This window comes from Solanum dulcamara, chromosome 3 (genome assembly GCF_947179165.1).
Source record: "Solanum dulcamara chromosome 3, daSolDulc1.2, whole genome shotgun sequence".
Classification (NCBI taxonomy): domain Eukaryota; kingdom Viridiplantae; phylum Streptophyta; class Magnoliopsida; order Solanales; family Solanaceae; genus Solanum; species Solanum dulcamara.
Genome location: NC_077239.1, coordinates 7902510 through 7974598, shown reverse-complemented (window position 1 = coordinate 7974598; position 72089 = coordinate 7902510). Strand labels below are relative to the sequence as shown.

At 33.7% G+C, this 72089-nt stretch overlaps 4 protein-coding genes and 1 pseudogene across 7 annotated transcripts; 2 read left to right on the top strand and 3 right to left on the bottom strand.

Annotated features, from left to right (window-relative positions):
• The first annotated feature begins 869 nt into the window (after window positions 1–869).
• On the top strand, window positions 870–1424 carry LOC129883422 (uncharacterized). The gene has a single exon (XM_055958101.1). The coding sequence runs from the start codon at window positions 870–872 to the stop codon at window positions 1422–1424; it is 555 nt and encodes a 184-aa protein (XP_055814076.1).
• A 16085-nt stretch (window positions 1425–17509) lies between these two features.
• Window positions 17510–20948, bottom strand: LOC129882360 (protein OCTOPUS-like). Its single transcript, XM_055956617.1, has 2 exons — window positions 18665–20948; window positions 17510–17998 (listed from the first exon to the last, which is right to left on the bottom strand). Exon 1 carries the CDS (start codon window positions 20641–20643, stop codon window positions 18673–18675), a length of 1971 nt encoding a protein of 656 aa, XP_055812592.1. The 5' UTR covers window positions 20644–20948; the 3' UTR covers window positions 17510–17998; window positions 18665–18672.
• Window positions 20949–41667: 20719 nt separating this feature from the next.
• Window positions 41668–44113, top strand: LOC129881522 (uncharacterized). The gene is made up of 3 exons (XM_055955709.1): window positions 41668–42177; window positions 42294–42904; window positions 43663–44113. Exons 1-3 carry the CDS (start codon window positions 41925–41927, stop codon window positions 44095–44097), a joined length of 1299 nt encoding a protein of 432 aa, XP_055811684.1. The 5' UTR covers window positions 41668–41924; the 3' UTR covers window positions 44098–44113.
• Window positions 44114–44829: 716 nt separating this feature from the next.
• LOC129883421 (uncharacterized) lies at window positions 44830–49229 on the bottom strand (annotated as a pseudogene).
• A 6096-nt stretch (window positions 49230–55325) lies between these two features.
• Window positions 55326–68906, bottom strand: LOC129882359 (uncharacterized). Of its 4 annotated transcripts, none has more exons than XM_055956613.1 (17): window positions 68673–68906; window positions 68350–68568; window positions 62071–62179; window positions 61570–61944; window positions 61439–61494; window positions 61022–61265; window positions 60891–60946; window positions 60476–60725; window positions 60112–60275; window positions 59803–59942; window positions 59628–59729; window positions 59241–59373; window positions 58713–58793; window positions 58475–58636; window positions 57313–57654; window positions 56565–56936; window positions 55326–55986 (listed from the first exon to the last, which is right to left on the bottom strand). In XM_055956613.1, exons 1-16 carry the CDS (start codon window positions 68712–68714, stop codon window positions 56634–56636), a joined length of 2778 nt encoding a protein of 925 aa, XP_055812588.1. In that variant the 5' UTR covers window positions 68715–68906; the 3' UTR covers window positions 55326–55986; window positions 56565–56633. The 4 variants fall into 4 exon arrangements, with proteins under 4 accessions (XP_055812588.1, XP_055812587.1, XP_055812591.1 ...); XM_055956612.1 differs by having other exon boundaries at window positions 55326–55983; XM_055956616.1 differs by lacking the exon at window positions 68673–68906 and having other exon boundaries at window positions 55326–55983; window positions 62071–62175; window positions 68350–68432.
• Window positions 68907–72089: the final 3183 nt, after the last annotated feature.

Here is a 72089-nt window from a genome sequence, read left to right as displayed (position 1 = left end):
TGTTTAAATTATTATATTTACTATATGTAATCTTTGAGTCTCTTTACATATATATGTATATATATACTTTAAACATATGAAATCTAAGTTTCTTGCATAATATTCAGAAATAAATCTTGTACACGATTTTGATTTAATGTCTAGTGATTCATATAATTTTATTTGATTGAGATTTAGCCACAAAAATTTTAATTAAATAATATTATATATTAGTTTTTGGATCACTTAAAGAAACTATAGACATTAAATAAGGAAAATTGTCTAAATGATCTATAATTTTATTTGATTAAAGTTTAGCCACAACATCTTTAATTGAATAAAATTTTAAAGTTAAGGATCACATAAAGAAATTTTTTAGACATTAAATTGTGATTAATTAGCATGATATGATAACTTGATTTATTTATTATTGGATTGCATAATTAATTAAGATAATATATTAAATACTTTTCATAAGTATCCATAGGAATTATGAATCAAAGTTTAATAGTTTTATCATAAAGGTAAAATATCATGCTAGTGAATTGATATTTTTATCATCAAATGTGAATCTAATTGAATTAAAAATTTAGCCCACATGCAATTTTAATGTCAGTAGATTCAATTTTATATTATTTGCCTTAAATTTATGTTAAGTATGTATGTATATTTTTGTAGTTATGCAACCTATAAATTTCTCTGATATTTGTGTTATTCCCGAACTGAATGGTGAGAACTATAAGATTTGGAAGGAGAGAATTCTCCTTCACTTAGGGTATATGGATATTGATTATGCTATCAGAAAAGACGATCCACCTATTAATGAAATCAGCACTCAAGATGAGATTGCTCTTAATGAATAATGGGAACGCTCTAACCGTTTGAATGTTATGTTCATTAAAACTAAAATCTCTGTCGGTATTCGTGGTTCTGTCGAACAGTATAACAATGTCAAGGTATTACTGAAGGCTATTGATGAACAATTTGAGACTTCAGCTAATGCACTTGCCAGCACCTTAATTATGAAATTCTCATCAATGAGACTCACCAGTGTGAGGGGTGTGCCTGAGCACATTATGAAAATGCGAGACTTAGCGGCTCAACTAAAGATTCTTGATGTTGAAATGTCTGAGACTTTTCTTGTGCACTATATTTTGAACATTTTGCCTGCACAGTATGGTCCATTTAAGATCTCTTATAATGCACATAAAGACAAACGGTCTATTAATGAACTTATGGCCATGTGTGTTCAAGAGAAAGGCCGACTGCTGATGGAAACAGGAAAAAGTGCATTCATGACTACTCAAGGAAAGAAGACCAATCAAGCCAATAAGAAGTGGAAAGGAAAGGCACCACTTAAAACTGACATTAAGAAAGAATCTAAGTGTCGCTTTTGTAGAGAAAAGGGGCACATAAGGCAGGATTGTGACAAATTTCAACAATAGCTTGTTAAGAAAGGTATTTCAATCTCTCTTATTTGTTATGAATCAAATATGATTGATGTTAATCATAACACGTGGTGGATTGATTCTGCTTCTACAATCCATATTACGAATTCCTTGCAGGATTTAAGAAACCTGCGGAAGCAGTGTGACCTGAGTGAAGCATCTATTCTGGAAACAAGATGCAGTCGCATGTGAAAGCTATTGGGACATGCAATTTAGTTCTTAGTAGTGGTTTTATTTTAGATTTAGAAAAGACCTTTTATGTTCCTAATTTTTCTAGGAATTTAATTTCAGTATCAAGACTTGTACCTTTGGGATATTCCTTCTTTTTAGAGGGTTATTCCAAACTATTTTATAAATCTAAATTTGTTGGATATGGTACTTTGTCTGATGGTCTTTTCTCTCTTAAATTAAAAAAATGATTCCACTCATAATGTTTTGCATGTCCAAGCTGGCACTAAATGATGTGTTATGAATGAAGATTCCTCTAACTTATGGCATCGGAGATTGGGACATATATCTATAAATAGAATTAAGAAATTAGTAAATGATAGGGTACTTAGTACTTTAAATTTTACTGATTTCGATACCTGTGTGGACTATATTAAAGGCAAGCAAACCAACAAGTCAAAGAAAGGTGACAAGAGGAGTTCAACCGTATTAGAAATCATACATTCAAATATATGTTGTCCATACATGGATGCATATGGTCAGAAATACTTCATCACCTTTATAGATGATTACTCATGACATATGTACCTCTACATGCTTCATAACAAAAGTGAAGCATTAGAAGCCTTTAAAGTTTTCAAGGCGGAAGTAGAGAAACATACGAAAAGAAAATTATGATTGTGAAAACTGATAGAGGTGGTGAGTATTATGGTAGATATACTGAAGATGGACAAGAACAAGGTCTGTTTGTGAAGTTTCTTCAACAAAATGGAATTATTTCCCAATACACTATACCTGGTTCTCTGGATCAGAATGGTATAGCTTAAAGAAGAAATCAAACATTATTGGACATGGTGCGTAGTATGTTAAGAAGCTCTAAGATACCTAAGTCCTTGTGGATTGAATCGCTTAAGACGGCAGTGTATATATTAAATCGAGTTCCAATCAAGGTTGTCCCAAAGACACCTTTTGAATTATTCAAAGGTTGGAAACTTAGTTTGGCATATATACGTATGCGGGGATGCCAGTCTGAAGTTAAAATTTACAACCCACAAGAAAAGAAATTAGATCCTAGGACCATTAGTGGATATTTTATTGGATATACCAAAAGGCCTAAAGGATACAGATTCTACTGTCCATCTAACAATTCTAGGATTGTGGAATTAAAAAATGCAAATTTTCTTGAGAATGACTTAATTAGTAGAAGTGATCAATTTCAGAATACATTTTTTGTAAAAGATAGACCTTCCACTTCAAGTCAAAGATTGATTGTCATACATAATACCACTCAAGTACAATTGGGTGTTGAGCAACCAATTAATGAAATTCCAAAAGCTGCTGAAAATGTTCCCATAGATCAAGTTGTTCAAGTAATTTCTGAAATTATTAAACAACCAGTTGAACAACATGATCCTCAAGAAAATATTGATGTAACATTAAGAAGATCTACTAGAGAAAGAAAATAAGCAATTCTTTGTGACTTTGTTGTATATTAATATGAATCTAACATTGGAGTCGAAAATGATCCCGAGTCTTTTTCACAAGCCATGAATTGTAAAGAGTCTGAATTGTGGTACAATGCCATGAAAGAAGAGATGAATTCTATGAAAGGTAATGAGGTTTGGTATCTTGTCGAGTTGCCTGATGGTGTTAAAGCCATTGAATGTAAATGGGTCTTTAAAACTAAAAAGACTCATCAGGCAACATAGAAAGATATAAAGCAAGACTCGTTGCTAAAGAATTCACTCAAAAGGAAAGAATGGATTACACAAAAACCTTTTCTCCTGTGTCTAAAAAAGATTTTTACACATAATATTGGCATTAGTAGCACACTTTGACTTAGAATTGCAACAGATGGATGTGAAAACCGCATTTCTCAATAGTGATTTAAAGGAAGAAGTCTATATGAAACAACATGAAGGATTCTCCTTTAGTAGTGGTGAGCACTTCGTATGTAAGTTAAAGAAATCCATTTATGGACTAAAACAAGCTTCCAGTCAATGGTATTTAAAACTTCATAATGTTATCTTTTCGTTCAACTTTGTTGAGAATATTATGGATCAAAGTATATACTAGAAGGTTAGTGGGAATAAAATATGTTTCTAAGTTCTATATGTGGATGATATCTTACTTGCATCCAATGATAAGGGAATGATACATGAGGTGAAATAATTTCTCTCTAAAAAATTTTAGATGAAAGACATGGGTGATGCATCTTATGTTATTGGCATTAAGATACATCGAGATAGACATCAAGGTTCCTTAGGTCTATCTCAAGAATCCTATATCGATAAAATTTTAGAGAGGTTTCGAATGAAATATTGTTCACCAAGTGTAGATCCTATCGTGAAAGGTGAAAAGTTCAATTTGAATCAGTGCCCAAAGAACAATCTTGAGAGGGAGCAAATGAAGGACATTCCATATACTTCTGTTGTTGGAAGCTTGATATATGCTTAGGTGACATAGCATTTATTGTTGGAATATTAGGAAGATATCAGAGTAATTTAGGTCTTGACCACTGGAAAGCTGCAAAGAAAGTGTTAAGATATCTTCAAGGGACAAAAGTCTGCATGCTTATGTACAAACAATCAGACGACTTAGAAGTCATTGTCTACTCTGATTCATACTTTGCTGGCTTAGTTGATTCACGAAAATCAACTTCAGAATATAATTTTATGTTAGTCGGTGGAGCTATATCATGGAGAAGTGTCAAACAGACTCTGGTTACTACTTCCACTATGGAAGGTTAAGTTTGTTTCTTGTTTTGAGGCTACCTCACATGATGTATGGTTGAAGAGTTTAATTTCTGACCTTGGAATTGTCGACTCTATATCTAAGCTATTGAGATTATATTGTGACAATTCACATGTTGTCTTTATGGCTAAGTGTCATGCCCTGAGAGGGTACCCTAGGCGTGACCGACACTCGAAAGCCATTTCTGGCCTCCAAGCGAACCACCTGGTCCAGTCACACATTCATTCAAACACATTCTCTCAGAGGAAGACTCAAAAAATGAAGTACTATTCATAATTTAGGGCTAAAGGCCAAATAACTATCAAATCAACAAATAGTTATAGAAGAACTACTCAAAAGAACAATCCAATATTTCTACGCTCCGGTCTATGAAGCCTCTATCAACAATCTAGGAGGTGCCAATGACAAGCCCATGGCTACCAACAATCAAAATAAAGGAAACAACACAAAACTATACAAGAAACTCAACATCCTCCGGAAACTAGGAGGACTCACTAACTAGCTAGGAGTGTGTGGATCTTCAACGGTGCGCCGATTGATGATCTCTAGTACCTGTCTCTGCATCATTAAACGATGCAGGCCAAATGGAGTCAGTACATGAAATGTACGAGTATGTAAAATGCCCGAATGAAACAACATCAAAAAGGACCGAATCAACTTGGGAATCTCAACTCAAAAACAAATACAACTCAACAAGCATCCTAAGTCTAAGTAAGAATATAGTTTAGACGGGACCAAATCGCATACAATTCAACTCAATCCGACTCAGAGTACTATCAAGACCTATGTGGGAGTTTCTCTTATCCGACAACCATCACTTACGAGCCAGTGACAGTACAACAAACCGACGTTGTTGTCGCGTCCGTTCATACTTTGCCAAGGTATGAACGAATCAACCAATCATGGATCCAATCCAACCAAGTCCTATAATGTCAGGACAAAAATTTTGGTGAAAGCATCTGACTTTAACGATTCAATCTCCTCCTACGTTTGGAGATGTAATTATTGGGTTCGAGTATGGACTATACTATTTCCCAATTCGATGCTCGATACTCCTCCTAAGACTCAATGCTCATAAAACTCCATCCAATCAATTCAATCAAATCATATCGACAAGTCTCATTTAGAACCTTGTCGACTCATCAACTTTATCACCATCAAACATTTCCCAATCATACTATCCGACCGATTCCAATTATATCATTCAAGAGTAAATTTAAATATACATTTATGGCATCATAGAAATATATCCAACCATTTCTCTATTCATTTAACACATCTTTGGAACTCATCACAACTCCAAGGTTTTTAAATCAACAATTCAAGAGAAATAACACATTTAAGAAAATTGACATATTTAACATAATCACATGGTTAAGGAAATCAACAAAGTACGTTAACAACTCATCTCCATCGACTCGTTCTAACAAGAAGATTTTTAAGAATTTCTTAGCTCAACAACATCAACATAATAGGAATTAATTAAATAGGTGACAAGACTCATTTGAACATAGGCCTATCAAGAAACTCCATTCTTATGAACATTTAACCTCAAAGAAAGTGTAGGGCACATGGGTGGACTCAACCCATATTTTGAGTAGCCTTACATACCTTAGTGAAGACTTGAAGAAAATCTTGATGTTGGGTCTTCAATGGAAAGCTTGAATCTTGAAGCTCTTGGAGGCACTTCTTGTTAGAGAAGGATTTGGAGAAGAAGAAGAGGAGAGGGAAATTTTCTAGGTCTTTTAGAGAGAGAGAGAGGGACTGAAAATATGGTCCAAAAACATTCAAGGTCGTTTATATATAATTTGGGAAAATTTCCAAACTGCCCTTTCTCCAAAAATCTAGAAAATAGGCCAAAAACACCATTGGCGCGATAGTGGCGCGTCGCGCCACTGCGGCGCCAAGTCGAATAGGCTAAAAACCTTCACATCTGTTAGTGGCATATAGCGCTAAGGACCAAACTACTGAGGCTTGTTCCTGGCGCGATAGTGGTGTTTTCGCGCCCTTATAGTGCCAAGCCCAAGTTTTCTGGGTTTTGGAAAATAGGCTTGAAAACCCTGCATATCTCGTAGTGGCGCGCCGCGCCAGGGCCAAACTACTGAGGCTTGTTCCTGGCTTGATAGTGGCGCATCGCGCCACTGCGGCGCCAAGCCCAGATTTCCAGCAGTTGCAACCCAGGCTTGAAATTCCTGCCGTGCTAGTTCGTCTTAGGATCGTCATATCTTTTGACTCCAAACTCTAAAAATTACATTCTTGGTGGCGTTGAAAAGAAGACTCGACGACCTTTAATTTAATAGGTCATGGGCCACCCAGATTGTCATTTTTTAAAAGATAGGGTCGTTAGAAGTCGACCCCTTCTACGAACGCATCCTAAAACTTAGCCACGACAAATCTTTTGGACTTAGCTTGGTCCTAGAGGTCCTTTGTGACCCCGCATCACCTCTAACACTTTTAAATTTCTTAGGGACTCATCTTAACCCATGCATATACTTCACAATAATAGAGTTCAACCCTACACGAATACCAGAAAGGTCTGAATCTTAGAGAAAAATTTTGGAGGGGTGTTACAATATCTCCCCTTTGGGATCATTCGTCCTCGAATGACGAGTAAACTAAGAATGGAAATCGGGGTATAAATCACAATCAGAATTCAGTCAATCAACCAATCAATTTTTCAAATAAAAATTTCCATCCAAACTCAAAATGCACAAATGAATTCAAGTCAAGGGAATGAGCATTACCTTCAACATTTTCATTGGTAGGCACGAATAGATGGGGACATTTAGACTTCATATCTTCCTCCGCTTCCCATGTGGCTTCCTCAATGAATTGATTTCTCTATAAGACTTTAACTGAGGCAATCTCTTTGTTCCTGAATTTGCGAATTTGGCGATCAAGAATTTGGATCGGAACCACTTCATAGGACAAGCTATCCTTAACTCCAATACTATCAATGGGGACTACCAATGAGGAATCCCCTAAGCACTTCTTCAATATCAAAACGTGAAATACCGGATGAATAGAGGCTAGCTCTTAGGGTAACTCTAACTTATAGGCGACACTTCCAATCCACCTCGCAATCTGATAAGGATCAATATATCGAGGACTAAGCTTCCCCTTCCTTCCAAACCTCATGACGCCCTTCATGGGTGACACTTTCAAGTATACCCAATCACCCACCTCAAACTCTGAGTCTCTCCTCCTCACGTCGGTGTAAGATTTTTGGCGGCTCTAAGCTGTCTTTAGCCTATCTTGAATAACTCTCACCTTCTTCATGGCTTGGTGAACAAAATCGGGCCCAATCAACTCAACTTCACCAATTTCAAACCATCCAATTGGCGATCTACACCTCCTCCCGTACAAAGCTTCATAAGGAGTCATTTGAATGCTTGCATGGTAGCTATTATTATATGCAAACTCTATGAGAGGTAAGTGATCATCCTAATTTCCTTTAAAGTCAAGCACACAAGCTCTCAATATATCCTCCAACGTCTGGATGGTGCACTCCGCTTGGCCATCCATCTGGGGATGAAAGGTCGTACTAAGGTTCACCTTTAAACCCAGTTCCTTCTGAAAGGATCTCCAGAATTAGGAAGTGAATTAAGCTCCTCTATCTTAAATGATAGACAAGGGAACCTCATGCAATCTGACGATCTCCTGAATGTATAACTTTGCATAATCTTCTACGGTGTTAGTAGTCTTAACTGCCAAGAAGTGAGCTGATTTCATCATTCTATCCACCATCACCCAAATCGAACCATGTTGCTTTCGGGACTTCGGCAGACCTGTGATAAAGTCTATATTAATCATCTTATACTTCTATTCCGGAATTTCTATATTTTGAGCCAAGCCACATGGTCTTTGATGCTTAACTTTCACCTGTTGGCAATTCGGGCACTTAGAAACGAATTCCGCAATATCTCTCTTCATCCCACTCCACCAATAGATTTCCCTCAAGTCATGATATATTTTTATAGAGCCCGGATCAATAGAGTATTTGGAACTATGCGCTTTGGCCATAATTCTCTCTCGAACATCACCGACATCAGGTACACACAACCTATTTTAGTACCTTAACACACCATCTCCCCCTTTGGTAAAAACCATCACCTCTTGTTTGTGAACAACTTCCTTCAATTGGAGAAGGCTAGGATCCTGATCTTGTTTCTCTTTTACCTCTGCCACAAGTGAGGATGTAGACTCATCCTGAACATTAACTCCACCTTCATTGTTCTCTTCAAGAAGAATTCCCAATCGGGCTAATCTATGTACCTCCTTCGATAATTCTCTCCTTCCCTCATCCACATGGGTAGTGCTACCCATAGATAACCTGTTAAGAGCATCAGCAACAACATTAGCTTTACCTGGATGGTAGAGAATGCTCAAATCATAGTCTTTGAGTAGTTCGAGTCATCTCCTTTGTCTCAGGTTGAGTTCTTTCTGGCTGAAGACGTATTGTAAACTCTTGTGATCAGTGAACACATCAACATGCACTCCATACAAGTAGTGGAGCCAAATTTTAAGCGCAAATACCACCGCTGCAAGCTCAAGGTCATGAGTTGGGTAATTCCTCTCATGAACCTTAAGTTGTCTTGAAGCATAGGCTATCACATTTCCCCTCTGCATCAGCACACAACTCAAACCAACTCTAGATGCATCACAATAGATCACAAAACCCTCTGTTCCATCGGGCAAAGTTAGAACAGGAGCAGTAGTTAGCTTGGTCTTTAATTTCTGGAAACTCTTCTCACAAGCATCGGACCATTGGAACTTAACCTTCTTTTGGGTCAGCTTGGTCAATGGCGATGATATGGATGAGAATCCCTCTACAAACCTTCGATAATAGCCGGCCAAACCCAAGAAACTTCTTATCTCTATCGGGGATGTAGGTCTGGGCTAATTTTTCACTGCCTCAATCTTTTGAGCATCAACCTGAATACCATCTCCAAATATAATGTGGCCTAGAAAAGCCACTGATGCAAGCCAAAATTCACATTTAGAGAACTTTGCTTACAATACCTGGTCCTTCAGAGTTTGCAAGACGACTCTAAGATGATGGGCGTGCTCCTCCTCATTCTTGGAGTAGACCAAAATATCACCTATGAATACAATCACAAACATATCAAGATATGGTTTAAATACTCGGTTCATGAGATCCATAAAAGCTGCGGGGGCATTAGTCAACCCGAAGGACATCACCAAGAACTCAAAGTGGCCATAGCTGGTCTGAAAAGCTGTCTTTGGGATATCACACTCCCTCACCTTCAACTGATGGTAGCCCTATCTTAGGTCTATCTTTGAGAAACAAGTGGCACCCTGAAGTTGATCAAATAAGTCGTCTATTCTGGGGAGAGGGTATTTGTTCTTTATGGTGACCTTGTTCAGCTGCCTGTAGTCAATACACATTCTAAGGGACCCATCTTTCTTTCGCACGAATAGGAATGGAGCACCCCATGGTGAGACACTCGGCCTAATGAATCCCTTATCTAACAAGTCTTTCAACTGTTCTTTCAACTCTTTCAACTCAGCCGGAGCCATTCTATATGGAGGGATTGAGATAGGCTGGGTATCAGGAAGGACATCAATCCCAAAGTCGATCTCCCTATCAGGAGGGACTCCAGGCAGATCTTCAGGAAAGACATCAGGAAACTCGTTGACAATCGGAACCGACTCAAGGGATGGAGACTCAATACTGTCATCTTTCACTTGGACAAGGTGATAAATACACCCTTTTGAGATTAGCTTCTTGGACCTAAGGTAGAAATAAACTTACCCTTAGGCACGACAGGACTCCCCTTTCACTCTATGACCGCCTCATTCGGGAATTTGAACTTAACAATCTGAGTCCTACAATCAATAGAAGCATAACAAACATAAAGCCAGTCCATGCCAAGGATCACATCAAAATCAACCATGTCCAACTCAACTAAGTCATCCAAGGTATCCCTGTAATGAATTGACATAGTGCAATCTCTATAAACTCTCTCAGCTAAAACAGAATCACCAACAGGAATAGCTACACTGAAAGGCTCAAGGAGACACTCAGGGATTTTATCAAACTTAATTGCCACGTAAGGAGTCACAAAAGATAGTGTGGCACCCAGATCCATCAAAATATAGCAGTCAAGACAAAGGACTCGAATCATACCCGTCACGACATTTGGAGAGTTTTCCTAATCTTGATGACTACCCATGGCATATAGACGGTTTGTACCTCTGCTCGTACTTGAAGTAGTTCCCCTCTGATTACCTCTAGATGATGGTGCGGTGGTAGAATAGTGCGCTCTATTCCCCCATGCTGGACACTTCTTCTGAAAATAGTCTATTTGGCCACATTTATAACAATCAACCCTTCCCGCTCTGCACTCTCCCAAGTGGAGCTTACCACACTTGATGCATAGTGGCTTCCCTTGCGAACCTTGACCCATGCTAGCCTGGGATTGAGAACCCTGGGGTCTGAAATTCTGGTGACTCTGTCCTTGCCGATCATACCTATTCAACGGCATAGGTGCACTAGCAGTAGATAAGGCATAGTTGGAAGGCCTCTTCTGGAAGAAGGACCTGTTGCCCTTATTTTGCCTCTGTTCATTCTCATGCCCAGCTGATCTTTCCTTCTTGCTCAGATGCTCCTCTCTGTCTTTTCTCTTCTCATCCTCCACCTGTTGAGCGTATACCATTAATCTTGAAATATCCATATCGGAGATTAACAATGCCGTTTTGCACTCCTTCTTCATATGTCTTCCCAAACCGGAGACAAATTTTCTCATCTTCGACCTCACATCTGGGATCATCTCTGGAGCATACCTGGACAGTTGGATGAACTTCAGGCTGTACTCCTTAACATTCATGCCTTCTTGTTTCAGATTCACAAACTCCTCCACTTTCGTTTCCCTCAATTCTCGGGGAAAGAAGTGATCAAGAAAAGCTCCCTCAAATTCATCCCACATAGCAGGTTCAGCATCCTCACCTCTACCTTATTCCCATTGGTTATACCAGATGTTTGCCACATCCTTGAGCTGGTAGGACACCAACTCAACCTCCTCAATCTCCGTAGCATGCATAGCTTTCAGGATTTTCCATATCTCATTAATAAAATTTTGGGGATCTTCATCAACCTTAGACCCCGTGAATGCCGGCGGATTCATCCTCAAAAAGTCTCTAATTCTGGTAGCAGTAGATGGCTCTTAGGAACTAGAGCTAAGAGTTGGCAAACTCTGGTTACCATTTCGGGCAGCCACTAATTGAGTGAGCATGACAATCGCTCATCTAAAATCTGCTTCCAAAGTTGGTGCAGGTGAAGTAGTAGGCATTTGAGGTGCCTCCGCATACCTCTCTGGTCGGCCTCTAGCCCTCGATGGGCGTACCTCTGACTATGGCATCTCTACGTTATCAGTATTCCTCTGACTAGCAGTACGTTTAGGAGGCATTGTCTGCAATATATAAACGCACGAATTAGAAAGGAGTTTTATAAAGTTTAACTGTATCGCACGAATTCAGAGTATGAAAGAAGTGAAACAATTCTTAATGTCTTATAGCCTCCTGATTATAAGTGTGGTGCACAACACACCCATAAGCAAGACTCTACTAGATACGGCTTCATAGACTCCCTAAGACTCTTGAACTCTGGGCTCTGATACCATGTTTGTCACGCCCCGGAAGGGTACCCTAGGTGTTGCCGGCACTCGAAAGCCATTTCTGGCCTCCAAACGAACCACCTGGTCCAGTCACACATTCATTCAAACACATTCTCTCAGAGGAAGACTCAATTAATGAAGTATTATTCATAATTTAAGGCCAAAGGCCAAATAACTATCAAATCAACAAACAGTTATAGAAGAACTACTCAAAAGAACAATCCAACATTTCTACGCTGCGGTCTATGAAGCCTCTATCAACAATCTAGGAGGTGCCAATGACAAGTCCATGGCTACCAACAATCAAAATAAAGGAAACAACACAAAACTATACAGGAAACTCAACATCCTCCAGAAACTAGGAGGACTCACTAACTAGCTGGGAGTGTGTGGATCTTCAACGGTGCACCGGTTGATGATCTCTAGTACCTGTCTCTGCATCACGAAACGATGCAGGCCAAATGGCGTCAGTACATGGAATGTACGAGTATGTAAAATGGCCGAATGAAACAACATCAGAAAGGATCTAATCAACTCGGGAATCTCAACTCAAAAAGAAGTACAACTCAACAAGCGTCCTAAGTCTAAGCAAGAATATAGTTTAGACGGGACCAAATCGTATACAATTCAACTCAATCCGACTCAGAGTACTATCAAGACCTATGTGGGAGTTTCTCCAATCCGACAACCATCACTTACGAGCCAGTGACAGTACAACAAACCGATGTTGTTGCTGCGTCCGTTCATACTTTGCCAGGGTATGAACGAATCAACCAATCATGGATCCAATCTAACCAAGTCCTATAATGTCAGGACAAAAATTTTGGGGAAAGCATCCGACTTTAACGGTTCAATCCCCTCTTACGTTTGACGACGTAGTTATTGGGTTCGAGTATGGACTATACTCTTTCCTAATTCGGTGCTTGATACTCCTCCCAAGACTCAATGCTCATAAAACTCCATCCAATTAACTCAATCAAATCATATCGACAAGTCTCATTTAGAACCTTGTCGACTCATCAACTCTATCACCATCAAACATTTCCCAATCATACTATCCGATCGATTCCAATCATAACATTCAAGAGTAAATTTAAATATACATTTATGGCATCATACAAACATATCCAACCATTTCTCTATTCATTTAACACATCTTTGGAACTCATCACAACTCTAAGGTTTTTAAATCAATAATTCAAGAGGAATAACACATTTAAGGAAATTGACATATTTAACATAATCACATGGTTAAGGAAATCAACAAAGTATGTCAACAACTCATCTCCATCGACTCATGCTAACAAGAAGATTTTTAGGAATTTCTTAGCTCAACAACATCAACATAATAGGAATTAATTAAATAAGTGATAAGACTCATTTGAACATAGGCCTATCAAGAAACTCCATTCTTATGAACATTTAACCTCAAAGAAAGTATAGGGCACATGGGTGGACTCAACCCATGTTTTGAGTAGCCTTACATACCTTAGTGAAGACTTGAAGAAAACCTTGATGTTGGGTCTTCAATGGAAAGCTTGAATCTTGAAGCTCTTGGAGGCACTTCTTGTTAGAGAAGGATTTGGAGAAGAAGAAGAGGAGAGGGAAATTTTCTAGGGCTTTTAGAGAGAGAGAGAGGGACTGAAAATATAGTCCAAAAACATTCAAGGCCGTTTATATATATTTTGAGAAAATTCCCAAATTGCCCTTTCTCCAAAAATCTAGAAAATAGGCCAAAAACACCCTTGGCGCGATAGTGGCGCGTCGCGCCATTGCGGCGCCAAGTCGAATAGGCTAAAAACCTGTACATCTGTTAGTGGCACATCGCGCCAAGGACCAAACTACTGAGTCTTGTTCCTGGCGCGATAGTGGCGAGTCGCGCCCTTACACCGCCAAGCCCAAGTTTTCTGGGTTCTGGAAAATAGGCTTGAAAACCCTGCACATCTCGTAGTGGCGTGCCGCGCCAGGGCCAAACTACTGAGGCTTTTTCCTAGCGCGATAGTGGCACGTCGCACCACTGCGGTGCCAAGCCCAAATTTCCAGCAATTCTAACCCAGGCTTAAAATTCCTGCCGTGCTAGTTCGTCTTAGGATCATCAAATCTTTTGACTCCAAACTCTAAAAATTACATTCTTGGTGGCGTTGGAAAGAAGACTCAACGAACTTTAATTTAATAGGTCGTGGGCCACACAAATTGTCGTTTTTCAAAAGATAGGGTCGTTAGAAGTCGACCCCTTCTACGAACTCATCCTAAAACTTAGCCACGATGAATCTTTTGGACTTAGCTTGGTCTTAGGGGTCCTTTGTGACCCCACATCACCTCTAACACTTTTCAATTTCTCAGGGACTCATCTTAACTCATGCATATACTTCACAATAATAGAGTTCGACCCTACACAAATACCAGAAAGGTCCGAATCTTAGGGAAAAATTTCGGGGGGTGTTATATTAAGAATAACAAAAGTGGTAGTCGAAGCAAGCATATCGACATAAAATATCTAGCCATAAGAGAATGTGTTAAAGATAAGAAAGTGGTCATTGAACACGTCAGCACTGAAGTAATATTGGCTGATCCTTTAACTAACGACATGCCACCACATAAATTCAAGGATCATGTAGTCATAATAGGACTTAGTCCCACTATGTATAATTTTATTGTAACAATGAATGTTCTTGAAACTCTATTTTATATGATAATTCTTGTTAACTATGTGCACATTCAATTTTATTTTCAAAATTATTGCTAAAATATGGACCTAGAATAAATATTGAGTTTATTCATTAATTAATATGGGCTAAAATTTAGAAGCATAATACATTGTGATACATGGAAGATACTACTCGCTCCTAAGAGGAACTATCGCCATGATTCATGTATTATATTTCACTTATGGGATTAGAATGATGGACCAAGTGGGATAATGTTGAAAGTTGGCCATAACTTCCGTAGATGTGGCCCTAACTTCCATGGATGTGGCCATAACTTCCATGGATGTGGTCCATAACTTCCATGGAAGTTTACAACTACTCCACTACTCTTCCACTATCTTCACTACTCTTCAACTACTCCACTCCCACTAATGATAACTACCATTTCCCACTATCGTTCTTGATGGTAGAACAACTATAAATAGGACATATCTAGTTAAAGGTCCCTAACCACAAATTCTCCTTCAAAACTCTACACCATCTTGAGTGAGGTTTGAGTGCTTAGAAGACTTACTGGATTGGAAAACCAACAGCGACAACTTCTACTATTTGTAACAATGGTTGGAGGTATGTCGATCTACTATTTGTTTTGCGCTATTGCTCTGTGTATTCTAATATCTCTGTCATTATATAATGTCATATCAATAATTTGAATGATAAACTTACAAGAAAAGTAGAGTATAGGGTAGAGTTGTTATAAAGAGGTAGGGTAAAGAATAAAATAAAATTATTAGATAATAACTAAATATAAGATAAGAAGAAAACATTAAAGTAACAACACAATCACACTAAATCGATCGTAACACAAATTAAGACTTTTCATCGATACCTTGTGATGGATTTAAACGACACAAATTTGATTAATAATTAAAATAAATATGATATTTAAACGAATAATATAATACAATATAACGGATAACAACTATCCAAATAAATAGGACAATATTTAAAGACCAGAGATAACCTTAGGAATTTCTTTGCTTAAACAGTCATCCCAAACTTGCAAATAGCCCAAACCAGAGGTTTTTAGATTGGGCTTGGAAAAGCATAATTGTACAATTACCAAACCCACGTGCATTTTATTCTTGTAACGTTGGTATTAAATAGCCCAAACGTTGGAATCACTCAATTTCACTATCCTTTTTTAATAAATGAAATTAGATGAAAATGTGATCAAAATTATTATTTTATATTAATTTGAGATCGCTACATAAACTCATAAAATTTAAATTCTTCTCTTTTAAATTAAAGCATAATGAGACTCTCGAAAACAGATCATCTATCTTCATAAAGGTAAGAATAAGAATTATGTATATTCTACGCTCCCCAAACATCATATATGAAATTTCACTGGTATGTTATTTTGAATTAGAACATAACATATGGCTTTTCCTTCATCATGATCACTGACAGAATGATATGTATTACTTTTTGGATTTTGATATTTAAACAAATCTTTTTTTAATTATATATTTTTTAAATATCTTGATTTATTAACTATTGTGATTTATTATACTTTCTTAATTAATTTTTAAATATGTAGATTTAATTTTAAAAATTTTAAAATTTTATATTTAAATTTATAATTAAAATTAAATAATTTGAATCTTGAAATTCGAATGGATGACATAGAGAAACTAACATGGAGCCCGTTTGGATGGGCTTTAAAAAAGTAATTTTTATGTATGAAGTGATTTTAGAACTTTAAAGTGCTGAAAGTTATTTTTATAAATAAGTAGTTGAGTGTTTGGATAAAAGTGCTTAAATGAGGAAAATTATGTGAATTTTAGGGTTAAAAGAATAAAAAGGGTAGTTTGGGAATTTAGTTAAAATATAAGGGATATAAAAATAATTTTCATGATCAAAGAAAATGACTTTAAGTACTTAGAAAAAAAAGTTACGAATCCTAACTTTTAATTTTTGACTGACTTTAAAAACTTTCTGACTCAAAGCTAGTATTAGACAAATACGTCCAAAAATTAAAAAAAGACTTTAAGTTGGTTCCAATCCAAACAGGCTCATGGTAATACTTGTAATTGGGAAACTACATCAATTTTCCACTATAAAGAAGAGGGCTCAATTGTTTGGGAGAGAGAAAGTAGACATGGCATTGGAATTCGAGCCCTTTTTTTGTTGTTGTTTTTTCTTCATCTTTTTTGTTGGTCATGAATTGAAGGTAGAAAACATAACATGTTTTCTTTTTCAAAAAAAAAAACTCTTTTTTTGACTTAAATGGGCAGAATTTTTTGATCATTGAGCTTTTACTTGATAAGTTGATTGGGGGGAAAGAAGCACAAAAAGTGGACATAAAATGAAACTCTCAATCTCATACTTGGAAATTTTTTAGGGATTTGCTGACTTTATTACTTTGATTTCCCATTAAGATGAGGAAAACACCTCAGTATTTAGACATATAATCATTGCTTTGTATTCTTTTTTCCCCTTCTTTTTCAAAAGAAGAAAGAAAAGATGATGTGATTAGGTCAAATAATGCTTGGATTTCCACTTTGAGCTTGATTTATTCACTCTTCTTTTTGCACTCAGACTCAGATTCTTTCTTCTTAAACTTTCAACAAAACAAATACCTTTTTTCATCAATCCTTAGTAACTTAGAATCATCTTTATGAATCCTCAATGTCCATATCGGCTTTTTTTCGATATTAAGTTAACTGATAGAATAGAATATTAAGGAATCATACAAGCTGATAAAATTGGCGATCAACAGCTGAAATCGACAAGAGGGGCTACTCGGATGAAAAGCACCCTCCACCTCTCCTGGGAAGATAAAAACACAGCTAAAATCAAGAAACAAAACTTGTTGCAACCAATCCACCAATTTCTCTTTTCATTTCTAACCAATACCAATGAAAGATACAGACCCCAATTAAGAAAACAAGAAAAACTCAACTCTTATGCATTAAGAGGAGTTGACACTACTACATATCCCAATTAAGTCAACATTTATACATGCAAGCTATCACTAAAGGGAACAATATGCAGGATTTTGTTTACAGAATCCCCCTATTTGAAGCTTTAGCAGCAGTTGTTAATACAATCTTTCTAAACAAGGTCCAAGGTAGATTTTTGATAATCCACAATAATTAGATTGTTCTTTCCCAATCAATACTCTGCACAAATTTGCTTGATACCTCAGAATGGAGCTTCTCAAATGAGTTTCCCTACCAGCAAGTGAATGCTGAAACTTCAAAAAGCAATTTTTCCTGCAGTGACATCGTCGATAATCTTATTACCAAGAAAGGTAAGCGAGACTAGTAGTACGTCGTCCTAAACCTCAAACTCGTTCCTGGATGAAGAGTAAAAAAAAAGAAATGGTTAAACGCAGAATCTTGGATGTGATTTCATCAAGTTCAAAACTTTCAACATCTTGATCATCACCACACTACAGTTTCTACTTTTTTTGGGTGGGTGATCCACTATGTTTTGTTTTTGTTTCCTTGACAAGGACTACTCTGGTAAGAGCAATTGACTCTGACCAAGAGAACAATGAACACAACAAACAACAATCATGAAAATCATTTGTAAAAGGAATGGTGGTGTAAGATGATCCGTGCACGGACCGAGCAAGATTTCAGAATAGGCACATAGCAAGTAGGAAGCATATCATTATTGGCAACATTATAATGTACACAAGTAATAGATCAGCAGAATCATGACTATTACAAGTATAGAAAACAGTTAAAAGACATCAAAAGCCAATTATTGCCAAGTCTTAGCAATTATGAACTTGAGACATCAGTTCCATATCTCCTATTATGGAAATGTGGAAACAAACAATTTCGAAGGACAAGCTAAGAACTGTCATGCTACCACACACCAATTTCCTGTTATTAGAAAAAATCCAAGGAGTACACAGATGACATATGCATCGTCAAGATTACATTGGCACAAATGATATCAAAACAAATGCAACGAAAATTAACGTTTTTTGATTAAAAGAAGCACTAAGGACCTTGGATCTCAGTACAGTCGAAGTAAACTCCTCGCGATCGAGTGTGAGCCATTTGTTCTACTTTTTCCTGGTAAACCTCTCCGGCTGCCTCTCATGGGTGTCAAGTAGAACCTCAAGAGTCCATTATCGAGATGATTAGGCGAATACCTAGCGCTCCGATTCCTCTCAAATACAATATCATCTCTTTTCTTCTTTACATGTCCATTCATCTCAACACTAGATTTCCTCATACTCCCAAATGATCCACCAATACCGGTCGAATTTCTCCAGCTCACACTGCTGTTACTCCTGAATACCTTCCTATTAATACCACCTCTTACATCACCATTTGTCCTCAAGTCTTGCCAAGATTCTGAAAACGACCTCTCCACTCCATTTGATCTACTATACCTATCATCTTCTTCATCTTTGTTCCCACTAACTCTCCTATGTATAAAACCCCATAAATTCCAGGCCCACCTCCTTGACTTTTTCGACTCCTTTCGTTCCCCATTTCCAATCACTGAACTATTATCCCTAAAACCTGTCAATTCAAAAGTCTCAGAGCAGTCATCTCTTAAAGAATTGGAATTAGAATTTGAATCCCTCTCACCAACCAACACTTTGGCTCCAAGAAATTGATCACCCATTGCAGGCAATACTTTAGCATTAGATACTGCCTTCATCTCATCCATTTCTGCCACAACAGCAGCTGCAGTCTTCCTAATTGAATTAGACCTATCAAGACTCTTCCTTCTCCTCGAAGATGAATCCGAGTAATACTCTTTAGTCTGAGTAGACCCTCCAGGAACCCCTTCATCCTCATTGATAGAAGTCATTGAAAGACGCGGCTCCTCAACTGGTATTTGATTATCGGACCGCGGAATATGCAAAACTGGGGCATCTTCTATAACTGAAACCATTGGTGGCATTCTAGGAAAACTCCTACCAATCAAATAACCATCCCATGAAGCACGAGGTTCGTCGAAAGAGTACCTTGGATCATCAAAGCTTATCCTCCCAGCATCGAGCGAAAACCGAGGATCAGTATCACAGGACCTTCTTCCAAAACCATAATCTGCTATCTCGGATTGGGTATCTCTATAACGCCTTGAAATGGGTTTTTCTACAGGCAATGTACCCGAGTTTTCTCCATTGTTTCTCTTCTTCAGCTTCTGTTTTTTCCTCCAGTTATGCCATTTCTTGCTAAATACCGATGCAGCTGACCAAAAACTCCCTGCAATTTCCTTCAAATCCTTTCCTCCTGAACCTTTTTTGCCCTGCGAGTCAAGATCTATATGATCTTTCATCGGTTTCAATATATCCCCATTCACCCCCTCTTCCACCACAATCTCCGGTTCCACCTCATTTTCCACCGGTAGCTCCTCTTCAATTATTTCATCAACCACATTTCCAGAATCTTCATCGTTTTCGGGTTCGTCTTCTTCCTCTTCCTCTTTAACTGGTCTACCAACAAACCCGTCACCAATATCATTCGGATTTTGCTTTTGCGAACAAGTGGGTTTCCCAGTTTTTGTCTCGTCGTCAATAGAAAACAAAGACCAAAGGGTATTACGACCACGAACGTCACAGGATTTCCTTTGGGGTTCAAAAGCAGCAGTATTAAACCCCAACGCCTCGTTTTTAGAAGCAGAAAACGACTTAGTCCGACGAAGCTCGGGAAAAAACGAAGTGGGTTTAATGGGTTTAGGAGGAAGATTAGCAACAGAAGAAGAAACAGAAGGTTTGGAGAAAAGGGATTTAATAGCAGCAGCAGCAGCAGAAGATGAAGAAGTAGAAGGACGTCGAGAAGAAGAAGAAGGATTGTTATTGTTACTGTTGTTATCTAAGGTGGTGAGTCGTTCACAGAGACATTCAGGACAAAAACCGGTGAATTGTTCATCTGGGTGTCGGTCACAACTGAAGGAAGAGCGCGGTGGTTGTGTCAGCTGAGGTAGCTGTGGTGGTGGTTGTGTTGGGTCTACAGTGGTCGGATTCATTGGTGTGCAGCAATGCGCACTCTGTTCATGTTAATTACAGCATTTCAAAGGAGAATTTGCAACAAAAATGGAGAGAAAAAAGGAGAATTTCTGTTGACAAAGTAAAACTGAAAGAGAGAGAGAGGAGAAAAGAGTGATGACGAAGAAGAAGAAGAGCAGAATGTGTTGGAAGGAGAGACAAATTAAAAGAAACAAGAAAATCTCTATTCTCCCTTTTTTTTTTCTTCTTTCTCTCTCTAGAATTCTCTTCTTTTTGTAGGATTTTTTTCTCTTTCATATACATGAACGTTAAATTGAACGAATATACACCTGTGTCGTACATACCACAAAAATATAGATATCAGATTAGCCTAAATTAAAAAATATATTTATGTATTAATATTTTTTCTAATATTGAATGTCTAGATATTGTTTTTTCTTTTTCTTTTTTAATATTCTTTGATTGTTACTATTCTCGATAGAGATGCTTGAGGAAATATTTATCATAGATTAGTTTATAGTTGTATGTCTTTGGACGAACCTTATTAAATAAATAAAATATCCCGTTTGTAAGCAAAAAAGTATTTTTCAATTCAATTTTTTTATTTATCGAGAACAATGTGAAATTTAATTAATATTTTTAAATATTTTTTTTGTTATATTGATATGTAAAAAGAGTTTTTATTTTATTTTTTATCCGATATCCGGAGTCCGTGAAGCCTTGAATAAATTTAAATTATGCACTACATGATGAAACAGTTCCACCACTGCACCACAATCGATGTTGATAATATAAAAAAAGAGTTGCCACTAGTATTCTTTAAAATAGATTAACTAAATTAACTCTCATAAATTTGACCCACACGATTGGTAAAGAGGAATTTCAAATCTAAATCAATAACAAAAAAAATATCACATAATTAATATCATTTACTTTTTTCGGTTCATTTTAGTTGTTATTAAAAATATTTGGTTTAAATATTAAATTATAATTAATTATTAGTTTCCACATTTATTAAATATAGATAGAGATTAATGTGATTAAAAAAAAGATAATAACACTAAATTGAAATTAAAGAAAAAATTAATGGAATCACCCTTTTAATTAAGTGAAATGAATTGGAGGGAACAACACATTTAATATTTATACACTAACACATCAATAGAGTTAAATGCCTATAGTTAATGTGAGTCAATGAACTTAAATATCTAGGTATAACCTATTAAACCACACTTATTATGCTATTAAGGCTTATTTTTTGTCTTGTTGTACAAAACAATATAATTTTGACATAAAATAATCACAATATTAATGCATTTTTTGACATCAAGTGTAAAACTCTTCATCACAAAAAACAAGTCTTCATTAAAATTGTACGTAGCATTACGGTGTAAAATAATGTATAACTAGATTGCATGAATTTTATTTTATGCAAAATATAATGTAATTTAAGAATATCTATAATGATTAAGCTAATTCACATTTCAATATCTTCATTACTGTTTATTGTTTGTTGCATTTATTTATGATCTAATAAAGTAATTCTTTCCTGTTTCAAATTATATGAACATATATTAGTTTAAGTTCCTTTTCAAATTGATGATCGATTTTAAAACAATTTAATTTAAGCTTTTTATTTTACCTTAATGTTTTTTTTTACTTTCACACCAAAGTTAAGATGTGCTTAAATCACAGGTTCCAAATTTATTTTAATTTTACTCTTTTTTGTAAAACACCATGTCTAATCACGGGGTTGTACCACTTTTATAATTTTTGCATAACTAATTTTTGGCCAAACACATACACAACCCCTTTAGCTTGCCTTCATTTTTTATTTTGACACTCTATTTTAATTTTATTCAATTTTAATCCTTTAATTCTACTTTTTATGTATTATTTAAACAGAAAATACTAATTTTATGACTTCTTTATTTTTATTTATGTTCTTCATTTGCATTTTTTTCATTTTAAAAATCGATGTTTATCCGTTAGTTTTAATTTTTTTCTAAAAATTAATGGATGAACATCATTTTTTTAAAATAAATAAATAAAGAATTTCTCTATATTTTTGCATGAAAAATGACCGATAAAAGTGTGTTGGTTTTCTTTCTTAAGCCATCAATTAAATTAAATAATACCACATATTTTATTTTATTTCATATCAAGTCTATCTGAATTTAACTCAAATACTAGTTTTCTAATTTTTAATTCAACCAAATAAGGGTAAAAAGAACCCATCTTCAATAAGAGTAAAAAACAAAAGACTCTTGTTCATTGTTAATAACACTATTAAAAAAATGCTAAACTCGACAGACTTCGTTGGGTTGTCATTGATTTTTTTAAGAAAGAAAATCATGCACTTTCGTCAATTATTTTTTCACTCAAAAATACAAAAAAACTCTGAAAAGAATTATTATTAAAAAAATCAACTTTCGTCCGTCAATTATTATTTTTTTAATGAAAACTAACAAATGAACGTCAATATGCAAAATTACAGTTGAAGAGCATATATAAAAATAAAAAAAATTATAAAATTAATATTTTGTGTTTAAATGATATATAGAAAATAGAGTTAAAAAATTTAAATGGAACAATACTAAGATAAAATGTCAAAATGAAAATTAAAGATAAATTAGAGGGATTGTGTATGTGTTTGGCCTTAATCTTATGAACCAAACAATCCTTAGTGCACACAACTTAGAAATTAGAACGAAAAGCTCCACTTTTTTTTATCAGTATTTTTCAACGAGAAATGTATTGTTATTATTTCCTCCATTTCATTTTATACTACTCTTATATTAAAAATAAATTTATTTATTAGCATATTAAAAGAGTTTATTACTTTTTTCACACGATATGAAATGATTATATAAAGTAGTCCAATTTTAAAGTTTCAAAATATTATTAATAAAATAAATATTGAATAAATTAAAATTGTGTTAAGTCAATATGGATCAGATAAAATAAAATTAGGAAATACTACTTAATTGTATTAATAATTAATATTTATTTACTTTTATGAGAACTTTGGATTTTCAAAGATTCCTGTCGAGATAAAAAGCAAAAGTAAATCACGCCATCACACTTTCATCTTCTTTCGCTTTCTTTGCTTCTTTTTTTTTTCAATTTTTTGGGCCTTTTTTTTTAATCTAAAAAGAAAAAAGAAAAAAAAAACTCTGCTATTTTTTCCCATCTTTTCTTGGTTATAAGGGCTTTTCTTTTTGTTTTTGGGGAGCTTTCTTTTTCAGTATGTTTTTTTGTATTCTAGTCCCAAAAATTTGAGTCACATCATTGTGGTTTTCTTTTTCTCTTTTTCTTCTTCCTAGCTACTTGTGGATTGTTATGTTTCACATGCCGCACAATGCAATATTATAAAATAAAAAATTAGTTATAGATTGAATTTCATAGCTAAATAATAAAAGTACATGTTAATCTCATTTAGGCCTTATTTGTTAGGATTTAATGGATGTCTGAATTTTAATCACTCAAATTCAGCGATTTAAGTATGTTTGGTTTTAGGTCTGAATCTGAACCATACAGATTCAACCCATTAAATTCATTTGTTTCTTTTTTAAAAAAAATTCCTCTTAATGAATCAAAAAAAATCTGAACGAATCAAATCTATAAGGGAGTCTTAACAACATTCAGACTTATTAAATATGCTATAAAATAATTACGGATCGTCTCTCTTGCTCTTTGCACGACTTTGCTCTCACTGCTACAAACTTTCTTTCTATTTTTTCTCAATCAAACATCAATTTTTTTCTCTTGAACTAGTAAGTTTTCATAAACTTTACAAATATTTTTTCAATATTAACAATTTTTATAGGTGTATTGATGTTTGTCAAGAACTCTTGTTGCAATAATATTTTTGGTGTGTTAATGTTTATCAACGTTTCTGAGCAAAAAAAGTACTAGCTTTGATTAAAAACAATAACTATGTATACATATTTGAGGTTTCTTATCAGAATTTAGTCTTAAACCATTAATTTTATTGAGACTCTTTGATCATCAAATCCACTTGTAAGATTACACTAGATATATTATCGTTGTTGAACTATATACATAATTGAGGTATTTTATTAAAATTTTGTTATAGACCACTAATTTTATTGAGACTTTGTATAATCAAATCCTCTCTGAGATTACATTAGATATATTATTATTGTTGAACTATGTATATATGTGATGCCTTTTATTAGAATTTATCTTAGGCCACTAATTTTATTGAGACTCTTTGATTTTCAAACTCTCAAACTTGCTTGACCCAAGCTGTTTGTGAGATAACACTAGATATATTATTATTGTTGAATTAGGTATATACTTGAGATCTCTTATTAAAATTTTGATTTAGACCACAATTAATATTTAAAAATATTCAATATTTCCTTGTATATAGTTTTGACATTACTACTATTGTAACTTGTTTTTCCAATTTTTTAAAAAGTTTTTAGTAAAATAACTATAGAACTTTATATGATATTTCTAAATTTTAAAATAAACTATTTAAAGTTAATATACTAGTAATATTTTTGAGAACTAAAACCAAGGTATTATATTGCAACAAATGACTAACATTTTTTAACTTAAAAGAACTTTTTCCAAGTTATATACTTATTGTTGAACTATGACATTCTCTTATTATAATTTTGTTTTAGGCAACTAATTTTGTTTAGACTCTTTGATCATCAAACTCTCTGGCTCATATGTACATTCAGATATTGAAAACAAACAGTCTTAATCATTCAGTGTTAAGAACTAGATACCACATCTTAATAGTCAGATGTGTATCTATATCTAGACATCCACATCTTAATGCACATCTTAATATTCAGATGTCTATTTAGATTCAGACGTCTGAATCTTAATGGAAACAAATGAGGCCTTAGTTATGAATTTAGCGATGAATTTTAAGCAAATTCAATTATCTAGAAGCCTTTTAGCAATAGATTAGTTAGGAATTACTGATAAATTCCATAGTAATACTCTGTGACAACATAGTTCCTCACTACTTATAGTTGGTTAATTAGAGAAATAGTACCAGAAATATTGCACAGATTCATTTTCTTTCATGATTAAAGTTTCAAACTCATGCCGAAGAGTTTGATTTATCTTTGATGAGCCTTGAGATTCAATTTTCAAAATTCTCCATGCTTGACTCGAAGTGATGGCTGCTGCAATTCAAAAAAACACTGTCTCATGGACTGCCTGTTGAAGGAAGAACAATGCCTTTGCGTCCTCCTTTCTATTTTCCTACTGCTGTTGCTCTTCATCCGGATCTGCATACCTAATTTCTATCAAGTTCCAAAGATCTTGAGACTTAAATAACGTCTTCATTTTTTATGCTCCAAAACTGATAGCTTTGTCCGGTAAAAATGGAGATGGCTGGCTAAGATATGTTCAGAAAACTTTCATTTAAAGCATGAGGTTTTTCTGCAACTAGGTCTCCTGAATTTAAGCGTGCTCTGATACCATAAATGTTGGAGAACAAAGATCTCGAGCTCACTCAAGAACAAAATATTGAAAAAGAAAGAAGTAACTATCAGGCAAGTTGAATAGAAAATATAACGCAACAAATATTTTTTTGATCATCACCAATGATGCCTTTTAAATAAGCTTACAACTCAACTCAAATGCAGAATTAAAAGGGCACTAACTCAGTAATTATTTCAACTGAGATGAGAAATTTAAGGACCAAATAATAACTATCCTAGACTAAGTCAAAGTGCATTAAAAAAAAGCTATAGTAAAATTGCATAACTCTTCTTCTTTTTTTGAATCATTTATTCAACGATGTGATCCATGATTTCAAAATGGGCTCACCAAAACAGAAAAAACGCGGAACAAGAGCTTGCACATGGACCATCCTACTCACAACCAACTCCTAGAAAATGGATCGACATCATTTAACGGTGCTTGATTATTGAAATACTCAGTATGCATCATAGCCATATACCCCATCACGATGGGATGAGAGTTGTACATTATATATATATATATATATATATATATATATATATATATATATATATAAATAAAAGATATTCAATTTCTTTTTCTTAAATCAAGTAGCTCATTTCATTTTTTTTTAAATGAACATCAATAGGAAAGGATTTATATTAAATTGAAATAACCATATATTTTTTAATTAACAAGTCTTGAGAGACATTTAAATATGATGGTGCGTCAAAGAAATGATACATGAGTCATATAAGAATCACAAACACTTTAGCAAAGTTTAAGATTTAGGTAATTTGAAAAATTTAAACATTTATTTAAACTATGAAGCAAATTATATATGCAAGTTTATTATATATAAAATCTCATTTAGTACAATATTTTAAAGCATGAAGTATTATTATGAAAGCTCATAAAATATTTAAAGCTCAACATATTCTTCAATATATCGACGTAAACTTTGCATGGCATATTGTAGTGACAACGTAATATAATTACTTTGGGATAATTTTTTTGAATTAAAATGAGGTTAATTAAAAGTGTAAAATACCATACACAAACTTGGGGCGCTTTTTATTGATGAAATCATGGCGACTAACGGTAAAAACAAAATCACTTTTAGCATGAAATTATTGTAATAGTCATGGATCAACTTACATTGTAAGAGAAAAGCTAAGTTAAAACTGTTAAAAGGAAGGGGTAAAAAAAGGCTTCGTAGCTGGCTTTGGACTTTAGGTTGAAATTGTTTAGACGTACACAATATTTTTACTAAACCAATTAATGTAAATGTGATAATTTACCAATTTATAAACAACAACAATTTCAATATAGTTTTATAAGTGGGATTTGAGAGTGTGGTGTGTCTACCCTACCTTATATGTAAAGATAAAAATATTGTTTTGATAGACTCTTGACTCAAATAAAAGATATATAAAAAAAATGCAAAGCAAATGAAATATTAGGCAATACTGAAATCAAGAAATAAGATAGTATGAATAAAGTAATAATAACAATACTAAAAATAGAACTATACAAGTTCGGCCAACTAACATTCTATCGTAATCATCGGCCTCCATATCTTCCTATCTAGAATCACGTCATTAGTAAGCCGTAAATTAGATATTTTCTGTCTAATCAACTCTCCCAAAAAAATTTGAGCCTAATCAACATGATCAAGTGATATAAACTATCACTTTTAATTCATAATTCTTAAAATTAAAATTACACAGCACATGGAATTGGCTTCTTGAAGGACCTTTCTGGTAGTACTATATTCTTTCAAATTTGCCCTATAAAGTGATATAGTAAATGAAAATAAAATTAAAATTGTAAAATTTAGAATAAAGTGGAGTATTGAAAAAAGGGTGGGGTGGGGCAAAGGAATGAAAGAAAAAGTAGGGACTTGTCTGAAAAAGTCCAAAATGTGTCTCCTGGGGAGTCGCCAAAGAAAGAGAAATGACATATCTTACCCAAATCCATCCCATTTATATGAAATTCACCCATATTCTCATTTCTTTTGCAGCTTTTACTTTGTTTTTTCCCTTCTCTATTTGATATCCGCGTTGAAGTTTAATTAAATTTATGAAAAAGGGTTAAATATATCTCTATATTATTAAAAATAATTTAAATATATCCCTCATTATATTTTCTAATTGATTCATTTCTAAGGGGAAAAAAAAACTCGAATTAGTATTTGAAAATTTTATTTATTTCTAAAAAAATGGGAATGAATTATTTAATTTTGAGTTTTTCAAGTGTTCTTCCATTAAAATTAAAGGCGAATCTGTACCAAAGTATAATGAAAGGGGTATATTTGAACCAAAAATATAACAGAAGGGATATATTTAGCCCGAAAATATAATAAAGAGTATATTTAAACCATTTCTAATAATACAGAAATATATTTAACCATTTTCCGTTAAAATTAAACTCACATCAAAAAAATTCATATCGAAAGATACTTATTACTTCATTGCAATCTTTGGTCGTACAACATTTAGTTTACTTCAATTCCCGTGAAATGTATTCTCCCCTCTTTTCCATTTATGCTTTTGATTATATGAAATTTAAGGGAGAAAACAAAAATTAGAACTTAAATTATTAAATGACTTATAATATTTATATATTTTTAAAATTTATGAAATTAAGCATGGTATAATAATTGTATAATGAAAAATATTTCTGTGAAGAATACATAAATGTGTTTTTTAATTTGATTCTAACTGATATTTATATCTTTTTAATTTTGAATATACACAAATAGATATCTAAACTTATATAAAATTGAATAAGTAGACACATGTACTACTTATATATTTTAGAAGTCTTGAGTTTTTTACGGCTAAATTTTTTTTATTTTATTACGATTTTTAAAATTTAAAAATACTTAAAATAAATTAATTTAAATTAGCTATTCTAAGTCCCAAGTTACCTTTGCTACTTGCACTGTCTTTTCTACATCTACCTCATTTACTCTCTATAACCCACGTGTGTCATTTTTATAATTTCTCTTATTGTTTGTTTTGTCTTTCTTCTTTTTTGGATCTAAATATCTCTTCCGTTTTCAATTTAGTTGTTACAAAGTTTTGAATTGTGATCTAAAATATGAACTATATCACTAACATATTAAAAATGACTTAAATTTAATTATTGTTTATCTCTAGAGACTCAATGGTTTTGAACGTTAATTTCTGAATTAAAAATCTCATTCTATCTGATATATCAGACTTTAATTATCTTTTACGAATTTAATATTCAAGATTCAAAATTCAGAATTTAAATTAAAAATATCTTCTTTTAACGGAATTACATGTTAAAGTGGCACGTCCGTGAGATGAGAGTATAAGTTATGAGAGTAGTAGGGAGAGACAAAAAATAGCATTGGCTAGAATAGGCAAAACATTTGTACTACTACTATTACTAGTGGACAACCAAATCCACTCACTTGTTATGTCATTTTCTTTTTAATTCTCGTGCCTCGTTCAATCCACTTCATTCTCCCCCTTCCCCCCTCAATTTCATTGAGTCGTGTATCATAAAGATCAAAATTAGATTTTATATTTGTAAGAATAACTGAGTTAGTATAATAGGTGATATTACGTAAAGGAAGTCAAAGATCCATTCTCCTTGTTAATGTATATGTAGTTGTGTTCATTGTATCAGACTTGCTTATTATTACGTACATATTTTTTAAACAGAAGCGAATTTATCCACTAAAGATCCAAAAAGTATTGATTGCGGATTTCCATGGAAATATTTTGAAAGCTCAAAAATATTACTTCCCTATATTTATAGTTCATGCATTATAAACCTAATATTGCAATCTTTATATTACTTCCTCAATTTCAATTTATTTATCTTATTTTTTTTTAATTTGTTTTAAAAATAACTTCTATTCTTTTTTTAATAGTTCTTTAATTTAAACTTTTCTACGTGATTAAAAAATATTTTCATTACATAGATATATCTTTGATTAATTCAAGACCAATAGATTTAAATTTATTTTTTTAAAAAAAAATTCATATCAAATCCAAATAAAATAAATAAATGAAAACATAAAAAATAATAATTTCTAATACATCATACTTTCAACATTACTAATTACGGCATAATTTACTTGTAAAAACAAACCATCCAAAAGAAACTAGTAGAACAATTTCATTAAAAAAAAAAAGAACTTTAGAATTAAAGTGGGGTTCTTGAAAAAGCTAAGGGGGGTGGGGGGGTGGGGGTTGGAGGAATAAATGGGCCTTTGAGTAGTAGGAGGCTAAAGAAAGAGGCCGCCGCTAAAGTCACGGCTTAAAAAGAAATTTTGGAGTAATTGGGCCCACATTCTTTTCAGTTGAAAACATCACGGGGGCCCATTTACTTTCATTTATTCACACCGTATGGGACCCACACAGAGTTTAAAAAAAGTTTATTCATCAAAGAGAATAAAATAAAGTGCTTCTCTTTTTTGTTTCCTATCCTTAATTTTAATTCATGACATAAAACTTCATTCGAAGGGAAGTGCTCTTTTTAAAACAAAAATTTATACTTAATGCTCGAATTCAAAATATTTTTGATTAAGAGATGAATAACTTTATCCACTGTACCGCATTTTTTTGACGGCAAATAAAGTGTTAATAAAATAGTCTTCCTCGTGTAAAGCCCTATCTGACAGGAGGGACATGCACACACACTTGTACATTTCAATATTTCATCGTACTTAGTATTAAAGATTCTTTTTTTTTTCTCCTTTTTGAACTTATAGTCGACATTGTTTTTAAACTTTGCTCAAATTAATTAATCTACTTTATAAGTAACATACACAAACATACAAAATGATAAAAAAAAATTATAAGAAGATGCACTAAAAATTGTGATAATACTATTTTAAATCAAAAATTCTAGATACGAGTCATGGATATGAAGTTATTTTTAATAAAAAATAATTTATTTTTCAAAATAGAATTTTTTAATATAAATTTAAATTAGTCGAACTTAAAAAAAATTACAAATACCGTATGAAAAAACAAAAAAAGGTAGTCATAAATGAGAGGTGTAAGAGTGATATGTGACACACTTAAAAATAGAAAAGGCTCTTTCTCTTTCTATTTACATATTCTTGTCAATTCTCATGTGCTATTACTTGTTAGTTTTAATTTTATAACATGTTATTAACATAAAGTTATATTCGAACCATCATCATCTCTAAGTTATTATTACACAGAAGAACAAAATTAGATTATTGATGAAGTATTATATAACAACAAGTCTCACATAAAGTTATCGAGTTTCAAATTAAGTCTCACAAAATATAAATGAAATATTGAATATATATATATATATGAGTATTATTATACCAGATATAATTTAATTAATATTCAAATATATATTTAAATTTAAATATCTTAATTTTAATAATAAAATAAATGGACCTTAGTGTTAGGGGTGCTTATCGGGCGGATCGGACGGATTATTATGCTTAACGGTTTGACTTAACGGTTATCGGCTTTTAAAAGTACTAATCCGCTAGCCAACCTATAAGATATCGGTTGGATTGGTGTCGGATTAGCAATTATCGGACGGTTATCGGACGGTGTATCGGTGGTATGATAACATGTAAAATTTCTGCCACTTACTTCAATTCCCCTTCACACCAGGCATGCACAATGTAATTTAGGTAAGCAGATAGCTAAACAAGAAGCACTTGAATTAATAGAAGAACAAACGAGATAGCTAAACAAGAAGTACTTTAATTAATTTAAAGTACTGCATTCAAGGAGTAGCTAAACAACAAACAGGATATTCAAATATTCAAGCAAAGATACCATTTGAATGTATACAAGTCCCAACATAATTGTTGAGTTTACATTTTAAAATAACTACCAGTCATTACTTCAATGAAATATAGTTACGATTACTGAAAAAAGGGAAGACGCGAGAAAACATAAAGGAGACTAGACTTGAGCCAAATACAGGACTAATATGAACATCAAATCAAGCTTTACAAAAGCAGGAAGCTAAAGAAAAAACAAGAAAATTGAGTTCAACTAATCAACATGAACTAACATAACAAGAATCCCAAAATGAGAGGGAAAAGATTGGAACTGTTGCAAAATCTTTTCATGTTTGAGAAAAAGAGAAAGAATGTTTCAGAGAAAAAGATTAGGAATTAGAAGAAGATTTGCTCAGGGAATACGAACCATAGAAGATAGAACCTCATCTTGTGGAGATGAAAAACATCACCGCAATCCGACGATTTCTTCGTTTCTCTTCATAGCAGATAGAAACAGTTCTTAGTTCAGAAAGCTGCATGAACTATGGAGTAGCTAAACCTGAGACAAGGCGGCACAAGATGAGAATTTGAGAGAGAGACTGAGAAAGAGGCGGAAATAGTCACAAATTCGCTAAACCTAAAGTCTAAAGAGGGGCGGAACTGCTGAAGTAAGTCTTTGTAGAACTCTGTAGAAGAGTTGAAGACTTGAAGTAGTCAAGTAGGGCTTCTAGTAGAAATGGGCCTGCCTATTTAATTAAATTGGTTTGGCCCGTTTAATTAAATGGGCCTGGCCCTTATTTTAGGTTTACAAATAAAAATTATCAATATTATGCATATTTTATATGTTTAGGGATAAAATATATTAAAATATAATAAATTCTTAACGGATTAACGGTTTACCCAATAACAAAATTGAGTAATCCATCCCCCACGCCGATAAGCCGTTAATTATAAAATTTAAATCCATTCCCCACCCGCTAATCCGATAACCCAATACCAATAAGCCAATAAGCCAATTTTGCGGTTGGGTTATCGGTAACGGACGGTTTTGAACAGCCCTACTTAGTGTAACGATCTAGCTTGTTGTTAATAAAAATATATGCGGTAAAAATATACGAATCTCATTCGTCATAAGACTAAGATCAATTTCTTGGTATGCGAGTGCATTAGTTGTGAATTTAGGCCGTACTATGCTCCTATCTCAAAGTTGAGTTGAAAGTTTCTTTTCGATTTAGTTTTGGACTTGAGTTCAAACTAAGGTCAACTTCAAACGACCATATCTCTCAGCCTAAATGAATTAGGTGTTCCATGACCTATCAAATTAAAGGTCTATGAGTCTTCTTTTCAACGCCACCAAATTTGCCTCATTTGGAATTTGAAGTAACTAGGTATGCCCATTTTACTGATCATTGTCCATGTTGGGCCATCAGAGCGGGATATGGGCCGCTGCTGCGGGATTTGACGGGACATAATAGAAAGGAGACGTCTTTTTATTATCTCATTCTTTCCTTAAGTGCCAAAATAGATGATGGTTATCCTAGAAACCCCCAAGAAGCTATTCTAGGCCTGGAGATAAGAGGAGAAGAGATTCTTAATGCACGAAAGTCTACAACCCACGGATTCAGACCCGTCTCCATAGATTCTCCTTTCAAAAGTCAAGGATCATGCTATAATCCTTCTACAATTGCTTGGAGTCCAGGTAGGATAGGTTTTCTCAATTGAGTAGTTATAAATTCGTCCCCATTGCTTAATATAATGTAGATTGATGGGAGATTTCATGCCTAGGCCTTCGGGCACAGAGTCTGGGTAGTTAAATTATTATCAATTGATGTTTAGAGTGAGAATGTATACTGTGGATCATGATTATTATGTGACTAGTGATAAAGGTCTAATTTTTGAATGTCAATCTTGGTGAAAACTATTTAGAAGACTAATGACCCTTGCGGGATTAAATGTAGACTATTGCTGAGTTGTTGGGTGATCTTAAGACCTGTGAATTTTGAGTTATTGATGTACATAAAGAGATGTGATTATATCGATAATTGTGTGTTTATGCTGATTATTCCTTATAAATTACTTGAGTAATGCGAATCATGAAATAAAAGGGTAAATGTGAATGATTTAGTGTTAATAGATCTCATGCCATGAACCTATTTGATTACCTGTGGTTGTAGGTTATGGCTTAGTCTATATCATAGAGAGGCCCTTAATTGTAACTGAGTAATGTTGTGATATTTACCATGCATTTAATTATTGTGGTTGGATAATTGATATGCTGTTGTGATGGGTCTATAATCCCAAGATTGTGAAATACATAATCTTGAACTAGTTCTACCCAAAAGTGATGCCTTAAATAAAGAAGGCTTGATGAAATATTGTTAATGAAGGAAAAGAAAGAATAAAACTAATAAAATGACTAATTATGAACAATTACATGCAATGAGCCTAATTACTTGATTATGCAAGTATGTGAACTATTCATTGTGGACTGTGATTGCGCATTGTGATTGCAATATTGGATCAGGTGTCGCATTCCGACACATATATTGGATCGGATGTCACGTTTTGACACATATATTAGATTGAGTGTCGCATTTTGATACATATAGTGGATCAGATGTCACATTCTGACATATACTAACTATTGGATCGGGTGTTACACCGATACATTAGCAGTTTGAATATGGGTTCCATGAGAGAACCATTGTTTGACTATCATCTGTGAATTGATCTTGATTATATGAAAAGGCAGAAGGTCCAAGTGTTACCATGTTTACTGTTGTATATGAGATTTACAATGTGAAACTATATATTGCTCTGAAATGATAAATTGATAATGTGTTCATGTATATGCCCGTTCGGATTATGTTATGGTTGCTAGACTTGTCCGCATCGTAGGCATGAGGTCGTGGATAAATAAGTGGAGAGCAATTGATGCATTGTTAAGTGAAGTTAGTGACTTAAAAAGATGATATTGTTGATGTTCTGTGGGCACATATGTTAAAAGAGGGGATTTGAAGAGAATTTGGAGCTTCTACCTCCGGACAAGCTGCTCTGGCGGAAGGAATCCCGCTATGGCGAGGCCGCCAGAGCGGGATAGATCCCGCCACAGCGGGCCAGTGCGATTGAAACATGATCCTTAGCCAACCTAAATATTTTTCTCTTTCGAGTGAGATGTTAATTATCCTAGGATCATGTATTAGTGTGAAAGCTAAAGATAGTAGACAAGTTAGACAGAGTTAGTAGTGGCCCGTAGTTTGAAAACTCCTCTATGTGATAGAAGGGCTAGGCTTTGATTTGTATTAGAGTTGGCAGCGAACTAACTAGAAGGGATGGAAGTTAGGCGTAAACGACTTTAATGAGGTTAATGAGAATGACAAGAGTTTGTGCATAAAGGTTGCCGGGTGTATTTCCTTAGGAGCGTGCTTCTTCTTGTTGATTTCTTTATATTATGCGGTGGGTATCGAGTTGACTCATGATGCCTATCAGTACATGTTGTTTGTACTGATACTACTCTTGCTATGCCACTTGGCATAGTCTGGTTGCGGGTTTAGTGATGTTTCATAGGTGAAGATGAAGATGAGTCTCTAACAGATTTTACTCTTTATTCCTCATGGTGGGAGCTGTGTCTTATTTTTATTTATACTCTGTATCTTTAGAAGTTTGTACCTGTTTAGACTAGTATCCTTGGAGGTGTTCGAATTTTTCTTGTAATAAACCTTAGTGTTTAATCCTTAATTATGGTGTATTTTTGACTTCTCAGACTATTATTTTGATAATTATTAAACTTCCGCATGATATTTGTAAGAATTCTCTTATCTAAATATTAAAGTAGGTGTCTGCACGGCCTGATGGTAATGGGTTAGATCGTGACACTTAACTTCTTATAATTAAATATGCATGGTAGATTGATGACATGATTCCACAAAGGTACATAAGAAAAAAAGTAGTAGTATAATACGAAAGAAGTTGGCCCCATCATATATGCATTTATATGTTTATTTTTGTAGTGTAAATATTAATATTTTAATTTTCATGAAAACAATAAAAAGTAAAATAATTTATGTGTTTGTATTCGTATATTCTAATATAAAACATATACTATATTATATTATATTATGCATGGAATGCATGTGGATAAAGTTATTTTTTTTTCAAATCCATAAATCAGAATAATATATATTAAAAAAAAATGCAACCATCGCAAAACTATTATATTTGTCTGTCTCTAAGTTGCAATATTTTTTTTCCTTTCCTAAATATTTATTCCTCCTCTGAATTTGTCTTCCTATGCTGTGTTTGGTTTTGGTTGGAATAAATCAAATTATATAACTTTGGTCAGAAGTGGATATGATACTTTAGTGGCTGATCAATGATTTTCAGACAAAAATTCCATTCTCTGCTTTGTGGGTCCCCTTATCATAACCCTACCAACTATTAGGGTTCGTCGGGATAAGAATAATAATTTTGAGATAAAATGTAAAATGTTTGATTGTGAGTATTGACTAGTCTTGAAATTATATACATTATATATATATTCGTTAAAGAGTGTTCTATATATGTTATCGCACGTTAATTTAAGCTAATATGGAAAATCTAAGTATATTGTTAGTATATATAACTTAAACTAAAACAAAAATTAGTGTCCAATATTTTTACCGTCCTATATTATAATGACAAGATCTAAGAACCCATTTTGTTGATAAAACAATGAAACATACTGTCTAACTATTAATCAGGGATGGAGTTAGAAAGTAAGTTACGAATTCGCTTGAATTAAATAACTTTTATTTAAATATTGTATTGGTGAAGAAATTTATTTAATTATCATCTACTTATCTACTTATTTACTCTAATATTCTTGTCTGACCTTTTTCTATGCTTTTATTGAGCCGAGGGTCTTTCGGAAACAGCCGTCCTACATTGGTAGGAGTCAGGTCTGCGTACACTCTATCCTCCCCAGACCACACGATGTGGGATTTCACTGGGTTGTTGTTGTTGTATATTATTAATTAATTTTAAATTCAATAACTTAAAAAGAATAAAATTTTAAATTTATAAACTCCAAATTCTGAATTCGCTTATGCTATTAGCCCCGCATTTTCACTATATAATGATACTAAAAGAGACCTGACAAATAATGATTTTTGTTCACCATGCATTACAACAATTATGAATAATCTCCAAAAATTGGATTTAGGTAAACATATCCTTAAATAATTATTGGAGAATAATGATGACATGTTTATAACTTTACATAATTTCAAATCCAACTCATTGTGTTGCTTTAGTTACTTTATTACTGTTTCTTCTTCTTCTTTTTTTTTGCCCAAGTTGAATTAATTTTGCCTATTTGCAAATAAGACTCCTACCCTTAATTATAAAAAGAGCTTACACAATTGTAAAAAATAAGGTTATTGATATTACATTTTTTTCCCATCAAGTGTAATTTAATGCCGTGTATCGTTTATTTTATATTATCAATTAATATTTATTAAATAAAATTATTATAATTAATTTTAAATAATCTGACCGCGTAAATATATTTTTAGATCAACAATGCCTTAAATTGAACTCTTACACATTATAAGAATTAGCTCCTTTATAGCATAAAAAATTATATTGCTGCTAAATCAGAATTTCTTCAAACTATTTGACATATTTTCATTAAGAGTATATATATACTCTTAAGTAATATTATAAGTTTGATATAATAAACTAAATTTCCAAATCTCAGCTTTGTATTTTCTTCACTGCCACTAATTAATGCATTATCTAAATCAAGAAAGAAAACAGGAATAAGCACAAATTATTAGTATAATGAATCATAGGGGATTATTGATGGAAACGAATTACTTATATCTGGTGTTTACATTGAATAGTATTAACTTATCACGATTAAATAATAATAATGAAGCAATTATGATAAAATTTGATGTATACACACATATTATTTACAAATTAAAAAAAATAATATTATCTCTTATTATATTATCAATCTATATATGCCCTTAGTGTTGTATTATCAATTTATATATGACCGTAATGTTATAAAGTCACTTACCATTTGCATCATCATACGTACAATATATTGTTTTTTTGTATTTTAATTATCGTATTATAATATCGTACTATAGTATTTATTCATGGCTTTTTCACTTCCGTTATACTATTTATTCTCTTGAATTAAGGGTCTAACAAAAACATCTCTACCTTTAAGATAGGAATAAGTTTTGCATATATTCTTTCTTCTCACGATTTTACCTTGTGTGATTACACTGAATATATTATAATTATTTTATATAATTAATCAAAGTTGTCGTATATCAACATCAATCGAAAAAAGAAAAAAAAAACGCACGCGTGCACATAATTTCCACGAATTTCGCCAAGGTCAATAATGTGAGATAATGGTGGCTTCATAATTTTCCCATTGCATAATTATTGTTCCTCATTATTACTCTTTACACTATATAAGTACTAATTATATAATGGACCATCTATTAATTATAATTTCTAGTCCTTACATATAGCTATATCTCTTTATTACACAAAATATAAAGTGGTTTTTAGGAAGAGAAATATGATTTTAATAGGGATGGATGTAGGAAATGGAAAAATAGAGAAGAGGGGAGAGTGAAATATTATTGAACTAATAATTGATGAAATAAGGGATTGTAATCAGTATAATTTTTTTGGAAAATTTCAAATATATACAATAATTAATTAGTTTACAATAAATATAATCATGTTTTATTTATATTTAAAAAATAGTCAAAAATCTTAGAAAATATATAGTAATTATACAATATAGCTTGCAAAAGTCATAAAAAATATACATTGACTATATAATATAGATTACTTATACATAACCTATACACTTAATATACATTGTAATACATTCTATACATAAAATATACACTGAGTACACATGAATATATAACGAATATACACTGAATGATCATTTTTTTGATAATTAAAATGACCGAATGCTATCTATTGTTATCCCTAATTTTAATGCAACGAGAGAAATATAAGATAAAGTTTATTAGAAAAGGAGAAAAGGGTAAAAAGAATATTCCTTTACTACACGTCATAATTTAAATTGTACCTTCAATTATACTTTGCGGTCATTGATATTTTGCCTTTAGTAAATCGCCTCATACTAATGGAGCTCCAATTAAAGGTATAATTAGAGAGTAATTTAAGAAATTAATTAAAGTAGAGGTAAGTTTGAGGCTTTTTTTTGTTTTTCATTTGGAGTTCGATATTTATATTAGGGTCTGACTAAATTTAAATTTATGTAGTAAAATTTCATATTAGGGTAAAATGCTTCCTAATAAAGGCGATTTTGTACTCAGGTGAACTCAAACCCAAAACTTGTAGTTAATAATGAAAAAGTACTTACCACTCCACCACGATTAAATTGGGCATTACAAAGGAGTACTCTCCTTTAGTGGCAAACATATTCATTTTGTTCATTAAAAATTAGTAAACTTTACCTAAATCCCATAATGGAAAAGTTTAATTACTATACATCCCACATTGTATCAAAATTACCCGATATCCCCTTTTTTTCAACTTTTCTGATACATTAGATTTGTATCTGATACATCAATTATCCAATCAGTAATTAATGAAGATCATCTATTTATGGATATTATCTTAATATAAGGGATGATTGGTATCAAATCAATTAGTGATCTAATTAATGGGATTAATTTGGCCCAAAAAAGAACGGTTGTGCAGTTGAAGATTTAAGCCAAAAAAAAAAGAGCATAAAAACAAACCAATTTCGTTTCCATTTTTTTTCCAGTTTGGGTTATGTATCTGATAGATCAGTTATGTATATGATACATCAATTGTTAAAAAAAACAATTGTTATGTCCATGAAGATTCAAGCCAAAAAACACAGCGTCGTCTCGAATGGAAAAAACAGAGCATCAATTCATACCGAAGTTGATTTCATTTATTTTTCAACTTTTGCTGATACATAGGTTATGTATCTGATACATAACTTTAGCTATATAATAGTTAATGCACATCAGCTATTTATGGATAAAAGATTGGCTCTTTATATCAATTACTGATCTATTAAAGAAGGCGACAGTTATGTAGATGAATTTTGAAGTCAAAAGTCAGAGCATCGAGTACAAGAAAAACAACAGAGCATCAATTCAAAGCAAACTTCGCGTTTCATCAATTAATCGATATGAATATCCCGATACTACTGAGACATTCTGGAGTTTGGCAATCCGATATTACTTATGAAAAATACAAAAGTGATGGAATCGTTGTCGGTGACAATGTATCTTACTCAAATTTAAAAGCAGCAATCGCTGCTGAATTGAGTGTGGATGAATCAGAGAAAGAAATTGAAATCCGATACATAGTTGAAGGTAACTCGTCGCCAATATATATTCGTAATGATATGGGTGTTAATCTTTACGTAGAGTTGAAGAAGAAAGAGCCTGGTTTCGTGAATTATCCCCTTTGCATATCAAGCTTTGATATAAAAAGATGTGAGATAAAATCATTCGACAGTACATCTGGAGCAATCGTTTGTGCCGAATCAAATGCGAATGAGTTCCATAATTTTGGTTTAGAAGAATCTGGTAAAGTTGCAAGTTGTTATATAGCAGAATCGGAGTTGACGAACTACATAGATGATACAAATGGTGCGGAAGTGAAGGAGAATCAATTCTATAAGGATAAAGCAACTCTAGTTGATGTAATGGCCAAATACAAAATCAATAATGAATTTAATTTCAAGGTTAAAAGATCCGACAGTAAAAGGTATGCGCATATTCTGCATTTGAAAATTTTGATGTTGTTTAGTATCCAACATTATGTATCAGATACATATTACTGTGTGTATCTGATACATTCTTAAAGTAAAATGATTTTTCATGTCATGATACATCAAAACTACATTTCTGCATCTGGAAATTTTGATGTTGGATAGTATCCAACAGTATGTATCAGATACATATTACTGTGTGTATCTGATACATTCTTAAAGTAAAATAATTTTTCATGTCATGATACATCAAAACTACATTTCTGCATCTGGAAATTTTGATGTTGGATAGTATCCAACAGTATGTATCAGATACATATTACTGTGTGTATCTGATACATTCTTAAAGTAAAATAATTTTTCATGTCATGATACATCAAAACTACATTTCTGCATCTGGAAATTTTGATGTTGGATAGTATCCAACAGTATGTATCAGATACATATTACTGTGTGTATCTGATACATTCTTAAAGTAAAATAATTTTTCATGTCATGATACATCAAAACTCCATTTCTGCATCTGGAAATTTTGATGTTGGATAGTATCCAACAGTATGTATCAGATACATATTACTGTGTGTATCTGATACATTCTTAAAGTAAAATAATTTTTCATGTCATGATACATCAAAACTCCATTTCTGCATTTGGAAATTTTGATGTTGGATAGTATCCAACAGTATGTATCAGATACATATTACTGTATGTATCTGATACATTCTTAAAATAAAATAATTTTTCATGTCATGATACATCAAAACTACATTCCTGTAACTCAGTTAAAAAATGATAATAATGCTGTCAGTATGTATCAGGTTCATAATACTCTATGTATCAGATGTTTTTTTAACAATACATACAAAGAAGCATGTATCAAGTACATGGGTTGACACACTTCCTATCAGTATGTCACTGTATTTGTTCATATTATAAATGAAAAAATATTGATATGATACATGTTATTTTTTTAATACAAATGCAGTTATGTGATAGTATGCCTTTCAGAAGGATGTTGTTGGAGAATGAAAGCTTCATGTTGGAAAAAAACGGATATATTCAAAGTTAGATATTTCAATAGTGAACATTCATGTGCACTGAGAGATAGGATTTTCAACAAAGTTCATGCTACAAAGGCTTTTGTTAGTGCATTCACAGCCCCTAAATTGGTTAATCATAAGAGAATTGTCACCCCTAATGATATACGAGAGGATATTAAATCAGCGTATGGAATTGATATTACCTATCAACAGGCATGGCGTTCAAAAGAGCATGCTTTGCAGATGTTAAGGGGAAAACCTGCTGATGGATATAGACAGCTGCCTGTATATATACATATTCTAAAAACCGTATATCCAAATTCGTACATAAGTATGCACAAGTCATCAACTGATGAATTCATGTATTTGTTCATAGCGTTAAGGCCCTTGATGAGGGGGTTTCAGTTTTGTCGACCAGTAGTTGTTGTTGACGGTGCACATCTTGATGGACCTTATAAAGGGACGTTTGTATCAGCTAGCACACTTGATGGGGCAGGTATTACTTTCTTATACTGTGTCTTATTGAATAATAGTGTGTCATCTCATTTTTCACGTTTGTTGTGATTCTGATGAATTCTAATAACTATTGTATCGCTATTATTGATTTATTAGGTTGCATATTGCCGTTGGCGTATGGTATTGTTGATACGGAAAATGATTCATCATGGACGTGGTTTTTTCAGAATTTCAAGAATGCATTTGGAGAGAGGGACAATATGTGTGTTGTATCAGATAGGAACGAAAGCATAATCAAGAGTGTAAGCATGGTATTTCCCAATGTTCCTCATTTTGCATGCATATGGCATATATGGAAAAATGTGTGTACTAAATACAGAAGGAGCAAAGCTGTACTAAGTGACATCTTCTATTCAATGGCCAAGGCATACCGAAAAGATGAAGTCGATAAATTAATGGCCAAAGTTGAAAGAATCGATCAACGGGTGGCACAATATTTAAAAAATGCAGGATACGAAAAGTGGTCAAGGGTTCATGCCACTGTCAACAGGGGTAGAATGATGACTTCTAACATCGCAGAATGTATCAATGGATGTCTTGTTGAAGCACGAGAGCTGCCTATAATTGACTTTTTGGAGCAAACGAGAATGTTATTTGGTTCTTGGAACTGCAAAAATAGAGAAATAGCATCTTATACAAAACATACTTTGGGTAGAAAATTCGAAGATATCCTAGTTTCAAACACGATCAAGTGTTCGAGAATGAAGGTACACGATACATACTTTCTGACGCATATATACTGATACATCAGTGTAGATACATGATAGATACTTTCTGATACATACTTTCTGATACATATATATTGATACATCCGTTCTAATACATCATTTCTGTAATTGAATCATACTTTATGATACATATATGTGTTATTTATTTCTTGGTGGCTGATGATTCATCAGTTATGTATAACATGTGCTAATTAAATAATGAAACTTCAATTATGATACATAAGTTCTATATTTGATACATAAGTTCTGATACATATATGTAAAGATTATTTTCCTTCAGGCTGATGATTAATCAGTTATGCATAAATTGTTCTAAATATATACTGATACATCAGTGTAGATACATTATTAGTGTAGATGATACATAAGTACTATTAGATATATGTGAAGTTTATTTATATCAGTTTGTTGCTTCGTCATTCAAGTAAAGCCTGTGTTCATTATACACTGATATATCAATTCAGATACATCAAAATGTGTAGTTGATACATAAGTACTGACACATATAAACATAACATGTTTAAAATACATACTGATACATCAGTTCTGATACATCATTTCTGTAATTGATACGTACTTTCTGATACATATATGTGAAATTTATTTCTTGCTGATTGTTGATTCACCTGATATGTATATCCTGTGATAATTATTACCCTTTAACATCAGTTCTGATACATAGTTGTGTATGTGAGGAAGCAATACTGATACATAAATTTGAAATATAATTCCTGCAGGTTGTTGCTTCATCAGAGTATCTTTATTCTGTTTACGAATTAGGTATAAGATACATTGTGTGTCTAGAGAGAAAAACATGCACTTGTGGTAGATTTCAACTAGACGAGATACCATGTCCACATGCAATTGCAGTGTTGAAGAGCAAGAACATTACTGACCTGCACCCATATTGTTCTGATTACTACAAACCAGAGGCGTTGGCAAATACTTATGAATTACCAATGGTTCCAATGCCAGATAAGAAAGACTGGACTGCTCCGAAGGAAATTTTGGAAGAAATTGTCTTGCCGCCAATATACAAAAGGATGCCAGGAAGACCAAAGAAAGGGAGAAAAAAGTTTGCTAATGAGAAAATAACAAGTAGCACAAATTCTTGTGGACGTTGTGGCCACGAAGGCCACAACAGAAAGACTTGTAATTTCATTCCTAAATAGATATGATGTTTGTGGTATCTCGGTGTACATTCTAATTGAATCATAAAATAACATCTATTATTATATTTTATATTTGAATTTGACACGTGACATAAATATAAAAATCTTTTAGTGACAATTTATTTATGTATCAAGATTATAACATTTTATTGCTACAATTTTTTTAAAATAAAATACAGGACTTCCATCGGTTCGCCATGACTTGGATTAATGACAAATCTCACATGGTTTATTTTTTGGATCGTTATTTTCCCAAACATAAACATTCTTGTCTTTTCGACAACCATAATTACACAAAAGTTGTTGGTGATACATAAGATCCTATTTGATATAGGTTGTAGATTATCATATGCAGTAAATCTTGATAAATGCAAATCTGATACATAAGCAAGATGTATCATATACTTTAAATCTTGAGACAGAATTCTTATGCAAAAAAATTAATGTATCAGAATCATTAAATATTGAGAAATGAGAATCTGATACATGTGCATGATGTATCATAATAAAAAAAACTTGATTCATGTATCAGAATTCACAAAATGTGACACTTATGAATATTATACTCGATACAAGTTTGATACAGTAGAGTATAAAACATAAACTTTGAATTTATATTCCATTTTGATACCAGAGAAAAACATAGTAAATCTGAGGTATGGAAATATTAAAATATACTAAATCTGATACATTACAGTTTATGTATCAGATACATTGGAAGAATCAGAATCACCTAAAATGTGTACTATCAAAAAAAAATTATTGAACATCAATCAGTTCTCCTTGGTTTGGAGATATGTCTCTCCTTGGTTTTTTTGGATCGTCGTTATCGCTAACATAACCATCCATGGCCTTCTGACAACCATATCTCCATAAGAGTGCGGCATATCTTGAACGGAAGAATTCAGCGTTTAGTCCGGTACTTGGAATAGAAATTCCATCACTAAGATATTCAGCAAACATGGCCAGGAAAACTCCACAATCCCTGCAAATAAAGGAATACAGGAATTTAAAAAAAGTAAAATTGACATATGAATGATTTAGGTATACATAGCCGATGTTAAAACTCACAAGCTGCCACTTCCCTGTTGCGCAATTCCTTCAACATACTCAACTGCTAATGGGTGATGTGGTTCAAGCATATTACCGGTTGATTTGTCCTTGTATGAATCAAGAGACGACCAATCAGTACGTTCGTTGTTGTCAAAGAAACCACTGTCTTGCAGGTATGTTGGTAGCATTGCTGCTATCTTTTGGATCTCTTGGAAAGGGTTGCTACTTCTTCGTCTAGGCGATGAATCATACACACGTATCAACCTCTCTTTCAACACAACTACCGCAAGAACCCAATGAAAATCCATGTCGCAGTTTACTGGAATGTATACCTCATCTACCAAATGCCAGGGCAAACCGGCTGGTATTGAGAAACCTCTTATTATGTTCTTCACGGATCTCTCTTGATGAGCTGTAACAGTGGACCTTGCTATATCTTCTTGTGTAGAAATGTTAGGTGGAAGGTGATAGTAGCGTGTGTGTGCATATTCGATGTAATTTTTGAAAATGCAATTTGTCGTTGTGTATCGATAATGATTGCTCAACTGCATCTTCGATTTCTTCCGAAGGTAGTAAAATATTACATCGATGTGCTGCACATTTTAAGAAAGTATTAGTTATATAACAACTAGCATCACATATCAGATTATGTATGTATCAGATACATTTATCTATCTATGTATCAGATACATTAATATGTATGTATCAGGTAGTTAGTATGAGTTGTATCATATTATTTATGATGAAATTTTTACCTCATCGTTCCAGCATCTGTCCGGCTGTGACATTAGGTAGAACCAGTTCTTATCTTTAGGAAATGCCACAACAAAGTCCATTCTTTCAAAGCCGAATGAAGAGCACTTAGATCTGTAATGATCCTCCTTCGAATTCCTGAATGGAAACTTGTAGTTTAATAACATAACAAATATAATACACGACTTGTATGGGTATAAGTTGAATATGTCATACTTACTTGTTGCCATGTGATTTTAGAAGTCCTTTATCTATCTATTCAGAGAATTCTGTGACAAGCTCGGAAGGGGGTTGATAGCATATACCAAAACCTTCAAAAGGGTGTGTCTGATGCGTAACATCTGACAAATTTTCCTTTCCCTTTTCACTCGACCCAAAGTTTGAAAGATACGGCGACTGTAAGATCTTCGAAGGAATCCTGCTTCTTCGAGATGGTGTCTTCGCATCGTCAGACAATACATTAGCTTTTGATGGAAGAGTGGTTGGTAGCTGGCTATCGCGTAATAGACATTCATCCTGAACTTGCTCATGACTAACAGCTGTCAATGGCATGGCTGGTAATGGAAGTCCGTATATTAGAGCATCTATCACATCCAGAGTTTCTGACGAAAATGGTGCTGAAGTATTGGATTCTGATGTGCTTGGTTTGATTTTTTCTTTTTCAATCTCCTCGACTTGCTCTTCTACTTTGGCAGATTTATCATCAGCTACTCTTCCATCTTTCTTTACAGTGTTCTACACGTAATGTATAACGTCATTAAAAAAATTAATAATGTTGATTTTATCTCAATAAAGAATCTGATACATTACCTGTAATGTATCAGAATCAGCAATAAGCTGATCAGTATCTGCTCTTTGTGGTTCCATTTGGTGTGCTGATACATCCTTGACGGATGGTTCATCTTCCTGGAAACATAATAACATTTACTTATGATATATATGTACTAAATGTCTAGATATATATATATTTAAAGAGGTAGAGCTTATACAAAATATATATACAGAATCAAATTATTCATCAATTTGTTTCTGATACATTACCTTTAATGTATCAGAATAAACTTGCTGATCAAATAATTCAGGAACATCTGCTAAAATGCTTTGTTCCGATATGTTGTCCACCTGATTTATCATGGTGGATGGTTCAGGTCCCTGAAAACATAATAACATTTACAATTGATACATGACAATGAAAATTATTCAGAAGTTTAAAAGCATAAATATCAAATATTACATGATGTATGTACCTTAATATCTTCCTGGACATTAGATTTGTCATTTTTTTGGGGTGGGTCAGATTTATTTGCAAAATTGTGCACCTCCAATCCAGTAGGTGCTTCTTGTTGTTCAACCACATGGAATGATTGATCAAAATCATCTTTTTTAACTTGAGATGATGTGTCAGTCATTCGGTTCGCCATACTGTCGATGGCTTTCAAAAGATCAATGTGATTTGAATCCATTTTGTTCTCCAAACGCTTGAACTTCCGGTCAACCTTGATACATGTATATGAAAAATCAGAATGTATCACCTAATTAAAAGTATATTGTACGTGATACATCTTAAAGTAATAACTTACGTATCTCTTTAGAGACTTCTTTATGGACTTCTTCAATGCTTTGAATTGCATATGAATAATTCGATCCGAATGACCGGAAGATTCACCTCCTAAAGCTGACTTCGCCCCTGGTACATTGTCAGGAGAAACAGGCTTTTCTGATTCCTTTGGTGACTTTGCCCCCGGTTCATTGTCAGGAGAAACAAGATTTTCTGATTCATTTGGTGGTATGAAATCCTTGTGCATGTTGGCTGTTTCTACTTGAATTGGCTTTTTAGCAGGGGAAGTCTTCATTCTCTTGGAAGGAGGTGGAGAAGATGTCTCAGCGACATCCCTGGATCTCTTTAAAAATTCAGTGGGTGGTGTTGTTGAGAAGTCCTCAAATCCAGTGACTTCATGAGGTTTTCTGAAATTGACCTTGGCAGCCGATGTTGAATCTTCAGGTTTCTGTTGGCTGTCATGAACGACAATAGATTCCATTTCATGTTGAGGTTGGACAATGTTGGAGCATGGATACTGCAAAAAAATTGAATAATTGATACATGTTAATTCTGATACATAGACATGATGTATCAGAAATATTACTCCTTCATACATGCTAAATTGATAGAAAAACAACATTATCTGATACATACATGCAGATGTATCATGAGATGTAATTCTAGATACATTATAATTTGATACATAAGATAGAGTTTTCATGAGTTGTAAATACTGATAAATGAGTTTTCATGAGCTGTAAATACCTTTATGATACATACCATTATATGTATCAGAAAGGTTATATAAAGTATATGTATAAGATACATTATATCTTGATACATTTATATCCTGATACATAAATATATGAGCTGATACATCCACTTTATGAATCAAATTATACTGTATCAAGGTCATGGATATATAATGTATCTTAGATTTTATGTATAATGAATCAGTGCATAAACGAATAATATTCAAAGCATGTACCTCACTGAAGATGGTAGACATGAATGTCTCAAATTTTGGCTTCACGGCGACAACACGCCAGTTAAGAATTCTGGGAATTTTATTACCCACTCTTACAGCAATTTCAGAGGGAACTTGAGATGCACATTCATATATCCAAACATTCAGAGCGTATGGCATGCCGCCTAGACGATACATTTGTTTGGCATTTGAAAACTCCTGACGCATTCCTTTTATTAATTTTGAATATGCTAATTTCCCCCATGGATATTGCTCATAACTACCATCTTCTACCATCTTGAAATCATCAACTGATATAGGTGCATCACCTAGTTGAGAAAAAACAAAAGTATGGATGAAATAGAGAATGGCCATCTGAACGGCATCTTCGTTTGTTTTCCATCCTCCAACCAGAAAACGCTCAACGAAACGAGCTTTGTTGACCCCATTTTTGGCACCAGGAAAATATAAAGACAATAATCTACTTGCTTGATCATCAGAATACTTGAAGTCATTCATATTACCGGTGCATCGCAAACCAGTAATGATAGCAAAATCATTTATTGTAAATCGCAGTATATTACCCTGCACATGACGAATGTGCAGTTCTTCTTTGTTTTTTTGGTCTACCTCAAGAAGTAAGAGGCATTTGATGATTTGCCCTTGAAAGTTGCAGTTTGGCATATCTAAGTAGTGACCAAATATAGATTGCCTAAATAACTTTATACCTTCTTCACCTATTGATGATTCAAAATCATCAAGAAAATTAGCCCTATATGCCGTTCCGAATCTCAATGGGTGTGACGGGATCTTCTTGATGACGTATTTCATTCCCTGCATTGACATAAAAATAGTTAAATACAACTTGAACTCTATACATGGATACGATGTATCATATGCATTAAGATATCTGATGCATAAGATGAGATTCTGATACATACAGAAGATGTATCAGAAACAATTATATATTATATTCTGATACATACATGTATATGTATCAGAATCATTAAAATTTGAAACATCAAAAAATGACACTTACACATGGTATATCAGAAATAGTAAATCCCAAAAAAAATTGCATTTGAAAAATACATTATGTATCTGATACATAAATATATATGTATCAGAATCATTAAAACTTGAAATAACAAATACTGAGGCTTAAAGATGATGAATCAGAATTAGTAATTCTCAAAAAATTTCATATGAAACATACATTATGTATCTGATACATAAATGTAGATGTATCAGATTCATTAAACTTGAAATAACATAAACTGAGACTAAAACATGATGTATCAGAAATAGTAAATCTCAAATATTTACATTTGAAAAATACATTATGTATCTGATACATAAATATATATGTATCAGAGTCATTAAAAATTAAAACAACAGAAACTAAAAATTAATAATGATGTATCAGAAATATAAAATCTCCATAAAAAATACATTTGAAAAAGATAATATGTATCTGATACATAAATGTATATGTATCAGAATCATTAAAAATTAAAACAACAGACACCTAAACATGATGTATCGGAAATAAAAAACCTCCAAAAGATTTCCTTTTAAAAAGATATTATGTATCTGATACATAATGATATGTATCAGAAACATTAAAACCTTCACAAAAAATGCATTCTAAAACAAAAAAACTTAATTGAACACATACCTTTGGGAGATTAGGGCGTGTTGTAACCCCTTCAATTTTTTTGACTACTTCATTGGGTGCATGTTTAACTGTAGCTTTTGACTTCAAATTCTCTCGTAGCTTATTCATCACTGCCGGATCGTTACGATGTTTTGATCTAACTTCGTCGTAACCTTCCCAAGACGAATCAGACCCGGGAGAAACAAGAATTCGTTGATTTTTAGTGGACTGTTTGAGACCATGAACGGAATCCATATGTATAAGCTAAAGTATGAGAAACACAAATAGATAGATTTACAGAAGAAAGCAAATGATAAAAAATTAGAAGATTTATCAAAAGATTTTCAGAAGAAATCAAAATATACAAATTTTAGGAGAAATCATATTGAATGAGGATGAATTAAAGTTTCATATAAGGAAAGATTGATACATTACCTTATTTGGAACCTGATTAACACTTGAAGGAGCAAATTAGGGCAAGAAAAGAGGGATAGGGCGGATGTATCAGTGATTTTAGAGAGAGAAAGGAAAAGGAGGGAATTTGGAAATTTTTTGGTGTATATGGGAGTAAAAGTAAATATATTAGGGGAAGTTGTGTAAAAAGGTAATTTTCCCTAAAAATTATATATTGAATCCACTAGAAAGAAAACAAATCCTTCATATTAATTTTTTGGCTCATATCAAGAATATGGTAAATGAGGTAAAATGTAAAGGAGAAAAAGGGTGCACTCCTCATTTCAAAGAAACATACACAAAAGAGGACAATAATATATAGTTCATTTCAACTCCACATACACATAGATTTAAATCAGTGGGAAAGAATCTTAAACACAAATAATATACCATTTTGAATCCTAGTCCAAATGATTTCATCTTTTAGAGAGGGCTTCCCTTTAAATTGGTCTTATATAATATGCGAATTTAAATTAATCATGACTTTCAATATGAATATGGAGCATTAATAATAAGAACATATTCAATATAATTTCTTATTTTTGTGATACGAGAATTGAACATCAAATGAGTGGAAAAAATCATAGCCCCTCATATGTTTGATTCAAACCTCTTTTGCAATAACCAATTTCTTTAGATGTTCAAATAGGATTAAATCGATTTTTGGTACTAAAATATTATCGTAAGAGCATTTATATATAATTTAGATAAAGTATTCTCATATTTTGAGTGATCAGACATGGGAATTTAAAATATATATTTTTTCCTCCATACAAAACACACTCATGTGTACATAATACTACCATTCAAAAGGATGGCCCCTTTGCCTATGCTAAATGCACATTTACATACATATACTCTTTCCAAATCTTTAAACTCAGTGGTGTGTGTGCCTTTGCATGTGGCACAAACAGATGCACACACAGCTTTTTTAAGCCCTGGTGATCTCAAATCAAATGAGTGACTTTCTTGGGCAAAGGACCAAAACAATACTCTTATGAAAATATTTGTGTCATTGGGTCATCAACAAGCATCAATTTGTCTTTGATTCACACAAGGGGTTGCTACTTTCAATACCAAACAATCATAGTAATAAAAAAGCTATTCATTTCTTGTAACTTCTAAGGATAGTAAGACACTACTAATAAATCTCAAAAAACAACAAAACATGATCCTAAGTTTTGGATTTGCCAAAATTCAAGATTTCACACATTCTTGGTTAATGATGTTAGATATAAGTTTGTAGTTTAGTAGGCTTAGACAATTAATTTCTTACAAGGATAGTAAGACACTTAATACTCCTTCCTTTTCATTTGATTTGATCTCTATATCAAAAATAAATGTTTAAATTTACTTGTCCAATTTTATATATCAAGAAAAATTTATCATTTTTTTTATACTACCCATGTCATGACTACATAAAGTATGTACTAGTCAAATTCGGATTTTCAAAGCATCATACACATTTAATTAAAGATTTCTTAAAAGATGTGTCAGGTCACTAAGGGTCAAGTAATATAAAACGAATGGGGTAATAAATATCAAAAACCAAAAAAAATTATCCTAAAGATGTGTTTGGTACGTTTTTTATGTTTGGTTGGTCAATATTTTCTTTAAGAAAATAAGTAAATTAAAAGTAAATAAAATGACTTTCCTAATAAAAATAGGAAAAACAAGTTTCATAAGTAATATTTTAAGTTTATTGTCTCCTTTCCACCCACCAAACGCCCCCAATCCCCACCCTTCTTGGCCATCCCAACCCCCGCTAACATTGAACCTCATTCCCCACTCTAAAAAGAGTAAAAAAACTCATTTATTTTTCAGGAGAATATTTGCTTTGTACCAAACACACCCTAAATCTTGGATTAGCCAAGATTATAAAGATTTCACACATTCTTGGTTAATGATGTTGGATTTAGTAGGCTTAGGTTAATTAGATAGTGTTAGGCCTTATAATTACACTATTAGTAGTGATTCTAATCATAGCTTTATAGGCCAAGTAAAATGATGGCTTTATACATATAGAGTGAAGGAATCCCAAGAAAGAATTTAGAGTTTGGCATGTTACTAAAGCCAGACAAAAGTCACAAAAAGAATTCAAAGAGGGTAATTTCTAGGCATACCTTCTTAGGGATTTACAATTATTCCAACAATTGATCTTTGGTTGATTACAAAAAAAAATGATTATTATTTTTATGGATCACATATTATTATTTACACTGACATATTTTGAAACTAACAAGAAAAAAGAGCTTTCGCTACAGTTTCTTTAACATTTAAAATTGCATGAAAATCATCAGCAAGAGAAGTTATTTTTTTAATTTTTTTTTTCTTTTGGATGTGTGAAGTGATAAGGGAAAAAAAGCAATTAGAGAACAATGCTTTTTCTTACTTTTTCTTTTCTTTCTTATGCTAAAGTGGAAAGATCAGTGAGTTATAGATCAAAAGGATATGTTTTTATACAGGAAAACACAGTTTTTTTTTATTCTTTCCTTTTGAATATTTTTCCCCTTTTCCAAAGATGGATTTTTATTTTTATTTTTATTTTTTGGAAAAAAAATGATTCAATTCAAGCAAATGAATATGTAGAATTTACATAGTCAATCACAACTTGTTTGGAATTACGACAACCTTTCAAATTTTGTATGATGAATTAACCTGAATAATTGTCTACACAACCACAACAACTGATGAATATATAATATAGGCATAATAGACAAATATGCTCTTTAATTTGACTTCAACTTACATCTATGTTCTCCAACTTTGAATATGTACAAGTAGACACTTAAATTTGTAGAAAATTGAACAAATAGATACGCACGTCCTGTGTGGCATCCTACATGGACAATTTGCATCCTACGTGGCGTCTTATGTGTCTTATGCCACATAGCGCATATGTCTACTTGTTCAATTTTATAGAAGTTTAAGTGTCTACTTGTGCATATTCAAAGTTGGAGAGCGTAGATGAAAGTTGAGGCCAAGTTAAAGAATATATTTATGTATTATGCCTATAATATATGTATAGTATGTTTAAATTCTTGTATATTCAATATGTAATCGATGTATAGTATGTTTAAATTCTTATATATTCAATAATATAATTTATGTATATCGGCTATGATAAATAAATAGTGAATCCAGATGATTATTTCTGTAAAGGTATCTTGATTTATCAGTTTCAAATATGAATTCATTGTCACAACTTTATTGGCAGTCATTTCCATTTCTTTCTGTTGGATAAGAGAATGGACCCAATAAGCCACTTTCCAGGCTGGGTTTTACATGCACTTTACTTTCAGAGTTCAGACAAAATTAAAGCCCACTTTTGATTTGATTTTTGGTTATTGATTAGAGCTCACTTTCAGTGCCCCATTTAGGAATAATTGGGCCAGCTAATTGACCCAAAAAAACAAGGCTTGGAAAAAAAAATGAAAAAAAAATAGAGAAAAGATAAAAGATACCACACATACCATTTTCAAATTCCTTTAAACAATTTCCAAACTAGAAAAAAGATTATTTTTTGTTTAAATTTTTCTTTGTGTGAAGCAGATCAAAATATCTCATAAGCAATAGTTCTACCAAAAAGGAGGTAGTCTAAACAGCACTTTACAGTTTGACTACCAGCTTATTGCAATTTTACTTCCGTCATAGTTCTATTTTTGACAAACTTACCACACCAATAAGATAAATACTCTTGGAATGAGTCCTCATTTGTTTTGTTTTCTATTAGGAAAAAAATTACATTTTCCCAAGTATTTGGTATTTTAAAAGTTGGGATGATTACCAAAAAAATTCTCAAAGCAAGTGCCACAATCCCCATTCTTAATGCTTAGCTCAAGCAGTGAAGTGACTGCTTGTTTTATGGATCAAAATTTGCAAAGCTTTGATGAGACTCTATAGGCTCCAATGGTCATTCCATCAATTGTATATCATACTCTATCAAGCATAAACAAAAAACACTCACTTCATGAGTTAATTAAATAATCGTTCATCCAACCGCTTAAACTAAAAATAGTCGACGAATGTATAATGTACATACACTCCATTAGTTTCTTTTTTAGGTACATTTTGTAGGTTAAAGGAAGATCCTTCCATGGTTCCAGTGTTTCACAAAATGGACAGTCATTGATCGTATCATTTTCTTGAGAAAAAAGGTACATTATAAATGAAGCATTAAGGGTATCAAATTGGCAATTCGGAAAGAATTTGAGCGGATTAAAATAGAATGAAATAAAAGAGCTATTTGAACAATTATGTTCAAAGGTTACTTCGATTAAGATGAGTTAGTTCAAGATAAACTTAATAGTGGGTTATATCCAAAACACCCGACTTGATTCAACTTTTCTTCTTTCTTTTTGGAGATATCAATGAACTTTCTCAATCAAATATTCTCAAACAAGTTACAAGTTATAAAGTTATGCAAACAAATCTCAAATTCTAGCTTATTAAGCACAATATCTATATATCTTACAAATTCTCACTACATTTCTGATAATCAATAATTAAATATTCATGCAAATACTGTAGGACGCCGTTAGCCTTATTGTAGTTGGTGAAACATTTTATACACTTTGCTTTTAGAAACAAATAAAACCCATAAATTTTAATGCATTAAATTGGATAAACATAATACAAGAAAGAACCAAACCAGAACTCCAAGAAAACAAAAGCTCAGAAATCAGAATGAATTAAATTGGACGAGACAAACTGAAATCAATGGATAAAACATTATATGAAACAGGAAACTGGAAATGCATCAAAGTGGAGAATACTTTTTGACAGGTTGGGCTTGCACACATTCATGGGTTGAACTTGGGCTATTTCATTTCACGGGTTAAGACGAGTTGTCCCAAATCAACCCATCCCTTCAAATACAGGATAGGTTTGGGCGGGTCTAATGAGTTAAGTTTGTCACTTCTATGTACAAGTGAACAACAACAATAACATTAGTGTAATCCCACAAATAGAGTCAGAGAAGAATATGTACACAAATGGAACCTTACCGTAACTAATCTAATCTTGTAGGGATTCTAAGTTTCTCTTTGCACCAAAGAGAAAAGTTGAATGGACAATTAGAGTTGATCTGTTGAGTAGATTTTGCTGTCTTCAAAACATCTTAGGTTCCTCTCTTTCCACATTATCTCTTCCTCTTTGTTTTTTTTTCCAGCAGTGAAGTGATTTGGTAGTAGTCTTAGGCATCATTTCCCAAAGTTGTACCCACTTCAAACCAGCAATGTTCAGAATATTTCCCAAAGTTGAGCAGTCACATTGCAATGAATAAAGAGGTGGCTGAAGTTTCCACATGAATGCCGTCCATTGCACAAAATAAAACTTCTTTGAAGATTGTCCCGTGTTAAGACAGCCATGAGAAGCAATGCCACCTTGAGAGGAAAAGCAATGCCAAGTGTTGTGTATTTCATGTAGCATGAACAAACAGTAAAGCTTCCACAAGTGCTGACACTGCTGACATTTCGAAGAAAAAGAATTCCCAAGGTAAAGCACAATATAAGAAGTGGTACATAGTATGCTAATTGAAAACCTTATATACAATGAATTAATAACATTTTTTCTTCACATATTCAAAAAATAAGTATTGTGCTACATGCTAATTCGAGGGTTTCCAAGTTCCAGCTCTGATACTAAGTAGGATATTTCAGAAGTAATGCCAGCACTAAGCATTTATTCAAATCAAATTACATTTACAATTAGAGAGAGAAGGATTAGCTCGATGCAAATTTAGCGAACCTATTTGACTGGGCACTAAATTTACAAAGAAAGACAGACTTTTGAAATTTATGTTATTAACACACCATCACATTTTTGTGGTTACAAAATGGGAAGTTTAAAGTTGAATTGTTTTTAACTATAGGAATATGTCATTCTTTTTGGAACTGACTAGAAAGAAAAGAAAGAGTGTCACATAAAATGGAATAGACGGTAACTAGTTTGACAGTTAGTATAGTTGCTGCCTTAATGTTAGAAACTGACGGTAAGGAAATTGATCTTTGTCACTGCTGGGAGGAAGGATCAAGTCATATTACCTGAGTTAACAAGCTAGTGGCAACCCTTCAGCTTGGCTAGTTGATGTGGATCAATTTTATCGAATAACCTCAAATTTCATTAGTTGAAATATCCATTTTGGCATTCCCATTGGAACCAGTATTTGCAGATTGTGCCAATTTGGCAGTAGCATGGATTTTATTTGCTATTGGCACAAGCATTTCTGCTGCCTTGGCCAATAACTGATTTTCATGCTCCCTTGACTTGTCTATTCTCGCATGCTGATTTGCTAATTTAGAAAACAACTGCACTGCTTTCTCAGCTGCAGCATCCAAATTATTTAATGCCTCTTCATACACATGGGCAGTTTCACAGGCTGGTCGCTGTGTATCGGCTGATCCCCTTTTTCCAGTCTGCAAGGTACAGAAAACATCTCAGAAAGCAAGGCAATTGCACATAGTATTGCCTCCACGAACTGGACAAGGATCTTTTGACTGTTGGGTCCTACATGTTTCCTCCGTTAGCTTTGGACAAGCCACAGTTTCAATTATGTACATCAAAATCAAAGGAAAGAATAACATTTATCGGCACAACCAAGAATAAAGGGCAAATAAGAAAGAATTTCTCAGGAATTGTTAAATGAGACAAACATTCTGCATGATACACAAATTATCCTTTTATTGACGTAAAAGAAAATAAATGTATGGAAAAGAACATGATCCCATAAAGTATATATACTACAAAGTTATGACAAGCAATTAGCAATTTTACTACTATATTTTGAGATACCTTGGAGGATGAAGAATTTGGGTCAGTCATCAAGGAATGAAGGTTAGCAACTTTAGCTTGTGCCCACTTTGGGAGTCTTGAAATACTGAATTTAAATGTTGTCGCTGGTGAACTCATTTCTCGACAGAGTACTCTCTGATTTACTTGGAAGACGTTTGGGGTCATAGATATGCCTTCTGGCTGGTGGTAATTAACCACATGAAGTTTGATTTGATCTGAAGTTGCTGGAGCAGCAAATTTTGCTGGGGATAGCGGACAAGCATTTTCCTTAATTTTCCTCAGCATCCTTGACGATAAAGAACCAGGGACTTTCCAAACAAAGATACAACCATCACTACTAACCTGAAATCATCAGAAATCTATGCTAATATTGGGGTGAAAAGCTAAATAAACTAGTGTAAAACAGGAATTATAGAGCAAATCATTGTAGATAGGAGAAGTTTGCAGCAGCTCTAGAGTGGTTCATTATTTCAAAGTAAGGGGCAACCCGGTGCACTAAGCTCCCGCTATGCGTAGAGTCCAGGGAAGGGCCCGACCACAAGGGTCTATTGTAGCAACTTTACCTTGCATTTCTGCCAGAGGCTGTTTCTTTCAAGGCTTGAACCCGTGACCTCCTGCTCACATGGCAGCAACTTTACCTCCCCTTCAAAGTAACATGAATACAATTATTTTGCACCACTCCCTCACAGTGATGGCGCCCGAGGTAGCCATCATGGACTTTGAAGTATTCTTCCAACCATTACCATCATGAACTTGGACTTAAGGACACATGGAGAAAAGACTACCTTTACTTGTTCTAGTTTATATATTAAGGTTCGTTCTATTCTAAATCCTTTAGTTGTTTTCCTTAGTCTCTAGTTATCCCAATGTCAATCTATATTGGAGCCACCCAGATGAATCAACCATGAAGCAAGAGCTAACTTGGAAATAGAGTCATTAAAATTTGAAGAACCTTTTAAGTATGACTTCACCTTAGCAGCACAAATTAGGAAGAACAAGGTGATAAGACATCTAAGTTTGTCCAAGTTTGGCGTTCATTATAGGTTAGTTCTCACTATACTGGTTGCCTGGTGGGAACCAACTATGAAACTTCTAATTAGAAAGATCATAGTTCAGATAAGCAGAATACTAGATCAGGAAAATGTCCATAGGATGTACTCACAGAAACGAGATGCTTGCAGTCAGGTAAAAAGATGACACCAGTGATAACATCACCATGCCCCACTGCTTGTGCGACCATATCCCCAGCCATAATGTCATATAAGCAGAGAATCTTAAAAGAGTCGGAGCAAACCAGATAACTAGAGCTGGGATCCACAGATACCTGTAAAAAGTGATGTGAGTCTAACATAAAATCAATTAGATGATACCTATTCAATAGTTTGTCAGTATTTATGTACCTTGATAGGATCCCCTCCAATATGCTTAAATGACCTGATTAACTTCCCAGGAGGAATGCTGAATGTGTTAATCTTCTTATCCTAAGACAAAAAAAACACTCTTAAGTCTACAATTTGACATAGTCTGAGTTATTCAATGTTCTGACATGTTCTCTCCATAAGAAGAAATTAACAGCCTTCTTTAATCATTACTCCCTCCATTCCATATTAATTGAATTTTTGAGGGATTTTTCATTGTTCAAAATAATTGAATTGTTCAAAGTTTAAGATGGATGTTTGAAACTTTTTCCATATTTGCCTTTCATATATTATATTTTCTAGGAGATAATCACACTACTTGAAAAGTTATATTTATGATTTTACAAAGGGCAATAATGGAAAGTATGGTTCAAATTATGTCCTTAAATATTTTTCTTAATATGTGTGCATTGTCTTACAAATTCAGTTAATATGGAATAGAGGGAGTATCTATCTGAATTTATCTTTCAGAAAGAGTAAAGGAAGCAAACACTGCAATTCACAATTTACCTGCCCCATAGTGACAACAATCTCAGTGGAAGCATCAACTGCCATGTCATAAACAACTCCCGGTAAGACTCGATGATAGCAAGATATCTTGTATGCTGAATCGATCATAGAAACATCACAGAAAACCAGAGACCTGTCAGGCAAACACAAGAGTAAAGGGACATGACATATTATGTAGAAGCAATTGCATAGAATGATTTGGGTCCTCACAAGTGAAGTCGTGCAATGTATAAAAATTAAGTCATTCCTCAAGCATAAGTTACAAAATCATGTTAAATGTTAAGAAGCTTATGGGCGTACAGGAAAAGAGTGTGTGTCAAGATGATTATGCTTCAAACATATCAATTTCATCTAAATTTACTTGTTGCTTTCAAAGTCTACTCTAACCTATCCGCGTTGCAACTGATAATCTTAGTGCCACTGCAAGCACATTTCACGCAGGTCACAGGAGAAGAATGATCGCGAAAACTTCCAATGAGGTCAAAGTTCCTGAAATGGGAGTCAAGTTAGTTATAAATGACTACTTAACTTGTTGAACAAACTCAAATGACCAAAGTCAAACCTTTGAACATCATAGAGATGAATCATGCCATCCTTTCCCCCCGAGGCAAGAAAATAATGGCTGTGTGGAAACTTATCAGCAGGAGAGTCAATGCTTTGCAAACTGAAACTCAGTGATAGAATTTCGCCGTCATGAGCACCCTACAAGTGTAAGGATATCAGGTGTAATTTGGTTTACATGGCCATGGAGTATACACTTCGAAAAGAATTATAAGCAAGAAACGCTTTCAAACAAAAAAAATTCACCGATCAGCTCATTAAAGAAGCTAACCGCTTCAATTAACCGCAGCCTAAAGTTATACAGGTTTACCTGGATGCACATATAATCAGTTGTGGTTAGGTTGAATATATGAAGGTTTCCAAGGAAGTCACCAGCTCCCAGATACATTCCATCTGAACTGACTGCCATTGAACGATAACCTGTAGAGGCAAAGCCTGCTACCAGAGAATCACGTTCAAAAACACCAGTCCTCTCTGTTTATATACCAAAAAAAAGAGTATTAACAACATGAGTGGCATATTACAATAGAGATACTTGAGGCAAACTTTTTCTTTTGATAATGTAAAATATATTATTTTATACTTGATCTTTGCTAATATATTTGAGGCAAACTTTAGCAAAGATCCAAGTATGAAAAGAGCACTTTTTGGTATCTTGAGGAAAGATGGCACACCTAAATGTGTAGAGCCTGCTGAAAGGGTACTCATAGATTTGTCTTCTGTTGGAAGATGCAAGCTACTAGATTGTAATTCAAGATCCCACAACCTGATGCTGCCATCAGCTGAGCATGTTGCAAAAGAAACTCCACCAGAACATCCTTTAGCAATGCATGCTTTGGAGGAGTCATGCATGTGTTCGCATGAGAAATTCTTGATGTCCCATATGCAAGCACTATGTGAAACTAGCACAGAGCACCTGCTGGCCTGAAAAATATACCACGGCACTATTATGATTATCAGTCTTACATATGCCACATGGTCGCAAAGTTGAGTTCAAGCCCAAAAGAGCATGATCCATCATGGCTTATGCCAAACTAAAGGAAATAAGCAAGTCAAGGTTCGGAAAGAATAAGAGTTTCAGAGAAACACCTTGTCAACATCCTGAATATCCCATATGAAAAGGCTGTGGTCATCATATATCACAACTGTAAAGGAGAAGTTACCATCAAAATTTATGAATTTAGGAATAAATTCCTTCCACCGAATAACTAGTTACTCACCAAGTTTTTGCAATGTTGAAAATTGACAAGCAATTGCATTAGGTAGACTCTGCAACTGATCATATCCATTTTTTTCAATCATTACATGGCAGTCTGCAACATTTTCTTTACTGCATCTGGTTTCAGGAAAGTATAAGCTTCCAGCATATGAAAGAGAGTTCACAGAAAAAAGTTTAACTTGTCCATTATTGCATGCACAAGCAACCAACTTTCTGGATACAGATAGTCCAAAGCCTTTCTCAACCTGAAGCCCAAGTACAAAAATGATGAGAAGACTAGAGGGCCTTATTATATTTGAAAAGGTAGTACATACCAGTTTATAGCACTTTAATATCACAAAATTTCAGGAAGTACATTCTTTTCGAAGCTTTCTTCAATGTAATTGAGTGTTAATGTGCAAGATATAATAACATATACCTGTAATTCAACAGAATTTGCAACAGTCATCTCTGAGTTTAGAAGGCACAAAACCCCTATTAAAAAAAGAAGAAATTAAAGTGCTCAGGAACATGCACCCACATAAAAATAATAGATGTATGTTAAACTACCTGCATCTGTCAGTGCATAAACATGAGAAACTTCACCAGTTTGAATGTGATCTAGGAGACTACTCTCACTCCACATAGGAGATGCAACAGCTATGAACGAGCATCCTTTATGATGGCCAAGATTAGCTTGCTTTCCAATTGCTCCTGATGCTGTTCGAGCTATCATACGAGATCTAGTAGATAATCCCAATTTCCAGAACTTCAGGTGCTTCTTTCCTGCGGTGATAAAGAATCTTCCATCTGATGAGAAGCTAATAGATGCAACTGCAGAACTTGGTGTGCACCCCTTGCATTTTGTAATTAAAGTCTGACTTTGAAAATCCCAGAGGCAAATATATCCATCATGAGGATATCCAACAGAAGCAAGGTGTTTTCCTGCAGGTAGTAACAGAATCAAGAAAACGGGAAAGAAGAATAAGATATCGAGGGTTATGTCACATTTCATGTATCTCAGCGAAAACTAGTTGCTTAGATAAAGAGCAACGACTAATTACAACAAACCATCAGGTGAAAAGGCAATGCATGCTACGCCGTGTTGATGATTCTTCAATTCGTATTTCATAGCCAAGCTTGCTGCTTCCCATATCACTACAGCAGGATGAGGTCCTGACTGAAGCATTGGCCCATTAGTAAGTGCAAAAACTGACTTTACAAAAGTAAAAAAAAAAGGGCAGCCCGGTGCACTTAAGCTCCCGCTATGCGCAGGGTCCGGGGAAGGGCCCGACCACAAGGGTCTGTTGTACGCAGCCTTACCTTGCATTTCTGCCAGAGGCTGTTTCCAAGGCTTTACAAAAGTAAAAATAAAAAACTAGTCACACCAGTTGAACAGAACAATCTTTATATGTGTGTCTGTATGTATCTTTTACTGCTGTAATACGTATACAAGTAGCTTTTACTACTAAAATGAAAGACAGTTCTATGAGCATATAGTTTATAAGTTTGAGAAGGATAGCTAATTTTATCCATGTTGCAGCTTTAACAAGCCTTAGAAGTATAGGGGACATATTTTATTCTGAAAAGGTAACATATTTGTGTATATATAGATATCAGCACAAATGGTGCTAGACCAAAATGGATAGTTACATAAGCTTTTTTCTTCTTACAAGGATTCTAACACATGTAAGATCGCGTCATGACTACCTATGTATTCAGACTTACAGCAAACCTAAAAGAAGAACACAATTTGATTTAATATTTTGTGAAGTGCAACACATATCTTCAAAACAAGCAGAAGAGACATATTGTTGAAGCTGGAAAGACAATCTGGAGAAAGAGGTACAAAGGTGAATATAGCCGGTCCTGTTGGCAGCTAGCTTTGTGGAGTAGTTGTTTGGTTGTTGCATTTATTTAGGAGTCAAATAAGTTGTTTCCTAGTCTTTAGGCTATTGAAATAGTGAAGTCATTTTTTAGATTCAGATTTTCTAGGAGAATAAACGTGCTCTTTTGTTTACTAGTTTTTCATCTATTTAAGACTGTTGTAACAGAGTATTTTGTTAAGCTTCAATACAGAGAAAACTTCCGCACTTGCAGAATCTTTTCATTTTGCTGCTGTTGATTTCTGTCATCTGGTATCCGAGCCAGAAAGTTTTTTTAATATTTTTTGGAGTACTATTGCAGCAGCAAAAGATGGCTTCTGAAAGTTTTGTTCAGGCCACTATTCCACGCTTCGATGGTCATTACAACCATTGGAGCATGTTGATGGAGAACTTCCTTAGGTCCAAAGAGTTTTGGTCAGTTGGCAGTATTGGCGTGCAAGAGCCAGCAACTGGTACTGCCTTGTCGGAAGCACAAAAGGCAGAGTTGGACAGTCTAAGGTTAAAGGATCTCAAAGCGAAGAATTACCTTTTTCAGGCTATTGATCGCTCAATACTGGAAACCCATCTTTGCAAGGATACTTCTAAACAAATATGGGATTTCATAAAGAAGAAGTATCAAGGAACAGCTAAGGCGAAGCAGTGTAGCTTCAATCACTTCGTGGTGAGTTCGAGGCTCTGCGTATGCAAGTTGGTGAATCGCTAACAGATTATTTCTCTAGGATACTGTCTATCGCAAATAAAATGCGAATTCAAGGCAAAAAACTGGAGGATGTTACCATCATTGAGAAAATACTTCACTCAATGACAGCAAAGTTCAACTATATTGTTTGCTCAATTGAAGAATCCAAAGATATCAATACTCTTTCTATTGACGAGTTGCAGCGCTCTTTGTTGGTTCATGAGCAGAAAATAAACCTGCAAGACAAGGATGAAGTAGCATTGAAGGCAATGTCATCTTCAAAAGGAACAGATCAGGAGAAAGCTAAATGGAAGGGAAAAAATTGGCACCACAAAAAGGAGGAGCAGAGAAAGCGATTCTCTGGAAAAGGAAAAGAGATGTGATAAGTCTCAAGTTGAATGCTATCGATGCCATCAATTAGGACACTATCTATCTGAGTGTCGTATCAATTTAAATAGGATTCGTGGCGGCAGATCTAACTTTGCAGAGACGAAGAAAGATGGGGAAACAAAGGAAGAAGAAGAGGAGGTTTCTCTTTTGATGGCATATACTTCCAAAGAGAAAGTTTCCTCTCATGTATGGTTTCTCGATACCGGTTGCAGTAATCACATGTGTGGGCAGAAAGAGGCATTCTCAGAGTTGGATGAAACTTTACAAGATTTGTGAGATTTTGAGATAATTCAGTGGTCTCTGCCATGGGAAAACGGAAGTTTCAAGTGTCAACCAAAAACAACTCCATTCATACCATAGGTGATGTGTTTTATGTCCCTGTGTTGAAGACAAATTTATTAAGTGTTGGTCAGCTTCAAAAAAAGGGATATGAACTTAATATAAAAGGTGGAGTTTGTAAGATACGAGATCCTTATTTGAGGTTAATCACTCAGATTAACATGTCATCAAATCGCTTGTTCCCTTTATATCTTCACAACTCTATAAACTCTTGTCTTTCTACAAAAGTGAAAGAAGATGCCTGGAAGTGGCATTTTCGTTACAAGCATTTAAATTTTGGAAGCTTGAAGTTCTTAAAGCAAAAACAGTTGGTGTTGGGTCTTTCACCGCTTGAATCTCCCGATAAAGTATGTGAAGAGTATGTAGTTAGCAAGCAAGATCGTGAACCATTTCCAACAGGCAAGTTTTGGAGAGCAAAGAAGGAGTTAGAGTTGGTGCACGCAGATATTTGTGGTCCGATAAGTCTTACATCCAATGGAGGTAAACGTTATTTCATTAGCTTCATTGATGATTATAGCAGAAATACATGGATATGTTTCCTAAAAGAAAATTTTGAAGCGTTTAAAACTTCTAAGAAGTTTAAAGTCCTTGCTAAAAATGAAGTTGGTTGTCAAATTAAGTACTTGCAGACTGATCAGGGTGGGGAATACAACTCACAAGAATTTGTAGAATTTTGTGAGAAGCATGGAATTAAGAGGCAACTTACAGCAGCCTGCACACCTCAACAGAATGGTGTGTGTGAAAGGAAAAATCGCACAATTCTTGATATGGTGCGTAGTCTTTTGAAGAGAAGTGGTTTACCAAGAAACTTTTGGGCAGAAGTTGTTCGTTGGAGCATTCATATATTGAATAGAGGTCCTACCAACTCTATTCGAAATATGACACCTCATTAAGCTTGGAGCGGGCGTAAACCAAATGTTAAGTTTTTCTAGATTTTCTGGTGTATAGCATATGCGCACAATCCAGATGTTGCGAGGAAGATGTTGGATGATAAAGGTCAGAAATGCATTTTCCTTGGTCTTAGCAACAAATCAAAAGCTTATCACTTGTTCAATCCTATTACCAAGAAAATTGTTATTAGCCAAGATGTTATTTTTTATGAAGAAGCAACTTGGAATTGGAGCAATAATAGTTCGTTTCAACATATTCCATTTTCTATTGAAGAAGAAGAAAAAGTACCAGAACCACCAGTGGGTATCAGTTCACAGGCAAGTCCAACAGTACAAGATGCTGCAGGTGTTGAAAATGAATCAAGTGATGCTCAGTTCAACAATGAATGTCCTCAATGCAGCAGAGGTGCACCAAGCTGGATGGAAAATTATGAGGTATATGGTATTAGTAAATCTGGAAATACAGTCAACCATTTTATTTATTTTCAAATTGTGATCCTATATCTTTTATCGACGCCGTCAAAGATCTAAAGTGGCAGCAAGCCATGGATGAGGAGATTAGATCAATTGAAAGAAATGATACTTGGGAGTTGACAAATCTTCTAGAAAATCAGAAAACCATCAATGTCAAATGGGTTTACAAAATAAAGTTGAAGGCAAATGGAGAGGTCGACAAGTTCAAAGCTTGCTTGGTAGCAAAAGACTATAAGCAAGAATATGGTGTTGACTAGGTAGATGTGTTTGCTCCCGTTGCTCAGTTAGATATCATAAGATTGGTGATTGCTTTGGCTGCCTAAAATGCTTGGAAAATCTTCCAGTTGGATGTGAAGTCTGCCTTCCTACATGGTGAACTACAAGAAAAGGTATTTATCGAACAACCTCCTGGCTATGTGAAATTTGGTGCTGAGAATAAAGTGTTTAGATTGAAAAAGGCTCTATATGGACTAAAACAAGCTCCAAGAGCTTGGTATAGTCGTATAGATGCTTATTTTGCAAAGGAGGGATTTCGAAAGTGTCCATATGAACACACCCTTTATATAAAAAAGAAGGGTGCAGGGATCTTAATGGTGTGTTTATATGTGGATGACTTAATTTATATCAGAAGTGATATGGCTAAGATTGAGAATTTTAAGAAGTCCATGATGATTGAGTTTGACATGTCGGATTTGGGTATGATGCATTTCTTTCTTGGTCTAGAAGTGAATCAATTTGCTCATGGCATTTTTATTTCTCAAAAGAAATATGTGCAAGATATCTGGACAGATTTCAGATGAAAAATTGCAACTCTGTGAGCACACCAATGGAGAAGGGTCTGAAGCTCGTCAAAGAATCTGAAGGTAGAAAAATGGACAACACATTATACAAGCAAATAGTGGGAAGCCTGATGTACTTGACTGCAACAAGACCTGATGTTATGCACGCTATAAGTCTCATTAGCAGGTTCATGGAGTGTCCAACAGAAATGCATTTACAAGCTGCCAAGAGAATTATGCGGTACTTGAATGGTACCAGTGATTTTGAATTTTTTTATAAGAAGAAAGCAGCTGGAGATTTGGTTGGTTACACTGATAGTGACTACGCTGGAAATTTTGAAGACAGGAAAAGTACATCAGGATACGTTTTTCTGCTGGGTTCTGGAGTTGTTTCTTGGACATCAAAGAAACAATCTATTGTTACTTTGTCGACTACAGAGGCAGAGTATGTTGCTGCAATGTCATGTGCTTGTCAAGCTGTTTGGCTAAGGAATATTCTTGTAGAACTTCATTTTAAGCAGGAAGGACCAACACCAATTTATTGTGACAATACTTCGGCGATTAACCTTTCAAAGAATCTAGTTGAACATGGACGAACTAAGCCAAAGATGTGAAGTATCACTTCTTGCGTGATCTAACTAAGGATGCAAAGATTAGCCTTATTTATTGCAGAAGTGAAGAGCAGGTCGCAGACATGTTCACAAAGCCCCTAAAGTCAGTGTTATTCCTAAAGCTACGTGATCATCTCAGTGTTTGCAAATTAAACTGAAAGATATTTCAGTTTAAGAGAGGGAATGTTGGCAGCTAGTTTTGTGAAGTAGTCATTTGGTTGTTGCATTTGTTTAGGAGTCAAATAAGTTGTTTCCTAGTCTTTAGGCTATAGGAATAGTGGAGTCAGTTTTTAGATTCAGATTTTCTAGGAAAATAAGCGTGCTCTTTTGTTTACTAGTTTTTCATCTATTTAAGACTCTTGTAACAGAGCATTTTGTTAAGCTTCAATACAGAGAAAACTTCCGCACTTGCAGAGTCTTTTCTTTTCATTTTGCTGCTGTTGATTTCTGTCAGGTCCAACCCTTTTACCTCTTTATAATGATTCTTATTTGACTATAGTAGTGCATTAATGGATAAAATAAACACTTTTTTATGAGCCTATGACCACCTAAGCTGGGGCAACATCCTCAAGAAACAGTACAGGGACCGGGCTCTATCCTCAAGGGAGCACTGCAAGGTGAATTGCTGGTGCCAATTTAAAAGACTATTTTATTAGTGGGTACAAATCTAAGTCCATCAAGAGCAACATCATAATCTTGCATTGATCTAACAAGGTGTTGTTCTGCTTCTCGGAGAGTCAGCATAAGCCCATGATGTGACATCCTTACAAAACCAGGAAAGGACCTTCTAAGCCTCAATTAGCATGCATTTGAACTATACAAAAAGGATATGGACCCACTTTAAACCTTCAACACCTCATTGCCATCAGTCTTGGTGCCAACCGCCATGAAATTAATCCTCCTTTTTTTCTTCAAAAAGAAGACTAATTATATGCTAATCCTTATGTCACTGGCTCATCATTGTGAAGTCTCCTGTAGGACAATGCTTTGACTATCTAATGGCGACATCAGTAAAATTGAAAAGACAACTATTTCTAGTCTGTTCAATTGAACTAGTTCCTCTAATGCAAAGAAGACTCAGGAACTATGCCTCCGCCTACCTTCCTTATTCCCACAACTCAACCGTTAGACCTAAACTCTTAAATAGAAACCCAAACGTTCAACCTCATTTGCTTACTTAAGCCTCACTTCTTTTTTCCGTCTAGATCACTACGTCATTCTAATCTCTTAATACTACAAAATGTAATACAAAACAAAAGGCTCAAATAGAGAAATTCTCCAAGTTGAGCACAGATATCATACCTCTCCAGCAGCAATAAAACGTCCGTCACATGAAACCGCAACACAGCTCAACGGCTTTGGCAACCGATTGGATACAACTAAATGCGACTGCGTGGAGGAATCTACGTCATAAACCACCGCAACACAGCCGGCAATATACACGCATTTGGAATTCAAAACTCCGGAAGCCAGTCCATTTGCATTCGCAGTTGTGAAACCGACAATTTCCTCCAACATCAGCTGCAAAAAAAAATAATCGAAACTCACATACTCCATAAAGCAGATAGAAAAAACACATGCGGATCCATTTCGGAAGCTACAAATTGTAAGAATAATGATTGTACCTTTGGAATTTCAGGTTTCTTCTGCTTGCGAATCCGTTTCATCTTCTTCGATTTTGAAAAAAAAATAATGAAAACCCTAGCGATGATGATCAAAAAGGGCCAAATGGGTGCTTAAAGGATGAGTGAGAGGGGGCGGGAAATTAGCTCAAATAAAAAAGTGATTTATGTTATGGTGTACGTTGTGTTTGATTTTTTGAAAAATTGGCTCTTTTAAATTCAAAATTCCCTACGGAAAAATATTGGTCATTTTAGTTTGTCAAAATTTAACATTTCTAGACTTTTGGATGCTAAGAAGGAATAGGCCCATCAATATCATTTCTGTTTTTATCAGTCAATCGACATGTCAATCATTAAATATTCATTAAACTTTATTTGTTAGAATTGATGGGAATTGGGGGAATTTGGCATAACACAAAGAGATTAGTTCATAATATTAGTATTAGTTGAAAAAATTGTAAAAGATGCTTATAAGAACTTTTTATTAACGTGGAATTTATCAAGTTCTAAAGTTGGGTCGCACTCTAAAAATAAATAAAAATAGCAGAAACTACAAAAGGAAAAATGTATCGCTAAATATTGAGGTTCAAGCAAAAATAAATACATTTGCTTGAATAAAATTTTAAGTTTGTCACTCCTGAGAATAGTCCTAAACAATGGTATATCATATACACGTGATTTTGTGCATATGAGCTCAATGGTAGAATTTTAAGGAGAGCCCATAACAATACCAACCTATAGAGAAATTGAGATATCTTGTCTACTTATAATTTAAATAAAACTAAATGTCTTCTTTTTTTTAATATAGAAATGAAGATCTCTTATGCGTAAAAATGGAGATCTCTTGTCAAAAGACATTACACTAAAAATAAGTTTGTAAAGCTAGAACTTGTTAGTAAATTTCATTTTGATATTCAAACAATAACATGTTTTGATTGAGGACATGAATATATGACAAAATGTTTCTATTAGACACTTTCGATTCAAAGATTTGAAGAGTCACTTGCCCAGTTCTCAAGCATCTATGCGTAAGTTAACCACATTAAATATGTCACCTCATTTAATTGTACACACTAACCTCAATAAACTAAAGAGTTAATGATCAAAAGCATATCTAAATTATCACTTTCATAAGTTTCATACCTCAATTATTCAATATTCTTTTTACCTGCCTAAACTATTACTCTCTTTGTATTAAAACCACCTCTATAGTTAGTTGGTGGTGCATATGTTTTCCACTCCACTTAGGGGTCGTTTGGTGCGATGGATAAGAGGAGTTAATTTTGGGATAACTTTTGAGTGACCTTTAATTCTTTGTTTGGTTGCAAAGATTGGAATAACTTATCCCAAGATTAACAATTAGTATTGGGATAAGTTACCCCTCCAAGAGATTGAATAGTAATTCCAGAATAACTTATCCTGGGATAAAGATGCAAATAACAAAAATATCCCCTTAAACTCTCTTTTATACACCACTTTTACATTCATGTATATTTACTTAATTTTTAATAACATTTATAATAATATTCATAACTTTAATTAGTCGTTGTTTTTATGATAATATATTTTTCTATTAAAAATTATATTTTATAAATATAATTTTTATTTATGAATATATTATAAGTGAAATTTATTTGTTTAATTCTTATGTTTATTTATATTTTGATTTCTCTTAAAATGTTCACTCCACTACTAAATTATATATTTTTAATTAAATAATTTATTACTAACTTAAAAATTATATTTTATATATAAATCAAAACGTAGATAACTTTAAAATGTAGATAATTTTAGTAAGAAAATTTCTTTTACTTTGATAAACTTAAAATGAAAATTTTATTTTTAAGCTAAATAAGATAGACGTTTTATTTTTGAGCTAAAGAAGATGAAAGTTTTATTTTAAAGTTGAATAAGATGGAAATTTTATTTAAAGCTAAATAAGATGAAAGTTCTATTTTTAAGTTAAATAAGATGAATGTTTAATTTTAAAAACACACGACACAATCATGAAAATGCATAAATAAAATATTTAAGTTAAATAAGATGTAAATTTTATTTTTAGGAAGGAATAACTAAAGATTTCAAAGAAAATATATAAAAAATTAAATATGATGGAGGGTATTTTTGTAAACAAACAACTTATTTTTAAAAATTATGCAATTATTATAATTTTGAATATGACCAACTACATAAGCAATAAAAACTACTTTCAGCATAACTAATCATAGCATACCTTATCCCATCATAATTTATCTCAACATAACTAATTCCAACATAATTTATATCCAAACCAAAAGATCCCTTAGTTTATAAAGAGTGTCAAATGGCACAACACGTGGCTAATTTTTTTTCCACCTAATCTAATTAGGACATTTATTACAACAACAACGTACCATTGAGTGGATCGGAGATGGTAGAATATACGTAAATCTTATCTCTACCTCTAAAAGGTGGAGAAGTTATTTTCGAAGCACCCTCGGGTCAAGTACAAAAAATCAAAAATAGATATGAAAAAGAAAAATGACAATGAAGAAAACACAACAACTAATAAGGAATAATTAACAACAATAATAATACGATAATTGAGAGACAATAAAAAATAGATGATGATAGATATCAAAAGCAAGAAACTATGAGAATAAGGCTAATACTATGAGTCTATGACAAACACCGCCAAGCCTAAACTCATCAAAAAGGCAACACTCCACTACATATTAATTTCTTCCCTAATCTACGACCTCTACGCTCTCATATCTAAGGTCACGTTCTAGATAAGTTGAGGTCGTGTCATTTCTTGTCTAAGTACCTCTCACAAATATTTTTTGGCCTACCTCTACCTCTCTATATACCCACTATATCTAACCTCTCGCACTTCTTCACTTGGGCATCTGAGCATCCCCTCTTTGGATGCCCAACCCATCTCAACCTCACTTTTCTCATCTTGTTCACCATAGAGGTCACTCTCACTATGTCCTAAATATCCTCATTCATAATATTATCGTTCCAAGTAATGTCCATACATCTTTCTCAGCATCCTATTTCCACAACTTGTATCTTCTAAACATGAGAGTTCTTGAACAATCTGTCTCATAGAACAAAATCGATCTAACCATCACTTTGTAGAATTTACCTTTAAGTTTAAGTGATATCTTTTTATTGCACCAATATGATGCGTGACTTCTTCATCGATCTCTCCTCCTCCTTGAATTAAATATCCAAAATACTTAAAATTATCTCTCTTAGGAATAGTCTATGTGTCAAACCTCACTACCATGTCTTCCTCGTGCATTTACATTACTGAATTTGCACTTCAAATTTTCAAAGTTGGCTCTGCATAATCTGAACCCTTTAGACCCGAGTTTATCTCTATATCTCCAACCTAACATTAAATCTGTTACAAGTCTCATCAATCACTATTAT

Coding starts and splice junctions, on each gene's coding strand:
- LOC129882359 (XM_055956613.1), bottom strand. CDS start 68,714: ATGAAACGGATTCGCAAGCAGAAGAAACCTGAAATTCCAAAG. Junction 62,180..68,349: donor GTTTTATTGCTGCTGGAGAG/GTATGATATCTG, acceptor CCAATGCTTCAG/TCAGGACCTCATCCTGCTGT. Junction 58,794..59,240: donor TTGTTGTCACTATGGGGCAG/GTAAATTGTGAA, acceptor TTTTTGTCTTAG/GATAAGAAGATTAACACATT.
- LOC129882360 (XM_055956617.1), bottom strand. CDS start 20,643: ATGAATCCGACCACTGTAGACCCAACACAACCACCACCACAGCTACCT.
- LOC129883422 (XM_055958101.1), top strand. CDS start 870: ATGTTCATTAAAACTAAAATCTCTGTCGGTATTCGTGGTTCTGTCGAA.
- LOC129881522 (XM_055955709.1), top strand. CDS start 41,925: ATGTTAAGGGGAAAACCTGCTGATGGATATAGACAGCTGCCTGTATAT. Junction 42,178..42,293: donor TAGCACACTTGATGGGGCAG/GTATTACTTTCT, acceptor TTGATTTATTAG/GTTGCATATTGCCGTTGGCG. Junction 42,905..43,662: donor TCAAGTGTTCGAGAATGAAG/GTACACGATACA, acceptor TAATTCCTGCAG/GTTGTTGCTTCATCAGAGTA.